This window comes from Panulirus ornatus, chromosome 48, assembly GCF_036320965.1.
Source record: "Panulirus ornatus isolate Po-2019 chromosome 48, ASM3632096v1, whole genome shotgun sequence".
Classification (NCBI taxonomy): domain Eukaryota; kingdom Metazoa; phylum Arthropoda; class Malacostraca; order Decapoda; family Palinuridae; genus Panulirus; species Panulirus ornatus.
In genome coordinates, this window is record NC_092271.1 from 15,576,491 (window position 1) to 15,648,579 (window position 72,089).

At 40.2% G+C, this 72,089-nt stretch overlaps 2 protein-coding genes across 3 annotated transcripts; both read left to right on the forward strand.

Moving 5' to 3' along the window:
• Positions 1-14,827: 14,827 nt before the first annotated feature.
• Positions 14,828-21,142, forward strand: LOC139764132 (baculoviral IAP repeat-containing protein 7-like). Of its 2 annotated transcripts, XM_071690666.1 has the most exons (7): positions 14,828-14,969; positions 15,940-16,332; positions 16,824-17,209; positions 17,350-17,538; positions 19,068-19,109; positions 20,537-20,633; positions 20,814-21,142. In XM_071690666.1, exons 1-7 carry the CDS (start codon positions 14,879-14,881, stop codon positions 21,005-21,007), a joined length of 1,392 nt encoding a protein of 463 aa, XP_071546767.1. In that variant the 5' UTR covers positions 14,828-14,878; the 3' UTR covers positions 21,008-21,142. The 2 variants fall into 2 exon arrangements, with proteins under 2 accessions (XP_071546767.1, XP_071546768.1); XM_071690667.1 differs by lacking the exon at positions 19,068-19,109.
• Positions 21,143-31,551: 10,409 nt separating this feature from the next.
• LOC139764133 (uncharacterized) lies at positions 31,552-40,117 on the forward strand. Its single transcript, XM_071690668.1, has 2 exons — positions 31,552-31,684; positions 36,796-40,117. The coding sequence occupies exon 2, from the start codon at positions 36,814-36,816 to the stop codon at positions 39,700-39,702; it is 2,889 nt and encodes a 962-aa protein (XP_071546769.1). The 5' UTR covers positions 31,552-31,684; positions 36,796-36,813; the 3' UTR covers positions 39,703-40,117.
• Positions 40,118-72,089: the final 31,972 nt, after the last annotated feature.

Consider the following 72,089-nt stretch of genomic DNA (forward strand, 5'->3'; position numbering starts at 1 on the left):
AAGAAGGAGTCACGCGGGGAGTGATCATCCTCCTCGAAGGCTCAGAGTGGGGTGCCTAAATGTGTGTGGATGTAACCAAGATGTGAAAAAAGGAGAGATAGGTAGTATGTTTGAGGAAAGGAACCTGAATGTTTTGGCTCTGAGTGAAACGAAGCTCAAGGGTAAAGGGGAAGAGTGGTTTGGAAATGTCTGGGGAGTGAAGTCAGGGGTTAGTGAGAGGACAAGAGCAAGGGAAGGAGTAGCAATACTCCTGAAACAGGAGTTGTGGGAGTATGTGATAGAATGTAAGAAAGTAAATTCTCGATTAATATGGGTAAAATTGAAAGTTGATGGAGAGAGGTGGGTGATTATTGGTGCATATGCACCTGGGCATGAGAAGAAAGATCATGAGAGGCAAGTGTTTTGGGAGCAGCTGAATGAGTGTGTTAGCGGTTTTGATGCACGAGACCGGGTTATAGTGATGGGTGATTTGAATGCAAAGGTGAGTAATGTGGCAGTTGAGGGAATAATTGGTATGCATGGGGTGTTCAGTGTTGTAAATGGAAATGGTGAAGAGCTTGTAGATTTATGTGCTGAAAAAGGACTGATGATTGGGAATACCTGGTTTAAAAAGCGAGATATACATAAGTATACTTATGTAAGCAGGAGAGATGGCCAGAGAGCGTTATTGGATTACGTGTTAATTGACAGGCGTGCGAAAGAGAGACTTTTGGATGTTAATGTGCTGAGAGGTGCAACTGGAGGGATGTCTGATCATTATCTTGTGGAGGCTAAGGTGAAGATTAGTATGGGTTTTCAGAAAAGAGGAGTGAATGTTGGGGTGAAGAAGGTGGTGAGAGTAAGTGAGCTTGGGAAGGAGACCTGTGTGGGGAAGTACCAGGAGAGACTGTGTACAGAATGGAAAAAGGTGAGAACAATGGAAGTAAGGGGAGTGGGGGAGGAATGGGATGTATTTAGGGAATCAGTGATGGATTGCGCAAAAGATGCTTGTGGCATGAGAAGAGTGGGAGGTGGGCTGTTTAGAAAGGGTAGTGAGTGGTGGGATGAAGAAGTAAGAGTATTAGTGAAAGAGAAGAGAGAGGCGTTTGGACGATTTTTGCAGGGAAAAAATGCAATTGAGTGGGAGAAGTATAAAAGAAAGAGACAGGAGGTCAAGAGAAAGGTGCAAGAGGTGAAAAAAAGGGCAAATGAGAGTTGGGGTGAGAGACTATCAATAAATTTTAGGGAGAATAAAAAGATGTTCTGGAAGGAGGTAAATAGGGTGCGTAAGACAAGGGAGCAAATGGGAACTTCAGTGAAGGGCGTAAATGGGGAGGTGATAACAAGTAGTGGTGATGTGAGAAGGAGATGGAATGAGTATTTTGAAGGTTTGTTGAATGTGTCTGATGACAGAGTGGCAGATATAGGGTGTTTTGGTCGAGGTGGTGTGCAAAGTGAGAGGGTTAGGGAAAATGATTTGGTAAACAGAGAAGAGGTAGTAAAAGCTTTGCGGAAGATGAAAGCCGGCAAGGCAGCAGGTTTGGATGGTATTGCAGTGGAATTTATTAAAAAAGGGGGTGACTGTATTGTTGACTGGTTGGTAAGGTTATTTAATGTATGTATGACTCATGGTGAGGTGCCTGAGGATTGGCGGAATGCGTGCATAGTGCCATTGTACAAAGGCAAAGGGGATAAGAGTGAGTGCTCAAATTACAGAGGTATAAGTTTGTTGAGTATTCCTGGTAAACTATATGGGAGGGTATTGATTGAGAGGGTGAAGGCATGTACAGAGCATCAGATTGGGGAAGAGCAGTGCGGTTTCAGAAGTGGTAGAGGATGTGTGGATCAGGTGTTTGCTTTGAAGAATGTATGTGAGAAATACTTAGAAAAGCAAATGGATTTGTATGTAGCATTTATGGATCTGGAGAAGGCATATGATAGAGTTGATAGAGATGCTCTGTGGAAGGTATTAAGAATATATGGTGTGGGAGGCAAGTTGTTAGAAGCAGTGAAAAGTTTTTATCGAGGATGTAAGGCATGTGTACGTGTAGGAAGAGAGGAAAGTGATTGGTTCTCAGTGAATGTAGGTTTGCGGCAGGGGTGTGTGATGTCTCCATGGTTGTTTAATTTGTTTATGGATGGGGTTGTTAGGGAGGTAAATGCAAGAGTCCTGGAAAGAGGGGCAAGTATGAAGTCTGTTGGGGATGAGAGAGCTTGGGAAGTGAGTCAGTTGTTGTTCGCTGATGATACAGCGCTGGTGGCTGATTCATGTGAGAAACTGCAGAAGCTGGTGACTGAGTTTGGTAAAGTGTGTGGAAGAAGAAAGTTAAGAGTAAATGTGAATAAGAGCAAGGTTATTAGGTACAGTAGGGTTGAGGGTCAAGTCAATTGGGAGGTGAGTTTGAATGGAGAAAAACTGGAGGAAGTGAAGTGTTTTAGATATCTGGGAGTGGATCTGTCAGCGGATGGAACCATGGAAGCGGAAGTGGATCATAGGGTGGGGGAGGGGGCGAAAATTTTGGGAGCCTTGAAAAATGTGTGGAAGTCGAGAACATTATCTCGGAAAGCAAAAATGGGTATGTTTGAAGGAATAGTGGTTCCAACAATGTTGTATGGTTGCGAGGCGTGGGCTATGGATAGAGTTGTGCGCAGGAGGATGGATGTGCTGGAAATGAGATGTTTGAGGACAATGTGTGGTGTGAGGTGGTTTGATCGAGTAAGTAACGTAAGGGTAAGAGAGATGTGTGGAAATAAAAAGAGCGTGGTTGAGAGAGCAGAAGAGGGTGTTTTGAAATGGTTTGGGCACATGGAGAGAATGAGTGAGGAAAGATTGACCAAGAGGATATATGTGTCGGAGGTGGAGGGAACGAGGAGAAGAGGGAGACCAAATTGGAGGTGGAAAGATGGAGTGAAAAAGATTTTGTGTGATCGGGGCCTGAACATGCAGGAGGGTGAAAGGAGGGCAAGGAATAGAGTGAATTGGAGCGATGTGGTATACAGGGGTTGACGTGCTGTCAGTGGATTGAATCAAGGCATGTGAAGCGTCTGGGGTAAACCATGGAAAGCTGTGTAGGTATGTATATTTGCGTGTGTGGACGTGTGTATGTACGTGTGTATGGGGGTTGGGCCATTTCTTTCGTCTGTTTCCTCGCGCTACCTCGCAAGCGCGGGAGACAGCGACAAAGTATAAAAAAAAAAAAAAAATATATATATATATATATATATATATATATATATATATATATATATATATATATATATATATATATATATATATATATTCATTATTATCTATTATACTTTGTCGCTGTCTCCCGCGTTAGTAAGGTAGCGCAAGGAAACAGACGAAAGAATGGCCCAACCCACCCACATACACATGTACACACATACACGTCCACACACGCACATATACATACCTATTTATCTTAACGTATACACACACACACACACACACACACACACACACACACACACACACACACATATATATATATATATATATATATATATATATATATATATATATATATATATATATATATACACACAGACATATACATATATGCATATGTACATAATTCATACTGTCTACCTTATTCATTCCCGTCGCCATCCCGCCACACATGAAATGACAAACCCTTCCTCCCGCATGTGCGCGAGGTAGCGCTAGGAAAAGACAATAAAGGCCACATTCGTTCACGCTCAGTCTCTAGCTGTCATGTCTAATGCACCGAAACCACAGCTCCCTTTCCACATTCAGGCCCCACAAAACTTTCCATGGTTTACCCTAGACGCTTCACATGCCCTAGTTCAATCCACTGACAGCACGTCGAGCCCGGTATACCACATCGTTCACATTCACTCTATTCCTTGCACGCCTTTCACCCTCCCGCATGTTCAGGCCCCGATCACTCAAAATCTTTTTCACTCCATCTCTCCACCTCCAATTTGGTCTCCCATTTCTCCTCGTTCCCTCCACCTCTGACACATATATCCTCTTTGTTAATCTTTCCTCACTCATTCTCTCCATGTGACCAAACCATTTCAAAACACCCTCTTCTGCTCTCACAACCACACTCTTTTTATTACCACACATCTCTCTTACCCTTACATTACTTACTCGATCAAACAACCTCACACCATATATTGTTCTCAAACATCTCATTTCCAGCACATCCACCCTCCTCCGTTGTTGTTCGCTGATGATACAGCGCTGGTGGCTGATTCGGGTGAGAATCTGCAGAAGCTGATGACTGAGTTTGGTAAAGTGTGTGAAAGAAGAAAGCTGAGAGTAAATGTGAATAAGAGCAAGGTTATTAGGTACAGTAGGGTTGAGGGACAAGTAAACTGGGAGGTAAGTTTTAATGGAGAAAAACTGGAGGAAGTGAAGTGTTTTAGATATTTGGGAGTGGATTTGGCAGCGGATGGAACCATGGAAGCGGTAGTGCAACATAGGGTGGGGGAGGGGGCGAAAGTTCTGAGAGCGTTGAAAAATGTGTAGAAGTCGAGAACGTTTTCTTGGAAAGCAAAAATGGGTATGTTTGAAGGAATAGTGGTTCCAACAATATATATATATATATATATATATATATATATATATATATATATATATATATATATATATATATATATATATATATACATATATATATATATATATTTTTTCTTTTTCTCTTTTTTTTAAACTATTCGCCATTTCCCGCGTTAGCGAGGTAGCGTTAAGAACAGAGGACTGGGCCTTTTTTGGAATATCCTCACCTGGCCCCACTCTGTTCCTTCTTTTGGAAAATTAAAAAAAAAGAAACGAGAGGGGAGGATTTCCAGCCCCCTGCTCCCTCCCCTTTTAGTCGCCTTCTACGACACGCAGGGAATACGTGGTAAGTATTCTTAATCCCCTATCCCCAGGGATATATATATATATATATATATATATATATATATATATATATATATATATATATATATATATATATATATACACACACACACACACAATAAGAGCTTTTTGATATTCTGGACATCACTGACAAACACGTATCGTTTCGAACTCCCTACCTGACCAATCTATAAACATCCGTCTTGGTATTAATACTGTCGTACATCCCACACTTTATCTAGTACACTGCCAACAGTAATTATAATAATAACATTGGTGGTTATTCAAGCAAAAACAAAAAATTTACTCTTTGATTCGGTACTATTAAAAAGGGTTTGTCCACAAGCTCAAGTGACAGACATATCTGAGTATAATACATCATTAAGATTCCTTGTTTTACAATACAATCCTCAGTGTATGCGCTTGGGCTGAAAAAAAGAATAATAATATTGATCATATGTAATGGTTCTACAGAAATGGAGGAAACAATGGCGATAAAATCCTTATCGAATAATTTCGGCGATTGACTGGAGAGGTCGTAAAGGACGAAATATCCCATAGAAACAGGACGTTCATTTCGAAATTAATCCTTCCATTAAGGGAAATTACCCCTTAAATTTCAAGGATATTTTTTTTATGTTGCTACCAGAAATATAAATCATTTCCAGGTTAGATTTCGTACAATCCCTCTCGTACACTAAACTAAATTGACATACAAGAATTACGTTCGTCCTTCCCAATCTAACGAGGACGCATAACTCTTTAAAATAAGAATAAGGCAGTTGGATCTAGCATTATAAACAATTCAAACCCTGGTTGTAATGTCTCATCAGTATTTGGTAACCTTTTCCGTACAGTTGTAGATTATCAGCACATTTAACAATCTCTTCGCACTTTCGCATCATAATCCTCTCTCTCTCTCTCTCTCTCTCTCTCTCTCTCTCTCTCTCTCTCTCTCTCTCTCTCTCTCTCTCTCTCTCTCTTCGTCTATGGAGAATCAGATTAATTCTATTATTTTCCGCGCCTGATGGCGCACTGAGAATCCAAGGAAGACGACAACGTTCGTCAATGACCGGTTATGCAAAGTAGTAATACCGTGTTGGTCTTTATCTTCTAAGAGATACGTTTTAATCTAACTTTTAACCTTAATTATCATACAGCACATGAAAACGATCTTGGTATGTACTGGACTCGGACCGAACGATGTTTAATCTGTTAGAGGACGTATCGTTGCCACGTGAGTGTCGCACCAACGGCACCAGGTCTGGCCCTAAGGCGGTCACGGCCATCGGCTCACAGGAGTCTCAGGAATATTTGAATATTAGTTTATACAGTGAAGCAATGCATGTTACATTACTCTCTCTCTCTCTCTCTCTCTCTCTCTCTCTCTCTCTCTCTCTCTCTCTCTCTCTCCTCTCTCTCTCTCCATACGTTTGCAATATTCCGCGTTAACGAGGTAGTGCCAGGGACATCATTCTCCCACATCCATTCTTAGCAGCCAGGCCCCAAAGACCTTTCCGTGATTTCCCCAGACAGCATTAGCCCAATGACAGCATATCATCCCCTGCAGTTCGCTCTATCCCTTACAGGCTTACACCCTAGCACCTTCCTGCAGGTTCAGGCACCGAGTCCCTAGAGGATCTTTGATTCCATCCTCCTTTCCCTCTTTTTCTTATTCCCTCCACTTCTGATATGCAGATAATTTTAATCATACTTTCCTCATTCATCCTCTTCATATGTCCAAACCATTTCAGCACATCCTCTTCAAATCTCTCATAACATACTTTTCTTACTACCTCAGATCTCTCTTAACCCATCATTTCTCGTTTGGTCAGCCCTCCTTACACCACATACTGTCCTCAAACATTTCATTTCCAACACATTCACCTTATCCTTTATATCTTTGTCAAAGGCTCACGCCTCGCATCCATACAGCACCGATGGGCTACTATACCATGAAGCATAGTCATCTTCGCCCTTAAATATAGCGACCTCTCTTTCCACACATTACTCAAAGCGTATCCTATAACACACTCTAATTCCCATGGTTCCATTCGCTGTCAAATCCACCCCTAAGAATCTAAAACACCCCTCTTCCTCCAAGTTCTCTCCCATCATGTTTCTAAATCAGCTGGATGTAGACAGTGAAAAATTCTTCAAGCGATGGAGCGCCAGAGTGGTAAGAGGACACGACAAGGAACTGGGTAAAACATGAAAGATGTTACCTTTAAAAGAAAAATAAAAAAGGCCACAGCTAATCAACAAACGTATTTCCACGTATATTCATTATTCATTAACAACATGAAAGCACGGTGACAGCCCCGCTTATCAGCGCGAAATTCTTTGACGACTTTTAGAAATAATAATCTCTTCAGTCGCGGAAAGTGACGCAAAAGCCGGTCATTCACAACGAACTGAACTGCACCGATAACACCACTAGTCGTGAATGAAACCTTCCGGACCGTGATCACAGGATTATAAATAGATTTTTTTTTTTTTTCAGTGCGTGCACTCAGGTTTGTAACTTGTTCATTCATGACTCCAGTAGAGGTTTAAGAAGCAGGGGTCGAGCTATACTGACATCTTTACCCTTTACCCCTTAACACGTTCATGTTAAGGTCTGTCGACGAGTTTACGTAACTTAGCTTTGTAGGAGGCGACGTTTGTTATCAGTGATGATCTTTGGATCATGTCAGTTACAATCTCCGACGTCAAGAAGATATACATTCCTACGGGTGGCTATCATCATTTATGCAACCTCATAACTTTCACTAACACGACTGGTATTATCAAGCATGCTCCGGAAGTTTGACGACGACGTGATAACAAAATCACCGGAACGTTATTTCCGTCTCTTTAGAATTGTGTCTGCTCCTGGTGTTGCACAGAACCTTTGAACCCTTCCTACACTCATTTCTTAATCATACATCAGAAAATCTATTACATTGCACAATCACTATCACGGATTACAGACGCATACATTACCGACCCGTCTATAGTGCGGATATATATCAACATCTGCCAGAATTTGAAGCTACCGAAATGTACGTACATTTCACAGCAATAACAATATAAAGCTGCTGGAAGGAGTAACATGATAGGTGAGGTTAACTCAGCATGTGTGGCTTATGGAAGTGGATAATGACACATGGGCAAATCTACTGCTAGTTGTATAGTGCAAAGTTCTGGTATTTATTCTGACAATCATCATCAAATACAAAATACATCGTAGCCACTTATCCCAAGAGAATTGAATAACTCTCGAACATACTGCCGAAAACGGATGCGTAGAGTAAGTATTAGGTAAGTAAATGTTCATGAATATTTGATGTGGTGGAATACGGGACGTAGAAACGTTTAAAAACGGGAATATTTTTGTGTTTGGGACAGAAATCGTATACCAAAGGAGGCGTCAAGAAGGCGGCGAACAAGTGAATGACTACGCTTCGCCTTCAGACCGTCCCTAATGCTTATCAACCATTTCGTTTCTTTCAGTATCTTCATTGTCGACAGATTCACCAAATGTCTGCTTGGCACGGCCCATCGTCGCAATGACGACCTTCGTTACACTACGTAATAAGACCAGGCAGCAACGCGGCAAAGGTGAAGGAACAAGTTTCCTATAGGATAATCAATGTTTCATTGTTTGACTCATGCTAGATAACTGAGGTAATTGATCTCGTGGAAGCATATGATCAACATTGTTTAAGCACTGAAGAAGAGTAACAGAAGTCACAGATGAAAGTCTCTTTAAAGACAACCTCTTTTGAATATCAAGTAATGACAAGTTTGTGTTAACGATGTTTTTTTCACTGAAAAAAAAAAAAAATCAACTACCCTATTCGACTCAACATGCCCAGATAACTGAACAAACAAAATCATGAAGCTTATATTCACTTTTCTTTTTTGGCGAACATCGATTGTCTGGCCGACAGATGCTAACGAGTTACGGACGTTGGAAGGAGGCGAGTACGTGACAAACCTCGGTGATCGTAGGTGCTTCTTCCGCTGTAGGAACACTCCTTGTTCGTGACCCCTGGCATAAATTGGTGCTAGGAGTGAGTGTGAATGCACATGAAGTGGGGTGGTGGGGTCTACGTATGAGAAAAGCACTATTTTCTTAACCTAATCTAATTTGTGAATGGTTTTGTCTGTACCCTTTGCCAATCAGCTGATGTTCACTTTATTTATGGTCCGGTGCCACCATCCGCTTTCCTTTCACTGCCTGCCCCAGTAATGCCATGTCTCCTGCACTGGGCGGGAGACTCGAGCAATTAGCTGATGTTTCCTTCTCTCCCGCTAAGTTACAGCTAAGCTTTTACAGAGCGAACGCCTTCATGTTTGGCGTCGCCGTCGGACATTCTGTTTTAATATTACTAATTAAGATTCTTGCATGCACTTGCAGTGCTATCTAATTAAGCATGTATTTGAGCATGTGTTCAGTATACATCCACTCTTATTCTTAGCGACACCTTTTAGGTATATCTCTGAGCATGAATGTGGGTAGCGACGTTTACAAATATGAGTTTGGGCAATGGGGCACGTGGGTCGTCCAGCTGGACTGAGGCAGCGTACTGATGCTCATGGTATTGTACAGCGGCCTGTTATCACACTACCGATCGGTTCCAGGTGCATCTCGATTCAGGTGAAAGTACAAGGACATAAGTAGCCTACTTGTACGATCAACCCTACCTTATAGGCTGGTTCTCTTGTCAGTATATATATATATATATATATATATATATATATATATATATATATATATATATATATATATATATATATATATCATTTATTTATTTATTATACTTTGTCGCTATCTCCCGCGTCAGCGAGGTAGCGCAAGGAAACAGACGAAAGAATGGCCCAACCCACCCATATACACACGTATATATATATAAACGCCCTCATACGCACATAAACATATCCATACATTTCAACGTATTCATACATATACATACAGAGACACATACATATATTCACATCTGCTGCCGTCATCCATTTCCGCCGCCACCCCGCATAACATGAAATGGCATCCCCTTCCCCCACGTGAGCGCAAGGCAGCAATAGGAAAAGACAACAAAAGCCACATTCGTTCACACTCAGTCTCTAGCTTTCATGTGTAATGCACGGAAACCACAGCTCCCTTTCCACATCCAGGCCCCACAAAACTTTCCATAGTTTACCCCAGAAGCCTCATGCCCTAGTTCAATCCACTGACAGCACGTCAACCCCGGTGTACCAAATCGTTCCAATTCACTCTATTCCTTGCACGCCTTTCACCCTCCTGTATGTTAATATAATATAATATAATATAATATATATATATATATATATATATATATATATATATTTTTTTTTTTTTTTTTTTTCTTTTTTTCTTTTAAACTATTCGCCATTTCCCGCGTTAGCGAGGTAGCGTTAAGAACAGAGGACTGGGCCTTTTTTGGAATATCCTCACCTGGCCCCCTCTGTTCCTTCTTTTGGAAAAAAAAAAAAAAGGAATCAGACGAAAGAAATGGCCCAACCCACCCCCATACACATGTATATACATACGTTCACACACGCAAATATACATACCTACACAGCTTTCCATGGTTTACCCCAGACGCTTCACATGCCCTGATTCAATCCACTGACAGCACGTCAACCCCGGTATACCACATCGATCCAATTCACTCTGTTCCTTGCCCTCCTTTCACCCTCCTGCATGTTCAGGCCCCGATCACACAAAATCTTTTTCACTCCATCTTTCCACCTCCAATTTGGTCTCCCACTTCTCCTCGTTCCCTCCACCTCCGACACATATATCCTCTTGGTCAATCTTTCCTCACTCATTCTCTCCATGTGCCCAAACCATTTTAAAATACCCTCTTCTGCTCTCTCAACCACGCTCTTTTTATTTCCACACATCTCTCTTACCCTTACGTTACTTACTCGATCAAACCACCTCACACCACACATTGTCCTCAAACATCTCATTTCCAGCACATCCATCCTCCTGCGCACAACTCTATCCATAGCCCACGCCTCGCAACCATACAACATTGTTGGAACCACTATTCCTTCAAATATACCCATTTTTGCTCTCCGAGATAATGCTCTCGACTTCCACACATTCTTCAAGGCTCCCAGGATTTTCGCCCCCTCCCCCACCCTATGATCCACTTCCGCTTCCATGGTTCCATCCGCTGCCAGATCCACTCCCAGATATCTAAAACACTTTACTTCCTCCAGTTTTTCTCCATTCAAACTTACCTCCCAATTGACTTGACCCTCAACCCTACTGTACCTAATAACCTTGCTCTTATTCACATTTACTCTTAACTTTCTTCTTTCACACACTTTACCAAACTCAGTCACCAGCTTCTGCAGTTTCTCACATGAATCAGCCACCAGCGCTGTATCATCAGCGAACAACAACTGACTCACTTCCCAAGCTCTCTCATCCACAACAGACTTCATAGTTGCCCCTCTTTCCAAAACTCTTGCATTCACCTCCCTAACAACCCCATCCATAAACAAATTAAACAACCATGGAGACATCACACACCCCTGCCGCAAACCTACATTCACTGAGAACCAATCACTTTCCTCTCTTCCTACACGAACACATGCCTTACATCCTCGATAAAAACTTTTCACTGCTTCTAACAACTTGCCTCTCACACCATATATTCTTAATACCTTCCACAGAGCATCTCTATCAACTCTATCATATGCCTTCTCCAGATCCATAAATGCTACATATAAATCCATTTGCTTTTCTAAGTATTTCTCACATACATTCTTCAAAGCAAACACCTGATCCACACATCCTCTACCACTTCTGAAACCACACTGCTCTTCCCCAATCTGATGCTCTGTACATGCCTTCACCCTCTCAATCAATACCCTCCCATATAATTTACCAGGAATACTCAACAACTTTATATATATATATATATATATATATATATATATATATATATATATATATATATATATATATATATATATATATATATATATTCATACATATTTGACAGTTCCCGCGCTAGCGAGGTAGCCTTAAGAACAGAGGACTGAGCCTTAGACAATATACCCTCACTTGGCCCCCTTCTCTGTTCCTTCTGGAACATTAAAAATGGGAGGGGAGGATTTCCAAACCCCACTCCCTTCCCTTTTTGTCGCCTTTTACGACACGCAGGGAATACGTGGGAAGTACTCTTTTTCCCCTATCCCCAGGGATAATATATATATATATATATATATATATATATATATATATATATATATATATATATATATATATATATATATATATATATATATATATATATATATTATATATACTATATATATATATATATTATATATACTATATATATATATTATATATACTATTCGCCATTTCCCGCGTCTGCGAGGTAGCGTTAAGAACAGAGGACTGGGCCTTAGAGGGAAAATCCTCACCTGGCCCCCTTCTCTGTTCCCTCTTTTGGAAAATTAAAAAAAAACTAGAGGGTAGGATTTCCAGCCACCCGCTCCCTCCCCTTTTAGTCGCCTTCTACGACACGCAGGGAATACGTGGGAAGTACTCTTTTTCCCCTATCCCCAGGGATAATATATATATATATATATATATATATATATATATATATATATATATATATATATATATATATATATATATATATATATATATAACATTCGCTATTATCCGCGTTAGCGAGGTAGCGTTAAGAACACAGGACTCAGAGGGAAAAATCATCACTTGGATCCCTTCTCTATCCTTTTGAAAAGTAAAAAACTGGAGAATATGTGGGAAGTATTCTCTCTCCCATATCCCCAGGGATACACACACACACACACACACACACACACATATATATATATATATACATATATATATATATATATACATATATATATATATATATATATATATATATATATATATATATATATATATATATATATATATATATATATGTATATATATATATATATATATATATATATATATATATATATATATATATATATATATATATATATATATATATATATATATTCTTTCTTTCTTTCTTTTAAACTATTCGCCATTCCCCGCGTTAGCGAGGTAGCGTTAGGAACAGAGGACTGGGCCTTTTTTGGAATATCCTCACCTGGCCCCCTCTGTTCCTTGTTTTGGAAAATTGAAAAAATAAAAAAAAAAACGAGAGGGGAGGATTTCCAGCCCCCCGCTCCCTCCCCTTTTAGTCGCCTTCTACGACACGCAGGGAATACGTGGGAAGTATTCTTAATCCCCTATCCCCAGGGATAATATATATATATATATATATATATATATATATATATATATATATATATATATATATATATATATATATATATATGTATATATATATATATATATATATATATATATATATATATATATATATATATATATATATATTCTTTATACACATGCGCCATATCCCGCGCCAGGGGAGGAATCGGTGGGGGGGGGGGGGGGGGGGGGGCTGGAAATCCTCCCCTCTCGTTTTTAAAATTTCCAAAGAAGAAAGGGTGATATTGGAAAAGTATCTTGCAAAGGTTTCCCTGTGGATAGGGGAGAAAGAATACTTCCAATGTATTCCCTGCGTGTCGAAGAAGGCGACTAAAAGGGGAGGATGCGGGGGGCTGGAATTCCTCCCCTCTCGATCTTCAATTTTCCAAAAGAAGGAACAGAGAAGGGAGCCAAGTGAGGATATTCCCTCAAAGGCTCAGTCCTTTGATCTTAACGCTACTTCGCTAACGCGGGAAATGACGAATAGTATATATATATATATATATATATATATATATATATATATATATATATATATATATATATATATATATATATATATATATGAGTACATTTCCTGGGACACCCTGTAGTTGTCTCCCTTTTGTCTTCTCTGTCCCTGTTTACCTAGTGCCTCCTCTGTCGCTGACTGTCTTCTGTCTTTCCGGTGCTGTCTACCTTCTCTGCCAGTTTTAACTCTCCATTTTTCTGTCACTGCCTTCCTTTTTCTCAAGAACTCCCTGCTTTTCCATCCATATTGCTGCCATCTGTCTTCCATCTTTCTCCGTCTTTTGCCATTACATTTTGTTCTTATTTTTTGATATTCACAAATTTACGTGCCTTGCTACACAGACGTCGCACATGTAACATTACGTTATCGTACTCCTCACATCATGTTCACTACATGCGCGCTATTTATTAACAGAACAGGCTAAGGGCACATTGTGATAAGATAACGTGAGACGAAGTACAGATTACACAAAATCTAACCACATTGTATTCATGTCAACAACAAGCTGTACTGCCGGAGCTTACAGTAATGTAACATGGAGCATTCTGATCCAATTATACATGTCGCTTTTGTTTGTGTTTATACTTTTACGAAGAATTGAAACAGGCACCTGTAATACTGGCTTCTCCGCTGCCTCCTCTCCTATTTTCTCTCATGTGTACTGAAAACAGAATAATTCTTTCAACTTCAAACGCATACACTAAGTGGAGCACAGAACTACCGGTATCAACTGTTTTAATACTGACGTTACAACCACTCTTTAAATGGCAAACAATGACGTGGTTGTAGTTTCCTGGGCCGCCGCTCTACCTTCTTCAGTCAAATGCCATACTTGTGTCCAAATGTGGACGAGGTGTTGACGGTAATTGCTCGTACTAGAAACATCCATAACGTTATACTGCTCGTGCGTAACCCACCCCGTATGACGACATCCGCTAGCAACCACTGTAACATAAAGATAAAAGGGGGAAAAAAATATATATTTCCACATAATTGGGTACTCCCCTCAGGGTTAATACCTGAATGTATCATTCAGATACAGTATGACATATTCACGGAAAGCAATGAAACAGCTCACAAGGGGGTAGGATAAGATAAGATATCGCATCGCAGGGTATCACGGTCTCGTATATAACTGCTTCAGTTGGCGTCTAGGCTCAGTCTGAACAGCACAACCTGACGGTGGTCTCACGTCATGCTGACTCTTCAAGGTGCAACAACCACAGATATGTCTGGATTACAGTTTGACGGTGTCCCGATGCCCAAGCCTGCAGAGAACGTACGAAGTAAGTGGCCAGATATTAGACCGACATATTAGCGCCACATACGCTTGGCGATGCCTGACGCCATTGTCTTGTACCAGTGACGCTTAGTCGCAGTGTTTTTTTTTAATTTTCCAAAAGAAGGAACAGAGAAGAGGGCCAGTTGAGGATATTCCCTCAGAGGCCCAGTCCTCTGTTCTTAACGCTACCTTGCTAACGCAGGAAATGGCGAACAGTTTGAAAAAAAAAAAAAAAAAAAAAAAATATATATATATATATATATATATATATATATATATATTTAAATAGAAATAAATAATATATATATATATATATTTCTTTTCATACTATTCGCCATTTCCCACGATAGCAAGGTAGCGCTAAGAACAGAGGACTGGGCCTTTGAGGGAATATCCTCACCTGGCCCCCTTCTCTGTTCCTTCTTATGGAAAAAAAAAAAAAAAAGAATGAGAGGGGAGGATTTCCAGCCCACCTCCGGGTCACGGGAGAGGGAGTGGCGTGGCCGGATCCCTGGGTCCCGGGTGGTGCCTGGTGGGCTGGTCCTTGGCCTCGGGGTGGAACGCCTCTGGTTGGAGGTTAGGTAACGTAATCATGACTGGTTATATGACCTCTCCCACGGGTCTGGTGGCTTTGGTACTATCTTTATACTATCACGACTTATACAAGTACAAATCTCGGTATTAGATTTTGTTTATTGGAAGTCGACGACTTCTGTGGTGAGGAAGTGAGAAATACACGACGGCAAAATACCACATGGCCCATCGGTGCAGAGTAGATGGCAAAATAGCCAGAAATCGGTGTCTGCCAGCAGTTTATCTATTCTTCATCTATATTCTTTTATGAAGTATCATCTCTGAATAAAAAAAAGGATCAATATACCATCCATCATAATATACATCTGTAGTTCAATAGTTCGCTGAGCGGAACGTTGACTGCCAAGTGAGTTATGTCCTAAATCTGTCTTTTTCTCCAGCGTTGGAGGCTCGTGACGAACGTCGGTTTCAGTGGCAGTCAGCGTTGCTGATAGAGTCTGTCCGACGCCAAACCTTCACCAACTGGACGGTACCATTCATCGACCCCGACAAACTAGCTGAAGCAGGGTTCTTTTACCTGAGAACCCAAGATCACGTCCAATGTGTCTTCTGTCAGGGCATTGTTGGTTTCTGGGACCCTGGCGACGAGCCTAAAGTAGAGCACAACAAGCACTTCCCAAACTGTCCCTTCGTCACCGGGGTAGCCACCGGCAACATCCCTAGAGCCAATCCCGATAACGATATCGGACGACTCTACACTTTCCTGGACGACTATCACGCCTTCAGGGTAGCTGGCACCCGTCCGCAGATCCCTTCCTCTACTTATCACCTGGGTAAGCTGAAGTCAGAGTTGATGTTCTTTAAAACGTACACCTCCTTGTGTGTGTGTATGTGTGTGTGTGTGTGTGTGTGTGTGTGTGTGTACTTTATTAGGGTTCCGAGTTGGTTACTCATACTGAATATATATGACGTTATTCTGTCTTGACACTTTATAACATAGAAACACTCACGTTTATAAGAACTGTTTTGTCCAGCTTCATTGTGCCATAACTAAGGCGACTTCCTTGAGAGCATGTATTACCTCTGGTCAGTTTTTGACATTGCTGTTGGTCAATTATTTGCCCATAAATAAAATACTGATGCGTAAGTTATCCTCGCTAAGATGAACATTACAATTAACCAACTATCGAGTAAATGGTAAAAACTACTAGCCATACACTGACTGCCATCCTCCCAGCACTACTGAAGGTTCGTCAATCGCTGACGTACGGACGCTGACCATGTGTGGATAATAAATAATCAACTTAATATGTCTTGTCGACAGATGCCGTGCGGGTGCCGGACAGCGGGCAACTGGCTTTTCCTCAGTTCAACACTCCCTCCAGTCGTCTGCAGACGTTCACCCGCTGGCCTCAGGAGGTGGGCGTCAGTCCCGACCAGCTGGCAGAGGCGGGATTTTTCTCCACGGGACTGGCCGACTGGGTCCAGTGCTTCCATTGCGGCGGTGGCCTCTTTGGTTGGCGGCAGGGAGATGACCCAGTGAGAGACCACGCCAGGTTCTACCCTTTCTGCCCCTTCATCAGGCTGCGGGCAGGTGAGGAGGCAGTCACTCATAGTTGGAAGGACAATTCTGTGCCCACCGTCAAGAGCCGCCCAATCACCCTCTCCACACAAGAAGCAGAGCTGCTTCTCCACCATCCTATCGCCAAGGTTAGCTTTCCTCAGCTGTATGCGAGTTGAACGTATTTACTCTTTAGTTAAAACAAGTTAATGAAACGCCAGTGAGACATCTGTAGCGGTCTGCTGATGGGTGGAGGGTATATGTTAACGCTGCCCTTTCCTTGCTACAGCGCCTGGTAGGGATGGGCCTGTCCCAGGTGTCGGTGAAGGAGGCACTGAAGCTTCGTTTGGAAGCTCGAGGTGCTATCTGTCGCACGGTGACGGAGGCGCTAGAGCTGGTGTTCGACTATGAGGAAGACCAACGGAAGAGGAACACCACAAACTCAGTCTGCCATGACGGGCTGAACATCCCAGCACAGGTAAATTTTTTCTGTTGACTACCAGGTTATTCACACGGATCACCGATGATTATCTCGTACCATTCATCTTTCAACCCCTCCTGTAACATAACTATTTATCCCATACCAAGTCTGGTTTTATACGTGTCTCTCACTCCTCACAAAGTAAAACAAACAGTTTACACAGTTTCACTGGAGTACGAGGGGGAAAAATAAAACATTGGTTGGTTAAGAAACAAGAGATGAAAGATGACTGGTTAGGGAAAAATTCTGTTATCAATATGTACGACCAAAACCTTTAATTTGCAAAAGTTTCTCCGGAATATAACTGAGCTTATTAAATACAAAACATTAGCAAATGTCAAAGCTGCTGACGTACCATGAAATGAGATAAGGGAGGTTCAGAGGAACATGGTAAATGGAGGAAAAGCACAGTAAGAGTTTCAAGTATTGGGAAACATAAATGGATGAAACAATTGAATTATCTTTCCTAACATCTTAAGTGCACTTTATATTCTCTTCTTTTCCTCACTTGTCTTCACACTCTTTCTTTCAACCTCCCTCTTTCCTTTTAAGCTTTTATTTGTATTAACATGAAAAATTATGAATCTGTATAATGGCCCTCAGTACTCGGCGCCGTGGGATGCAAAGGATTTTATACATTTCTTCTGGTTCTTCTGCTAAAGAGAGGAAGGACTCATGTTAGCAGTAACAATCCTTCCCAAGGAACTAACTCTTCTAACAGACCTTCCATTCCATTCATTCACCTACGTTCACAGACTTCATGCTAATATAACTAGTGCGTTAGATAATATCTTACTTTTCTTTGAAGAATGTCTAGTGATGTTTCCAATGATGAAGTTCGTATATATTTCTAATGGTTCTTGAGAAACGTCTGAGGAGTGATAATTGAAGTTCGTATATACTCCTTAGTATGCCTGAGGAATAGCTGCAGCACAGGTGTAAGCGGAGGGGGTAAAGGCAGAGGCAGCAAATGACTAAATTCTTTAGGTCAAGAGTTAAGGGTACGTCATTGGAGTGGCCGTGGACATGCACAAGCAGAGACACATCGCATTATGGAGGATATACAAGTGCAATTCCCATTCCTTGGAGCGCCTCATCTTGCGATATGAATGATGAAATATCTCAGTGATACGCGAGGCTTGATTTACTCTGGTACACACGGAATTATTTGAGGATAGGATGTGTCGAGATCTTACTACAGCTAGTTTTAATCACGTCAGACAACACAAGTGTTCATCACTCTAGTATCTCAGGCTTCATCATACTTAGATAATGAACAGAGGCAATGTAAGAGAAACAGATTTCAATTATTTGAATTGCAAACTGAATTTTGAAACCTAACTATGCAATAACATGCATAGGCCGTGTTAAAGCACGGTAGCAGCGGTCGACATTTAGAACTGAATTCACTGTCGTCACCGTAAAAATTTCTTGCAAACTTGTAAATTCTAAACAGTCTGTAAACCCCGTTATTCGCATAAGGCCGTCTGTGGTAACTTTGTTATAAGTTGTTCTTGTGTCTGCAGGTGACGGACCAAGCCGCAACTTCCTCCCCAACTCCCATGCAGGTAAGATATCACCGACGCGTGGCAACCAATGCGCTCTTTTAGTATGTAGACAAAACATAATTGCTGTCTGAGGAATATGCTTGTAAAGAATAAAAGATCAAAATAAAAAGTGCGATGATATGTGTGTATATATATATATATATATATATATATATATATATATATATATATATATATATATATATATATATATATATATATATATATTTCTATGAGTCCACAGGGAAAATAAAACACGAAAAGTTACCAAGTGCACTTTCGTGTAATAATCACATTATCAGGGGAGAGACAAGAGAGAAATATAAGTCAGTATATATACATCGAAGAGACGAAGCTAGGACGCCATTTGGTAAGCGTGATTGTCCAAAACATACTACGAGCGTTTTCTATATATGTTAATATATGCTCATATATCCATTATTACTCATCTCAACATGACAGAGTTAAATTATCATCATTTCAGTCTATGTTCCTTAGGGCATTACGTATTTGCAGTCCAGAGTTAATTGATGATGAGTTTGAGAAGATATATTATAGTGGATCTAAGTTAAAGTACCCTCGATCTTTCATTGATAAATCCCTTAAGTTAGCAAAGAAATCATTTTATAGAGTTGAGCCCAAACCTCCCATTGACACCAAGAATCTTTTAGTTCTCCCTTTTAATGATAATTTCACTTTGCTTCCCATGTTGCTTAAATCTTTTAATGTATATGTTGCCTTTAGCAACAATAATACTATAAAGAATATGTTAATCAGGAATTCACCAGAAAATTCTCTTGGTTGCATCTATAAAGTGCCTTGTGAAAACTGTGATAAATTTTGTTGGTCAGACTGGTAAGGACCTTTCTGTTAGACTTAAGCAACATAAATATAGTATAAGAACGGGACAAGAATCAAATGCCTTGTTTAATCATGTTAAAAACTATGATCATTGTATTGACTGGAGTAACGCCATCTCAGTTATTAACTCTAACTCTATTACCAAGAGAAATATCATTGAATCTTCTATTATTAGATACACAAAGAATTATAATCTTAATATTAGTGATGGTCTATACAAATTAGATAACTTTTTTGTTGATAAGATTTGTGAAATAAGTTTATGAACACTCGTTGTATGTTTTGGACAATCACATGTTTACCAAATGGCGTCCTAGCTTCGTCTCTTCGATGTATATCAACTGACTTATATTTCTCTCTTGTCTCTCCCCTGATGATGTGATTATTACACGAAAGTGCAATTGGGAACTTTTCGTGTTTCATTTTCCCCGTGGACTCATAGAAATATCTTGATCACGCGCAAAATTGTGATCCTTTCCAATATATATATAATATATATATATATATATATATATATATATATATATATATATATATATATATATATATATATATATATATATCAATACGCGTTACTCTTTCAACAGGTGGACACCTCACAGCATTTTCACACTGGCTCAAATGTTCAGGACAAGCACAGGCCACCGCCCTTAACCCCAGATCACACCGGACTATTACAAGAAGGTAAGCCAAGCTCCTGCCACCGTAGAACTCAATTCAAACACGATGGGTAGTCTTCATGCGACCTGTACTAGAGATCGCTATCATGGTCGTTCTTAGGGAATGCTTTAAAGTGATACTGAACTCATAATGATTCATCAAATAATGACAAAAAAAAAAAAGTTGACTTCTTTCTTTTCACAGTAGAGGCACTGCGGCAACAACTAGTGGTGGAAGAGAGTCGGCTTATGTGTCGACTGTGCAAGGAGGAGCAGGTGGCTGTGGTGTTTCAGCCTTGCTCTCACCTCCACCTGTGTGCTGTGTGTGCCAGGCCAAGGGACACTTGCACCACCTGCGGGGCCGTAGTCAGGGGCACCCTCCGGCCCATCATTGGCTGATGCACGTACATCACCAAACACATCTTCAACATTGTCACCGTCCGGACAGTGCACCACTCTGTCACCATTTGCGATGCAAACGGCAGCACCACCGCACGTCCACCAAGCCTCGCAGCCGAAGGCACACTGGCGTACATTATGGTTTACCACATTCGCCCTCCCACCGACCTGGGTTTCTCCAGCTTTGTTATCCAGGTAGCACTGAGTCCTATCGTGTACTACAGCACTGGATCCACGATCATGGAGGGTTCGTGGACCGTCAGACATATGTGGGCCATGGTCACTCGCGGCGGGCAAAAGATCCCGCGCACCACATGCCTACCACAGAGGAACGTTGGAAGCGTTCGCAAATCAGCCGTTTGATGACGGCGATCCGTCAGCATGTCGCTGGAGGTTTTCGTCAGCCATCTTGGATTCATCCGAAGCTCTATACAGAAGAACTGGTCATCACCTTTCAAAATCATCATCAAAGAATACACCCACAACTTAAGCTTCAGAATTTGTATTCTGCGACAGTAGGCGATCGCCCTACAACAGTAAGCCAATATCTTATGCTAGTGATGATCAGTCACGAACCCCGTTATTCATCACTCGCTGTATTCACTGTCATAATAACGCCTAGAGCTTTAACTCCTGAGCCGATGCTAATGAAGCAAAATTTCGATTGGAATCCCGAAAACTGAATAAGGCTGATTATAGAAATGACCCTGAGAACACGCGTGAGAACTGGAAATTTTCATGCAAATCGTTTTTCAATATTCTAACAAAGACATTCAAAAATACGTCGAAAATCTTCGATTTTCAGTTAATCAATTATAAAAAGCGGCGAAGAAAAGGGTGACCTTATTTATCATTCTTTCATTTTCAACATATCCACCCTCCGTACAACCCTATCTATAGCCCAGGCCTCGCACCCGTATAATACTGTTGGAACCACTATTCCTTCAAACATGCCCATTTTTGCTCTTCGATATAACGTTCTCTTTTCACAAATTCTTCATCGCTCCCAGAATTTTCGCCCTCTCCCCCACCCTGACTCACTTCCGCTTTCGTGGCTCCATTCGCTGCCGAGTCCATTCCCCGAAACCTAAATCATTTCACTTCCTCCAATTTTTCTCCATTCAAATTCACATCCCAATTAACTTGTCCCTCAACCCTGTTAAACCTAATAACCTTGAATTTATTCACATTTACTCTCAACTTTCTCCTTTCATACACTTTTCCAAATTTGGTTACCAACTTCTGCAGTTTCTCACTCGATTCAGTCATCAGTACTGTATCATCGGCGAACAAATGACTCACTTCCTAGGCTCTCTCATCCCTAACAGACTGCATACTCGCCCCTCTCTCCAAAACTCTTGCATTTACCCCCCTAACCACCCCAACCATCATGCACCCCTGCCGCAGATCGACTTGATCTTACACACACACACACACACACACACACACACACACACATATATATATATATATATATATATATATATATATATATATATATATATATATATATATATATAACATAATTTCCTCCAACAGCAAGAATTCGAAACTCAATCTTTTCAGCGGTAGCTGGGGACGTTAACCGCTCGGCTATGATCGTCTTTAAGTGGATAATGACAATTTGATTACTAGTAATCGAATACTCTCCGTCTCACATCCATGAGTAACAGGGTCTAGACCGATCAAAGCCCATCAGGCTCACATTACCATTAGTAAGCAATTCTACAACACTGTCAAACGTGGAGGTATATGAACACGAATATAGTGCACATGAACGCGCACTTTTCACAGAGCACATAATAACCTTGAATGCAAACATTCGAAGCCGTACCTTTAGCGTAGTACCTGGGAACACTAACCTCTCGGCTGTGATCTACCCGAATAGTTGTTTTCCATTAGGGGTGAGTACAAACAGTTGGCGTTCCAAGCTACCACGCGAAAGGTCCAGGTTCGAATCCTTGCTGTTGGGGGGTTTTATGTGTTCTATGGAAAGTGCGCGTTCATACGCACTATATTCGTATATATATATATATATATATATATATATATATATATATATATATATATATATATATATATATATATATATATATATATATAAATGTGTGAAAGTAAACAAATGTTTCGTTCTCAGATGCCAAGTTAGATCCTTTAAGCAGGAGGTTATAGTGGTATGGCCAAATTCAAGGGTACTTTCCCGTACTGGACAAAGTTCTCTAAAGAGTGGACCACGACCCACCCCTTGTTATCATGTCTTATAGAAGACCCCCGTTACAGCTACAGATGTGGTGGCTAAGTAGACATACCTGTTACTTGGGTCGTCTATACGACATGATATTAAGGGCGTATATCTTGGTCCACTCTTTCCAACAATTTCTCGTGAACTGATGAGAATCCTTGAATTTGGCCAGCTTCTGCATTTCATTATTATTCCCAGAATCCGGGTCAGAACTAACTGGCTCTAGTATGAAAAAGTTAAATGCATCTACAATGTGAAGACAATGTTTTAAGGAACAACTAATGAATATAAAGGAATGCAGTCGTTTGTTTTCAATAAACTATATTACATCAATCTAAATGATTGGATAAACATTGTGCCTGAATTATATTATCCTGACAAGAGAGCCAGACTGATAGCCAAGACTGATCTAACAAGTAAATCGGTTTTTAAATACACCTGCACACAAGTCGAAATGCACACGCAGTAGCCAGATATCAACGAGAACTTACGGCCTGATGCGTGTATTTCACTGGGGACATGTACACTATCGCTCACGGTTCGCTCTCGCTCCGATCACGTGCAAGCAACAGTAATCCAAAAGATATTCTGAGCGGTGTGGGAGCGGACCATGACCGGAGCGAGAGTGGCGGTGTGAATTCCCCAACGATTTCGCTCCAGTCTTGGCCCGGTCATCAGTGAGGAAGGAGGCTGTCTCTCCATCCTTACCTACGAGCCCCAAGAAACTAATCATGTGGGATTATGAAAGAACTTGCTCTCATCATCAATCAAATGAGGATAGAGGGTGTGAAATTCCTCTCCAACATTGGATGGAAGCAGCCAAGTTCCCCCTTTCTATTTTGTTTCTTTGTTTCTTCTCCCTCTTCGTCCAGAGATATGGCGAGCGTAGCCAACTCAAACGAAGAAAAAAACACCTCCCTCTGCCAAATGCATTGACAGTAGACAGCCTGCGATAAGAGTGGACTGGGATGACCGTTGCTGTGCGTGAGCGTACCGTGAGCAGAGCGGTAAGTGCGTATTTACCCATGACTAGTGAGCATCAAGGCCGTAGTGTGACATGAGGCCACCGTACATGGCGTAAAATACCAGGCCATCTGGACCGCTCACATGCACTGGCGCCAACTCATACTCGTAGACGTCACTACATTCATCCTTAAAGGTACCTATGTAGAAATGTCGCTACGAATACGAAAGTGTGTGTATATATATATATATATATATATATATATATATATATATATATATATATATATATATATATATATATATTAGGTTATTAGGTACAGTAGGGTTGAGGGTCAAGTCAATTGGGAGGTAAGTTTGAATGGAGAAAAACTGGAGGAAGTAAAGCGTTTTAGATATCTGGGAGTGGATCTGGCAGCGGATGGAACCATGGAAGCGGAAGTAAATCGTAGGGTGGGGGAGGAGGCGAAAATCCTGGGAGCCTTGAAGAATGTGTGGAAGTCGAGAACATTATCTCCAAAAGCAAAATTGGCTATGTTTGAAGGAATAGTGGTTCCCACAATGTTGTATGGTTGCGAGGCGTGGGCTATGGATAGAGTAGTGCGCAGGAGGGTGGATGTGCTGGAAATGAGATGTTTGAGGACAATATGTGGTGTGAGGTGGTTTGATCGAGTAAGTAATATAAGGGTAAGAGAGATGTGTGGAAATAAGAAGAGCGTGGTTGAGAGAGCAGATGAGGGTGTTTTGAAATGGTTTGGGCACATGGAGGGAATGAGTGAGGAAAGATTGACCAAGAGGATATATGTGTCGGAGGTGGAGGGAATGAGGAGAAGTGGGAGACCAAATTGGAGGTGGAAAGATGGAGTGAAAAAGATTTTGAGTGATCGGGGCCTGAACATGCAGGAGGGTGAAAGGCGGGCAAAGGATAGAGTGAATTGGATCGATGTGGTATACCGGGGTCGACGTACTGTCAATGGATTGAATCAGGGCATGTGAAGCGTCTGGGGTAAACCATGGAAAATTCTGTGGGGCCTGGATGTGGAAGGGGAGCTGTGGTTTCGGGCATTATTGCATGGCAGCTAGAGACTGAGTGGGAACGAATGGGGCCTTTGTTGTCTTTTCCTAGCGTTACCTCAAACACATGAGGGGGGAGGGGGATGTTATTTCATGTGTGGCGAGGTGGCGTTGGGAATGAATAAAGGCAGACAGTGTGAATTGTGTGCATGTGTATATATGTATATGTTGGAAACAACAACGAGAGGTTAAATGAACCTGACGATTGGTGCGATCACACTCTTTTACCTGTGAGACTAGTAGGTAGCTCAATCAAAGCCCAAAACACGTGAAAAAATCAAGAAAAGCTATACGTAAATGATACTATTTGCAAACGAGTCGAGTTAATCTCTTATTGTCATAAAGAAATAAAAAAATACAAGATGTGATAGCCTCCTATTCTCATCCAATGCTTTACGTTGATTACTTAACACATTACAGTCATCTGAATACACTTACACTCAAACGATTAAGCAGACACCATGGAAGATGTTTAGCTGTAAATATATGGATGGTACTCGACTCCAATTAAGTGTTTATTTTCACATAAACGATTACTGTACAAAATCGTCTTCAAAAATCTATGACTTACATATCGTCAGGTTTAATATGAGCATTAAGTAAATTGTGACCAAAAATTAATTTCGAATGGTGAAAAGCGTTTCTTATAATGTTTAATTACTCTAAATAAGACATATAATGTTCGAGTGTAGTTTACGCCGAATTCATCCATACACGAAAGAATGCTTTTTGAAGTATTTTTCTTGGGTAATTGTGGATAACGTCAAAATCGTTGTCAATACTTGACTATGAATGCAGTAGAAATGATAATTCAAATGATTGTATTATCTCCGATAAAGGTAAAAAATGATATCGTAGTTTACTCAAAATTAATGTTGCTTAAAGAAATATATATAATTTAACATATATAAAGTTTACTTTTCTACTTCCCATATATCTACTGTCTAGCAGCACTTTTTACATATATAGTCAATTATCAATTAAAAAAATAGTAAATAGGTAGCCGTAGATATAATGTCTTACCTGTAACTATTCCTCAAAGGCACGGATCACAAACTTCTAAAACTACATGTACGAGATTGGACAAATGCACCAAAAGCAAATTTTCTTCGAAGTTATCAATAAAAACAAATAATTGGCTCAATATACGTCAGAGATAATGTACACTTTAATGCAAACACACTTCAAAATACAGAATTATAAATTTTGTATAGACGAGAGCAAGATGACTGTGTTCTCTGACGTCAACGCTATAATATCATTGACATTTATATCACCATCTCGGTGAATGTGGTTTAAAGTACTGGCTAATTTCAAACTCCGTTTACAAACCAAATTCTATACAGCCAGCACTCAATTTACCCTATAAACACAACCAGTGATTGACAAAATGACCAGTATTCCATGGTTAAATAGCATTGCAAACAACTCGCAACGCCAGCATTCCCTTCCTTAAAATTCCCCGCAGGTAATAGCTACTCTACTATCCAACTAACTAATACCGGCACCAGACACAGAGTACAAGTCTGCAAGAATATATCAATATCTTCGAACAGCAGAAATTCCCTTACCTTATGCTGTCACGCCTTTTCTGGTACTGCGGTGTAAACACGACGCTTATTTCACTCAATTGTTAAGTCTGACAACGCAGAAGTTGCCGACATTGATAATCGAGAACACATAGAAAGAAGTTTGCACCGCCCCTCATTTGGTAGTTGTGTCTACAGCCTGAAGCAACGAGAGAATGAGCCAACACTTGTACAGTGTGTGCTAGTAATCAAAGACAGGAAAGCAGGAGCGCATGAGCACTGGCTGCTTTAATTCTGCGCGGGATCAACAGATGGTGCTGTACGGGGTATTGGCACTCATATTCTTTTTTTTTTTTATTGGTATAAGCAATTGCTTTCCTGTCTTTTATATATATTCTTTGGTAAAGATTCGGAACAGCCCTCAAACAAAAACACCAATAGCAGAGTACACAGAGAAAATCTAAAAACCTTCATATGTTACTGAAATAATAAAAATCTACTAAAAAATTATTTACAAAAAAATGTAAAAAAAAAAATAATCTCTGCAAAATACAAAACATTAAACACGTGCATTTCCTAAACTGAAAACATTTACATGCAAAAAAAAATTCCAAGGGTTTGCATTTTGTTCCAGACAGAATACCTAATGCCTTTATTTCTCTCAGCGCACTTGGACCAATGTGGCCAATCAATATAATAGTTCACACATTTCTACCCTGATTGCCTCCGCCCACAACATTCTCTATGCGTTAACCCTTAACACTGGCACCACTTTGTCACCCCTGTAAGTCCAACTCCAACATACTGCTCAGCCTCACAACCCTAATATAGTCTCCTTCAGGGACCATAAAGATTATATCATCTTTGCTGGATACAGCCCGAAATCTATGGTCAAACTGACCCCAGCTCGTCCCCGTGTGATCGCCCAGCTTATCGTCAGCGTCCCTCAACTGACTCCAAGTCTCTAAAACTTAATTCCTGTCAAATATCCACTATATCTTACAGCTAAGAATTTCCCATGACATCACAACAATCTTGGACTCTCTATGTACCATATTACAACGTTGTTCCACAACTCAGCCACATACCTGTTCAGATAACGGTCAAAATTTCCACCAAAAAGATAAACATTCATGTGACCAAACCATTTCAAAACACCCTCTTCTGCTCTCTTAACCACACTCTTTTTATTACCACACATCTCTCTTACCCTTTCATTACTTACTCGATCAAACCACCTCACACCACATATTGTCCTTAAACATCTCATTTCCAACACATCCACCCTCATCCGCACACCTTTATCAATAGTCCACGCCTCGCAACCATATAACATTGTTGGAACCACTATTCCTTCAAACATACCCATTTTTGCTCTCCAAGATAACGTTCTCGACTTCCACACATTTTTCAACGCTCCCAGAACTTTCGCCCCCTCCCCCTCCCAATGATTCACTTCCGCTTCCATGGTTCCATCCGCTGCCAAATCCACTCCCAGATATCTAAAATACTTCACTTCCAGTATTCTCTTTTACCCTTATGAAGCTCCTGCAGCGCTCAGGAAGATGGCCACGTCCTCCGGTCAGGACTACAAGTCATAAAGTGCTGTGATGTGTGTGTCTATATGCAAAGAGTGCAGGATAATTGTGTTTGCTGTCTCTATGTCAGTAGCATCATTGCCATGAGGGGTCCAATGACTTCTTGAAACTTTGTTTTTAGTTTTCTAATGAAAAGTATTTATCGAGGACGTAAGGCATGTGTACAAGTAGGAAGAGAGGAAAGTGATTTGTTCTCAGTGAATGTCGGTTTTGCGGCAGGGGTGCGTGATCTCTCCATGGCTGTTTAATTTGTTTATGGATCGGGTTGTTAGGGAGGTGAATGCAAGAGTTTTGGAGAGAGGGGCAAGTGTGCCGTCTGTTGTCGATGAGAGGACTTGGGAAGTGAGTCACTTGTTCTCTGATGATACAGCGCTGTTGGCTGATTCGGGTGAGAAACTGCAGAAACTGGTGACTGAGTTTGGTAAAGTGTGTGAGAGAAAAATGCTGAGAGTAAATGTGAATAAGAGCAAGGTTATTAGGTTCAGTAGGGTTGAGGGACAAGTCACTTGGGAGGTAAGTTTGAATAGAGAAAAACTGGAGGAAGTGAAGTATATTAGATATCTGGGAGTGGATTTAGCAGCGGATGGAACCATAAAAGCGGAAGAATGTGTGGAAGGCGAGAACGTTATCTCGGAAAGCAAAAATGGGTATGTTTGAAGGAATAATAGTTCCAACAATGATATATGGTTGCGAGACGTGGGCTATAGATAGGGTTGTGCGGAAGAGGGTGGATGTGTTGGAAATGAGATGTTTGAGGATATGTGGTGTGAGGTGGTTTGATGGAGTAAGTAATGAAAGGGTAAGAGAGATGTGTAGTAATAAAAAGAGTGTGGTTGAGAGAGCAGAAGAGGGAGTATTGCAATGGTTTGGTCACATGGAGAGAATGAGTGAGGAAAGATTGACAAAGAGGATATATGTGTCAGAGGTGGAGGGAACGAGGAGAAGTGGGAGACCAAATTTGAGGTGGAAGGATGGAGTAAGAAATCTTTTGAGCGATCGGGGCCTGTATTTACAGGAGGATGAAAGCCGTGCAAGGAAGAGAGTGAATTGGAACGATGCAGTATACTGGGGTCGACGTGCTGTCAATTGATTGAACCAGGGCATGTGAAGCGTCTAGGGTAAACCATGGAAAATTTTGTGGGGCCTGGATGTAGAAAGGGAGCTGTGGTTTCGGTGCATTGCACATGACAGCCAGAGACTGAGCGTGAACAAATGTGGCCTTTGTTGTCTGTTCCTAGAACTACCTCGCGCGTCTGGGGAGAGCTGCGCCATTTCATGTGTGGTGGGGTGGCGGCGAAAATGGATAAAGGCAGCATGTATGAACATGTACATGTGTATATATGTATATGTCTGCGTATGTATATGTATGTATACGTGAAATGTATATGCATGTATATGTGCCTGTGTGGGTGTTTATGTATATACATGTGTATGTGGGTGGGTTGGCTCATTCTTTCGTTTGTTTCCTTGCGCTACATCGCTAACGCGGGAGACAGCGACAAAGTATAATAAATGAATATATATATATATATATATATATATATATATATATATATATATATATATATATATTCATTTGTTCATACTACTTGCCATTTCCCGCGTTAGCGAGGTAGCGTTAAGAAGAGAGGACTGAGCCTTTGAGGGAATATCCTCACTTGGCCCCCTTCTCTGTTCCTTCTTTTGGAAAATTAAAAAAGAGAGGGGAGGATTTCCAGCCCCCCGCTCCCTTCCCCTTTTAGGCACCTTCTACGACACGCGGGGAATACGTGGGAAGTATTCTTTCTCCCCTATCCCTAGGGATATATATATATATATATATATATATATATATATATATATATATATATATATATATATATATTCATATATATTCATTTGTTCATACTACTTGCCATTTCCCGCGTTAGCGAGGTAGCGTTAAGAAGAGAGGACTGAGCCTTTGAGGGAATATCCTCACTTGGCCCCCTTCTCTGTTCCTTCTTTTGGAAAATTAAAAAAGAGAGGGGAGGATTTCCAGCCCCCCCCGCTCCCTTCCCTTTTAGGCACCTTCTACGACACGCGGGGAATACGTGGGAAGTATCCTTTCTCCCCTATCCCTAGGGATATATATATATATATATATATATATATATATATATATATATATATATATATATATATATATATATATATATATACGGGTACTGATGATTATTGAGTCCTTCAGTCGTCCATATATGACAGAGATGCGCACAACAATAACACAGAAAGACAATATTCCTTAATCCTGATATCAAATCCTCCAACTTAAAGCACCAAACAGAACAAGCGCTCTCAAACTACACAATGTCCCGTACGTTTATACTCTATGTGAATTAAGTGAACGTGTACAGTCAAAAGCTTTCCCAGTGAGTCACTGTGAGTTGGCACCCTCACCGTGTCCGAACTTTTCGAAAGTAAGTTTGTATATTTTCTTTACCAAGTCATTTACTTTATTTTACTAAACTTATATATATACATATACATATTCGAAAAATTGAATTTCAATCACTAGAAATTCATAAACGTACAAGTTTAGGTTAGAAACGAGTACTTCTTGATCATTGTAACGTGAGTTTGTTCAGACACCAGTTCTGAATGACTAGCTCGTGACGTCATACTACGCTAGTGTAACCAACTTTTCTTCCTGTGTATTTCGTACATTTTCATCCTTCTGTGAAATATACCTGTGCTGATTATGTGTGATGCCACTGGGTGTTCGGAGTGATAGGAAATAGCATATAGTAAACAGGTCACTGAATGACAGAATTTTTAAGCTATATCAACATGTCATGGAAGCTCATACTGCATCAGAGGACTTTTACCCTTGTTGATAGTCACTTCTAGGCATAAGTGTCCTAATAGTGACTTTGTCTAATTTCTTCATCTTGCAAGATATTCAACCAACAAAACGTTTTCTGTTGAAATGTCTAACATTACCCTGTTTCTACATTTTGACATTAGTGCTTTTAAGTTTGGTATCATTACATGAAATCTTCCCTTAACTCTTAAATTAGATGTTTCTTATATGTAATGTTTTCATATGTACATTTATATAGGCTGTAAACCCATCAGAAGGACCACACGTTGTAGGTAGAAAATACTGAGCGGTACCGTGGCTTGTAGTAATATATGCTGGCAACCCTCACATCTCGCCGCAGCCCACAACGCCCCGACCTCCACTGCTGTTCTGTTGCTTCCACCCTTACTTGGTCAACTGAAGATCAACATGGAGACGTTATAACTGAAGGTAAGGTTGCGCTACAGTAGAACTAAGGTTGTTGATAGAGTCGGTGAGTTATGCTAAGTTGCTCTATTGTGACTCGAAAACATGTATTATTGTGTTAACATGGCATTTGATGTTTTGCGCATTTGTATCACGAACTACTTTGTGTGTTAATAATTTTATGCCGAAGCTCTGTTTTATGCTGTGCACTCTGAGTTTCATCGACCCTACTTCGTAGGTGAACTAGACACAATAGTATGGTGTCCCTCATGACTGAGGTTTACGTAAATCATATTGCAGTGCCTGGTAGTTTAAAGAACCAGGTGAGATAGGATACCACTCGGGCTGAGGCAATAGACCACAGCCAGGCATCTTAACAATGTATTTCCTGCCTGGCTCGAGTGATATATACATGTTTGTTTTTGTATATTTGTGTGTGTGTGTGTATTCTATAAATGTCTCAGAAACAATGTGAATATGTTTTCTCCTGATGCACCAGGCAGAATCGAATATTTTGATCTACTGTACACGACAGATGTGTCACCATACACAGAGTAAGTTAGTATTCTCATGATCTCTTGTTGATGGTGGTCGTGACATGATGTAACTCTGCAACACATGATGAATATCATGTTCCAGATGCTGATCATGAATGTGATGCAGCCCATACCAGAGAGAATGCTACTGGGAGGCTGGTTTCCAGTTTATCATTAAACTTCTAAGAAGTTCAATCTCCAACTATCAGTGTACCAATACTGAAACTTAACCAACTTAATGTTTTCCCTCTCGTTCCTTATTAACTATCTATATATATATATATATATATATATTTTTTTTTCATACGATTCGCCATTTCCCGCATTTGCGAGGTAGCGTTAAGAACAGAGGACTGGGCCTTAGAGGGAAAATCCTCACCTGGCCCCCTTCTCTGTTCCTTCTTTTGGAAAATTAAAAAAAAACGAGAGGGGAGGATTTCCAGCCACCCGCTCCCTCCCCTTTTAGTCGCCTTCTACGACACGCAGGGAATACGTGGGAAGTATTCTTTCTCCCCTATCCCCAGGGATAATATATATATATATATATATATATATATATATATATATATATATATATATATATATATATATATATATATACACACAAAACTTCAGCGGAAGGTGCCTGAAGACAGGACAGAATCAAACGAGCCACCGTACTTAAAGTAGGAGTTATGGAGGTAAACCTTCGTTATACATGGATCAGCGCCACAGTGTTATAAAGTAAACCCATTAAGCCAAAATTAAGACTGATGCATATATAGCTAAAACTATTTTGTTTCCTATATCGTAATGAAATTACCACTAATGAATATGTAAGGATGTAGATGATCCCTATATTACCATGGACAAGATACGGTTTTTGATAGACCTTAAAATGTATTAGTGATCGAAAATATGAGAAAGGCAACATGGAAAAGCTCTTACGTTCCTTCATACATGACGTTTCAGTATGCAGGTCTTCGTTCATTAGTTACATGAGTATGAATTTTGCGTACTTTAAAGATGTATAGAAAATCCTTTTTAGTGTATAGAAAATCCTTTTTAGTCCAAAGTATTCACGGTTTTTTGCACTCTTTAGACCAATACCTACTACGGCTGCAACAGAAAGTTTGGAGAAACTATTAGCTACTTTATTGGCATTACTTTATCTGTGGCTCATACCTCACACTTATTCATAACACTGGATCTCACGTTGTCAGTGGCTGGCTGATTTAGGTAACTGTAAGTTTATCCGAAAACTGGTATTCATGTATTGCAGGAGAAAGCCACTAACCGAGTGATGATATTCCTCACACCCTGTGGTTCTGAGAGAAAGAGCATGAAAAACCAGTCACCAACACCTTGAATTCTTAGACTTAGCGTCTCAAGATCTAAGGCTTCGAGCCTTAGACCTTGTGCAGTCGCTTTGCTACGGTTAGTTTTACTGATCCATCGACGTGTGCAGGATTTGTGTGAGCCGAGGGGCCTCTCTATCTTCGCTGAGTTGCAACAGCCAGTGAGTTGAACATAAGTGACATTTTTTGGTCGTTCAGTTAAGAACTTTTTTTGTTAAGCAGCTGTACTATCATGTCAACATCTCCAGTTTAAATGTTATTATCTTGAAGAGTATCCTGTTTCCCTCCTAACTTTGTACACTTATTTTCTTTTCTTAGTGTCTGGCATGGCACGGGCAAAACATGGTCTAATCAAAGTCATTTCGGGTAAGAGAGAGAGAGAGAGAGAGAGAGAGAGAGAGAGAGAGAGAGAGAGAGAGAGAGAGAGAGAGAGAGAGAGAGAGAGAGAGAGAACGCTCGAATTTATCAGGGCTTTACATATACTTGTGGACCGACTCTTTAAAAGTAGAAAGGTTACAGGAAGAGGGAAAGACAAAAGTGGGAAGAGAATTTCAGAGCTTAATTGTTAGAGGGAAGGAAGTAGCATGATGGTAATCCTCGACTGGCCGGTCTGCACACGAACTGTGGGGATCAGCAATCAGACGCGTAACTCAGTGACAGGGACACTTGCTGACAACATGAAAAGCAACGAGAGTTGGGAAAGTGTAGCAACATAGCGCACATACATGGATAATTGGATAGAGGTGAATCCTGGTCAGTTAATGAGATGGCGTTTTGATTCAACACTCGCTAATAGAAAAATGGACGAAGAGCCACCGCAAATATATGAACAAAATCCCATGATAGGGTGAAAAAAAAAAAAAGTTATAGTAGCTGTTTTCATGCCACAGTGAAGGATATGGTTATACACAGCCGTTTTTCTTATTATTACACGGTTGAATTTGCGGTGTTTTGAAACTGAATAAAAAAGGGTGAGGGTAAACGAGTGACAGTAATGAATGAAGGAGATATTGGACTTAACAGTATGCAGTTAACTCGGGTACTGCTTCCCCAAAGTGGTGGTTAGCATAATGTCTGAAACTTTAGCCATATTCATTCCGTAAGCCTGCTAACAATTTCTTCACTTAGCATTAGTGTTACTTAGTATTACGAGCCTCTCTCATTATTTCAAAGAGCAAAATCTCGTAACCACCAGAGTATAGAACGTTAGCCTATCAACATAATGGTGATAGAATGAAAGGAAAGGAATAACTGTATTTATTTAATCTGAAAACAGTATTGACATGAAATTGACTTCGAAGCATATTAGATTACATGATATAATCAACATAAATAAACTTTTAATCAAAACCTGGAGCAATACATGTGTTCAGGCCCCGAACCAGCGAAACATCAGCTACATCGGGAACGTAACAATGATAAAAGTTTGGGTTACGTTTCTGAGGTGATCGGCGGCATTGATATAACGCACAGACACAATCCATACAAAACACCATAACAGGTACACAGTGACATGTGTTAGAGGTAGCATGGCGCGGGGTTATGTAAACTTACACTGCATACACAGCGCCACAGCCCACTATACAGGTTAATGTGCAGCAAGTGAGCCCAGCACCTTGTTAGACTGGGTAACACTATACTGTTGGGTCCCGGACTTGCTGGATTGTCTGTTTGGGGGAGGGTTAAAATAGTCTATATGATTAGTCCCCAGGGATAGTATTTGGCCTTAACAAGTTTATAACGGCTATAAAGTGGTCAAGGGGTATAGTCTGGCCTGTTCCATTGGTCGTTCCATCGTAACAGTCGTTCATGGGACTACATCTCCGTCTTTACCATATCGCCTGTCCTTCTTCTTTTGCACATAAATGATCAATCTTCATCTCTCTTCTTCATTCACTATTCAGCCAATGATACATTTCAAATCAACTTCCCTTCCCTACTTGCTCCTATATCCTTTTTTTTCACTCTGGACATATTTCTCTCTTGATTCGGAGCCGTGCAACATAGCGGAATGAGGAAGCAATAGCCTGGCTAAATTCAACATTGTTAAAACAATTCCCTCCGTTATCTCTGTCTAATTTTTCCTTTTTTGTCTGCTATTCAATTTCAAAACAATTAATTTCAGCTCTTCAATAACATAAACATGTTGGGCATAACTGGGAACCTTGCATAATGAACATCGTAAAATCTACTTCCTAAAGGTACCGCAATCATTTTTCTTGCGATCAGCCATCCTGTATGCATATCATTCCACTATGAAGTACAGTTCGTACATCTGGGGTGGCTCATTTTCAACTTCCGTCTTAACCAGAGTGCAGTCAAAAACCTTCTGTTACCTTAATGGTACTCTTATGTCTTCAATAATTATCTTCCGTCCACTGCGGTATTGTGTACCTCTCTGTTCTACAAGAATTGTTTCAACGACTGCTCTCTTGAAGAGTTTGCTTGTATGCCAGCGCCACTGAACCGGACCCGTAGCATGCGTCTGGTGGCTTCTTCCCGTAACATCCTTGTTGGGAGCCAGCCATATGGAGATTGTTATGACACCTTTCCTTGTACAGCGAAGTTGTGGAAAATTCTTTTCCATTGTTTGTCTTTCCCTTTTCTTTCCCACCTCAAGAAATGAAGTCTACAAATACCTGAACTCAAATAATCCTTCCTATGCATTTTTTCTTATGCCTTTATCATACCATTGATCTGAGAGAACCTCAACTGGGACATCTGTTTACTACACTGAGACATAAACATGGCGTACTACACATACTGATGAGGGATACACATGAAATAGCTGGCTTTTAACTTCGTAAAGTTATCTCCTAATGGGTACATTAAGGAAGGTTGGGAGTGTAGTCAATCCTCATTTGTAAGCCTGAATTACACTAGTTTTCAATAATTTTGTCATTATACATTATGGGAAGTTGGTAGTGTAGTCGATCCTCATTTGTAAGCCTGAATTACACTAGCCTTCAATATTTTTGATCTTCCGGCATATCCTGGGATACATATTTTCAATCCGTTTAGTGTCGAATGAAACAAAGTAGAGCCTCCCCTTCACTCAAATAGGGAATGTCAGATCTGACTTGCATGATAAAGAGTACTTCAAACAATTTTCTCAACAACAGTTTTCATCAGCAGTTTTCTCGCATGTCAGTAGAAGGAAACAAACAATAATTGAACATCTCTGTTTCATTATGATTGTTGTCTCGGTGTTAGTCGTAGGCTGATGCATAATGTGACCCATTGCAATTTCTTTCGCACACAGGGAACTCTCACTGTTGAGATGGGGACGTCATCAAAGTTAGCAGGTGTTCGACTGGAAGACTACAACCACCTCAAGTACACCATCGGTGTCATCAGGGTGGGTCAAGAAGTCTTCACCCATGTGTTTTCCTGGGGATTTATTGGAGGCTCAGGCAGTATTAAGGACACCCTCTTCAGCCTCCCTCAGTATTCTCACGCCAAGTTTCGAAAGGACTTCAATGCTTCCCAGCGCGACAAAATCACCAATGGTGTCCCAGTTTCCGAATTCGACATCACGCTGACTTACAAGTTGCTACAATTGGTGTGTGGTTTGAGTGAGGCAAATGACTCTGTGTGGGTTACGGAAACCTCAGATTCGTTGGAATATTGTCTCTATGTTATCAAATCGAAAAGAAATGAAACTGCTCACGAGAGCGTAAGGCTGTCTCCAGCGAAAATGGTTCATAAAATAGAAGATTTAAGAAAACTTTTTGTCTGTACAATTCAAAAAGCTGGACAAAGATATTCTGTTGAGAGTGCAAGAGTGAAAACCCTGTTAACTTCCATTAACAGCCAGTTGGACGCAATCAAAGATTCACCTGTACCCCTGACAACAGTGACAGAGTACCAGCGAGAACTATCAGCCAGTAGAAAAGCTTGTGTAATTGAGGAAGGAATAAATGAATCAACACAAATATTTGACAGTGTTTGTCAAGTGAGCGTGGCGCCTTGGCTCATAGCAGGACGGACTGTGAATGTAGCGCAAGTGTTCACTCATCCCAGATTAAAACGAGATGAAACACAAATAATACAGAGACAACTGTCAGCAAGTGAGAGCTATGTGTCAGTATGTGACGTCGTGCAAGCGACGGATTGTGATGGAACACGACCAGATATGACAATGATATCTGCTTTAAATGGAATGGGAAAGACAACCTTGTTAAAGTACATCATAGACACAGTTAACGAAACCGTTGCTCGTGGGAGCGCAGACAACTTTGATCTGATTCTGTTCCTCGAGTGTCGTCATGCGGCATTTACCTCTCTGGATGAATTGGTGGCCCTCCTGCTGCCCCGCACAGCAGCCAAATTCCAGCAATCGGAGTTTAGGCAAACACTTCTGTCACTTGATTTGCTCTTAATTGTAGATGATCTTAATGAACTTGACAAGAAATCTTCTTCGGTATTCAAGGACTTTTTAAGTGTCATGACTCCTGGAACACGAGTTCTAACCACGGCTTCTCGAGAAAAGGCAAAGGATCTGCAGAAAAGTGTATCAGCGTTGCACAAGAGGGTGCTGTTTTTGGAGATCGAAGGGATACCTGAGGACCAAACGCTTCCCTTTTTGCAACGGACTTTAAATCATGTTTCCCCTACGACCACTGCTGACCAAGACAGTGAAAGAAAACTGTGTCATTTGATAAGTTCCAAGCGTCTCTGCCTGCAGGAACATCTGAGATCTCCGGAAATTCTCAGTCTCATCGCACTGAGTTGGGCGCTGGCACCAGACGGACTCAACTCATCAACTACCGTTACAGAAATCTTCATGTTAGTGGAGGATCTTCTTATTCATAAAGTTTTGCAAAATTTGTTAGGATCATCACTGCCTGGCATCAGTACCAAGAATGTCTTGAGTTCTAAATTAAGAAAATATTTGACTTCACTCAGCAGCGTGGCAGCTGCGTGCACAAGGAATGGAAAATTTACTATCGATCCTGAGTACGTTATGAAGTTAGCTACAGACTGTCAAACCCTAGGATTACCTGAGGATTATATGATCTCAGCATTTCTGAATTACACGGACGAATCTGTTGGAAAGGTGTCCATAAAATCTCCAAGTGTTTCATTTCCCCGGCGATCGACGATTGCGTATTACGCCGCTTGGTACATGAGCCAGGACCTGCGGAATGCCACGCCTTCCAAAACCATTCATCAGTGTCTGGGAATGCAATGGTCGGTCACTGAAGATCATGTGCCCATCTTACAGTCTGTGATGAAGTATTTTGTAGGGATATTGGCCGTGCTGCTGCCGGGTCAGCTAGAGAGGAGGGCAAGGGAAATAGTTGATTTCCTGAAAGATCTAGAGCTGAAAAAGGCATCACAGTGGCTGCAATATATCGAGGAGTCGAAAGAGGAAACCACCATAACACAACTAATATTACGTGAGATGGGTCAGGATTGGGAAGTGGAGGACTTTGCTATATCATCAACTTTTGTGAACGTCATCAAGAAAAGAAGACCTCAGCAACTTGTTCTTACTGTTCTTGAAAGTCCAATGAATTATCCATATTTACAGGAAGTCCTGAAGGTTTGTGCCCAGTTTCATGAGATGAGACTTTCACTCCACCTTTACAAACATTTCTGGTCAGAGAAAACAGATGTTTCTGATAAGTTCTTGAACACTGTGGTGAATGGGACATCGCCCTGTACGTTGGAAAGTTTTGCTGGACGTCTGAGTAACCAGGCCATCACCAGACTGCCAAGTTCTCTCAAGAAGGTAGCTCTCCACATCACTCCAGATATGCTGGGACCTCTGAACACCGTACTCCCTTCACTTACAGCCTTGCAAATGCTTTACTTAAACTTAGATGCTTCTGCCACCACGGATCCAAACACAGTTCCATCTCTCAATATTTGCGGGAGATCGATTGTTCTCTCTCTTGATATATGGAAAATTAATGAAACAACTATTGAGTGGTCGTGTGACGTTGCCAAAGCCTTGTCCACTGCTTATGCTCGTCTAGTGTTGCGCCTGAGCAATCTTGACTCAAGCGGCTGTGAGCGTTGGTTGGCCGCACTACACCAGCGGGGTGTCACAGCCTCCTGGGTGGTTGTGGGTTCGACCTGTGACGTCGCTGGTGACAATGACCGCCTCGAACAATGTGCTGCTAAAATTGGGTGCAGGAAATTTGTGTGGATTAAGGTATAAATGCTGGTAGTCAGAAAAGTTGAAAATCTCTGGGAAACTGTTACCTGAAGCAAAGTACTACGTTTATATTTTGTTCAGGTTAACTTTTAGAAACGTACTACGGCTAGCGGCCTGGTTTAACAGGGAGCAAGCAAAGAGGAAATGACAACCAGCGACTGAACACGACGAATTTATCTCCAGCATGGCTGAAGGGTCTCTCTACTGTGATATGTTTTACAATGAAGTCTTTGGCCTATGACAATAGTCTATGTTTTTATGTGATATGGTGCCAGGAGGTCTTATTATACATAACTGTAAATAGGGTTTTTTATATCAAAAGTATTATATAGTTTGATAATGTTTTATATTACTGTACAATTTTAAAAGATATTTGTATAATCACGTGTGAAATATATCATGTATATTGATTATCTTCATTCTTGTATCATAACACTTTATAGTGAAATTATTTTGACCAGTGCGCACATCTTTATCAACTAACATGGAATTTTGATCGAACTCATGGTTTTTCAGTTTTTCGAGAGCCTTTTTTGAATTACCATGTGTGAGATATTAATTATTTACGGAAATGAAAACCATAGTCGACAGATAATCTCATATTACCTATCTTTAGTGAAGAGTTTGTGATTTTTTTTTTCTTTTATAAAAGTATACTGAGCGACATTTATGCACGGGGGCAAACTTAAGAACAAATCCGTGAAGAACTTTGATCACCATGAAACAAAGATTGTGACAAATCATGAAACTTTGCCTTACATGGTGGTATTATCTTATATCTTGTTTCTAAGCCGCCCCCTGACACACACAAACACACACACACACACCTATCACTATGAAGTTAGAAAAGACGCTGAAGTTGTAGCTTTCCAACCCTCAAAGATGTCTATCGTAAAGAATATTTTTTTTTTTTTTCGTCATTCCGTCGTTTCATGTATTCATGGAAAATTCTTCATTTGAATAATTCGGACAGGATTCCTAAGTAAAATGCCTCATCAAGTAACATCAATAACAGATAACGTGCTCATTTGTAGTCCTATTCTAGCCTTCATACATACTAAATTAAAATTAGAATCTTCCATCGACGGACTAAACCAGGGTTTACTTTTTAACTACTTCATATTCCCTGGTTCAGTCCACCGCGAGCACGCCACCCCTATATCACTTCGAACCATTTCACTATGTCCCTTTCATGCCTCTCGTCCTCTTGAGTACTTTTGTCCTATCGAAATCCTCAGTTACTTCAGTAATCCCTCTCGGTCTACCCTTTACTTCCTCCACTCATATAAAGTACATCCGCCCAGTTAGTCTTTCCTCGTTCAGCTTGCCTCTACGTCCAAACCATTTCAGCACACCCTTGTTAGCTCCCTTTAACGGATTGCACTGGCTATCATGTCTCTTTTGTACTCATTAAAACCGTCTCACACAACATATAGTCCTCAAGCATTTAATTTCTTACTTCTCAACATCCCTTTCCCATCCTTCGCATTCAAGAATAAAAAAAAAAAAAAAAGACTCGCACCCACACAACGCCGTTGGAACTACTCTACCTTCAGTCATACCCATTTTTGGCCTAACAGACTATGACCTCTTCTTGCACGTGCATCTTTATGAACCCAGGACCTTTGCTCCTTTTACTCACTTCAGCCCCTATGCATCCATCCACTGCCATGTCCGCCTGAAGTACTCCACTTCTAACTGGTCCTTCCCTTAATTTAAATTCACACTCAGTCCATTGTCTTACCTCTTCACCCCACATCCGCTGCAGTTCATTACCTTACCTTAGTACATTTCTTTTTCCGCTAACATACTCTGAGGTTTCTCTGGCGTTTTTGACCACAGCCCTGCAAATAACGCTTGAACTGATTTATCTCCCATACCTTCTACATTTACCTCACTTCACTACACTGTTTATAGACCGTACGAATCAATTATGGTGAAATCAGACATTCTTGATGCAGGCCCACCTTCTCCGGGAACCACCCACATTATACCTTTCCATCCGTTCACATCATACTTTCCAAGTAAAACTTTTTACTGCATTTCGTCATTCAATGTTCCCCTAATATTTTTTGCACCTTCCACAAGCCTTCTCAACTGAACATATCATACACTTTCTCCAGATCAATAATTGCTACATACAGTTCGCTCTGTTTCTCCACATAATTCATTACAATTTCTTCAAAGGAAATACATAAGCCCCACAAACACAACTCCTAGACCCACAGCGAACTTCCCAGCCGTACGTTTTGTGCGTACCAATACCCTATCTGTCATCGTTATCCTATACACACTGCCAGGTAGACTTAGTAAACTTCAGTAATTCAAGCATTCATTTTAGTTACACAAGCTTTTATATCATACGGGCATCTTTTCAACCGTGGAATAGCCTCATTAGCCAACACACACACACACACACACACACACACACATATATATATATATATATATATATATATATATATATATATATATATATATATATATATATATATATATTTTTTTTTTTTTTTCTTTTTGCTTTGTCGCTGTCTCCCGCGTTTGCGAGGTAGCGCAAGGAAACAGACGAAAGAAATGGCCCAACCCACCCCCATACACATGTATATACATACGTCCACACACGCAAATATACATACCTACACAGCTTTCCATGGTTTACCCCAGACGCTTCACATGCCTTGATTCAATCCACTGACAGCACGTCAACCCCGGTATACCACATCGATCCAATTCACTCTATTCCTTGCCCTCCTTTCACCCTCCTGCATGTTCAGGCCCCGATCACACAAAATCTTTTTCACTCCATCTTTCCACCTCCAATTTGGTCTCTCTCTTCTCCTCGTTCCCTCCACCTCCGACACATACATCCTCTTGGTCAATCTTTCCTCACTCATTCTCTCCATGTGCCCAAACCATTTCAAAACACCCTCTTCTGCTCTCTCAACCACGCTCTTTTTATTTCCACACATCTCTCTTACCCTTACGTTACTTACTCGATCAAACCACCTCACACCACACATTGTCCTCAAACATCTCATTTCCAGCACATCCATCCTCCTGCGCACAACTCTATCCATAGCCCACGCCTCGCAACCATACAACATTGTTGGAACCACTATTCCTTCAAACATACCCATTTTTGCTTTCCGAGATAATGTTCTCGACTTCCACACATTCTTCAAGGCTCCCAGAATTTTCGCCCCCTCCCCCACCCTATGATCCACTTCCGCTTCCATGGTTCCATCCGCTGACAGATCCACTCCCAGATATCTAAAACACTTCACTTCCTCCAGTTTTTCTCCATTCAAACTCACCTCCCAATTGACTTGACCCTCAACCCTACTGTACCTAATAACCTTGCTCTTATTCACATTTACTCTTAACTTTCTTCTTTCACACACTTTACCAAACTCAGTCACCAGCTTCTGCAGTTTCTCACATGAATCAGCCACCAGCGCTGTATCATCAGCGAACAACAACTGACTCACTTCCCAAGCTCTCTCATCCCCAACAGACTTCATACTTGCCCCTCTTTCCAAAACTCTTGCATTCACCTCCCTAACAACCCCATCCATAAACAAATTAAACAACCATGGAGACATCACACACCCCTGCCGCAAACCTACATTCACTGAGAACCAATCACTTTCCTCTCTTCCTACACGTACACATGCCTTACATCCTCGATAAAAACTTTTCACTGCTTCTAACAACTTGCCTCCCACACCATATATTCTTAATACCTTCCACAGAGCATCTCTATCAACTCTATCATATGCTTTCTCCAGATCCATAAATGCTACATACAAATCCATTTGCTTTTCTAAGTATTTCTCACATACATTCTTCAAAGCAAACACCTGATCCACACATCCTCTACCACTTCTGAAACCACACTGCTCTTCCCCAATCTGATGCTCTGTACATGCCTTCACCCTCTCAATCAATACCCTCCCATATAATTTACCAGGAATACTCAACAAACTTATACCTCTGTAATTTGAGCACTCACTCTTATCCCCTTTGCCTTTGTACAATGGCACTATGCACGCATTCCGCCAATCCTCAGGCACCTCACCATGAGTCATACATATATTAAAAAAAAAAAAAAAAATATATATATATATATATATATATATATATATATATATATATATATATATATATATATGTTGAACCAGGGCATGTGAAGCGTCTGGGGTAAACCATGGAAAGGTCTGTGTGGCCTGGATGTGGGAAGGGAGCTGTGGTTTCGGTGCATTGCACATAACAGATAGAGACTGAGCGAGAACAAATGTAGCCTTTTTTTTTTTTTTGCCGGGGGACGACGACGACGACGACGACGACGACGACGACGACTTCCTGTTCGGCAGGTTGGCAACACACATGGATGAATGCATTAAGTATGAATATGTGCATGTGTATATATGTATGTATACGTTGAAATGTATATATATGTGCGTGTATGGGCGCTTATATATATATATATATATATATATATATATATATATATATATATATATATATATATATATATATATATATATATTATCCCTGGGGATAGGGGAGAAAGAATACTTCCCACGTATTCCCTGCGTGTCGTAGAAGGCGACTAAAAGGGGAGGGAGCGGGGGGCTGGAAATCCTCCCCTTTTTTTTTTTTTTTTTTTTAATTTTCCAAAAGAAGGAACAGAGAAGGGGGCCAGGTGAGGATGTTCCCTCAGAGGCCCAGTCCTCTGTTCTTAACGCTACCTTGCTGATGCGGGAAATGGCGAATAGTTTGAAAAAGAAAAAAAAAAAAAATATATATATATATATATATATTTTATTTATTATACTTTGTCGCTGTCTCCCACGTTAGCGAGGTAGCGCAAGGAAACAGACGAAACAATGACCCAACCCACCCACATACACATGTATATACATACACGTCCACACATGCACATATACATACCTATCCATCTCAATGTATACATATCTATATATATATACATACACAGACATATACATATATACACATGTACATAATTCATAGTCTGACTTTATTCATTCCCATCGCCACTCCGCCACACATGAAATAACAACCCCCTCCCCCCCGCATGAGCGTATGAGAAGCCTTTCACATTAGGGTGAAAGCACCTGTCATCAACATCCAGACAAACATGACCACCGCCATACAGCTCTTTGATGGCCCGCCATTAGGACGTAGGCCTAATGTTTTAGTACGGATAGGACAAGTCACTGACCAGCCACAATCTACCGAGTCCACCACTTTTGGACAGCAGGATTGCGGTCCTGGGTTACGAGAGAGAGAGAATCAGACGAGCCCAACCCCACATCTGGACAATAACGTTCTTGCTTGGTGTATTTAGTGATGGACTTTCTGTATTCCTACCTCGTACAATATTCTGTTTTTCCTTCGCTGTAAGTTTGCTATATTTGTGTCCATATGCTATTTAAATTGTAACTCTGCCTTTTTTGTTTTCCCTTACTTTTATGTGCTATGTGCTGTTTTTTCCGTTTTTTTTTTTTTTTATATATTCTACTTGCGTTTTACAGATACAAGTTTTGTGACTTTCCTTTTGTAGATTCCTAATGAAACCTCTGTGAAGGAGGAAGCTTGATTGAAATGGATAACTATGAAAGGCTGGTGTTTGAGCATCCACCTAATAGTAGAGTATTACTATGAACGGCTGGTGTTTGAGCATCCACCTAATAATAGAGTATTACTGAGAAAATCAGAGATCATAAGAAAGATTAATAACTAAATATACTGTTGTATTAAATCACATGTGCATTAGAGAAAACCTCCTCCCAGCTTACACACACACTTTATATATTCATATTCATCTTATTATACTTTGTCGCTGTCTCCCGCGTCAGCGAGGTAGTGCATGTAAACAGACGAAAGAATGGCCCTATCCACCCACATACACATGTATATACATAAACGCCCACACGCACATATATATATAACTATACGTTTCAACATATACATACATAGACATATACATATATACACATGTACATCATCATACTTGCTACCTTCATCCATTCCCGTCGCCACAAATATATATATATATATATATATATATATATATATATATATATATATATATATATATATATATATATATATATATATATATGGGAATCTTTGAAGGAATAGTGGTTCCAACAATGTTGTATGGTTGCGAGGCGTGGGCTATGGATAGAGTTGTGCGCAGGAGGGTGGATGTGCTGGAAATGAGATGTTTGAGGACAATGTGTGGTGTGGGGTGGTTTGATCGAGTAAGTAATGTAAGGGTAAGAGAGATGTGTGGAAATAAAAAGAGCGTGGTTGAGAGAGCAGAAGAGGGTGTTTTGAAATGGTCTGGGCACATGGAGAGAATGAGTGAGGAAAGATTGACCAAGAGGATATATGTGTCGGAGGTGGAGGGAACGAGGAGAAGTGGGAGACCAAATTGGAGGTGGAAAGATGGAGTGAAAAAGATTTTGAGTGATCGGGGCCTGAACATGCAGGAGGGTGAAAGGCGGGCAAGGAATAGAGTGAATTGGATCGATGTGGTATACCGGGGTTGACGTGCTGTCAGTGGATTAAATCAGGGCATGTGAAGCGTCTGGGGTAAACCATGGAAAGTTGTGTGGGGCCTGGATGTGGAAAGGTAGCTGTGGTTTCGGGCATTATTGCATGACAGCTAGAGACTGAGTGTGAACAAATGGGGCCTTTGTTGTCTTTTCCTAGCGCTACCTCGCACACATGAGGGGGGGAGGGGGATGGTATTCCATGTGTGGCGAGGTGGCGATGGGAATGAATAAAGGCAGACATTGTGAATTGTGTGCATGGGTATATATGTACGTGTGTGTGTGTATATACATCATATGTGTACATTGAGATGTATAGGTATGTATATTTGCGTGTGGACGTGTATTGTATATAAATGTGTATGGGGGTGGGTTGGGCCATTTCTTTCGTCTGTTTCCTTGCGCTACCTCGCAAACGCGGGAGACAGCGACAAAGCAAAATAAATGAATATATCCCTGGGGATAGGGGATTAAGAATACTTCCCACGTATTCCCTGCGTGTCGTAGAAGGCGACTAAAAGGGGAGGGAGCGGGGGGCTGGAAATCCTCCCCTCTCGTTTTTTTTTCTTTTTTTTCCAAAAGAAGGAACAGAGAATTGGGCCAGGTGAGGGTATTCCCTCAAAGGCCCAGTCCTCTGTTCTTAACGCTACCTCGCTAATGCGGGAAATGGCGAATAGTTTGAAAGAAAAGAATATATATATATATATATATATATATATATATATATATATATATATATATATATATATATATATATATATAAGATAAGAGTGAGTGCTCAAATTACAGAGGTATAAGTTTGTTGAGTATTCCTGGTAAATTATATGGGAGGGTATTGATTGAGAGGGTGAAGGCATGTACAGAGCATCAGATTGGGGAAGAGCAGTGCGGTTTCAGAAGTGGTAGAGGATGTGTGGATCAGATGTTTGCTTTGAAGAATGTATGTGAGAAATACTTAGAAAAGCAAATGGATTTGTATGTAGCATTTATGGATCTGGAGAAGGCATATGATAGAGTTGATAGAGATGCTCTGTGGAAGGTATTAAGAATATATGGTGTGGGAGGCAAGTTGTTAGAAGCAGTGAAAAGTTTTTATCGAGGATGTAAGGCATGTGTACGTGGAAGAGAGGAAAGTGATTGGTTCTCAGTGAATGTAGGTTTGCGGCAGGGGTGTGTGATGTCTCCATGGTTGTTTAATTTGTTTATGGATGGGGTTGTTAGGGAGGTAAATGCAAGAGTCCTGGAAAGAGGGGCAAGTATGAAGTCTGTTGGGGATGAGAGAGCTTGGGAAGTGAGTCAGTTGTTGTTCGCTGATGATACAGCGCTGGTGGCTGATTCATGTGAGAAACTGCAGAAGCTGGTGACTGAGTTTGGTAAAGTGTGTGGAAGAAGAAAGTTAAGAGTAAATGTGAATAAGAGCAAGGTTATTAGGTACAGTAGGGTTGAGGGTCAAGTCAATTGGGAGGTGAGTTTGAATGGAGAAAAACTGGAGGAAGTGAAGTGTTTTAGATATCTGGGAGTGGATCTGTCAGCGGATGGAACCATGGAAGCGGAAGTGGATCATAGGGTGGGGGAGGGGGCGAAAATTTTGGGAGCCTTGAAAAATGTGTGGAAGTCGAGAACATTATCTCGGAAAGCAAAAATGGGTATGTTTGAAGGAATAGTGGTTCCAACAATGTTGTATGGTTGCGAGGCGTGGGCTATGGATAGAGTTGTGCGCAGGAGGATGGATGTGCTGGAAATGAGATGTTTGAGGACAATGTGTGGTGTGAGGTGGTTTGATCGAGTAAGTAACGTAAGGGTAAGAGAGATGTGTGGAAATAAAAAGAGCGTGGTTGAGAGAGCAGAAGAGGGTGTTTTGAAATGGTTTGGGCACATGGAGAGAATGAGTGAGGAAAAATTGACCAAGAGGATATATGTGTCGGAGGTGGAGGGAACGAGGAGAAGAGGGAGACCAAATTGGAGGTGGAAAGATGGAGTGAAAAAGATTTTGTGTGATCGGGGCCTGAACATGCAGGAGGGTGAAAGGAGGGCAAGGAATAGAGTGAATTGGAGCGATGTGGTATACAGGGTTTGACGTGCTGTCAGTGGATTGAATCAAGGCATGTGAAGCGTCTGGGGTAAACCATGGAAAGCTGTGTAGGTATGTATATTTGCGTGTGTGGACGTGTGTATGTACATGTGTATGGGGGGGGGGGGGGTTGGGCCATTTCTTTCGTCTGTTTCCTTGCGCTACCTCGCAAACGCGGGAGACAGCGACAAAGTATAAAAAAAAAAAAAAAAATATATATATATATATATATATATATATATATATATATATATATATATATGTTGCTGCCACTTTGGTAGTTATTCCCTTGCAAGTTATCACCCATCTGCTTCTCAATTACCTTTAACAAGTTTTTCCATCTTATTCATCAGGAAGCTGGCCTGTAATCCCATTATATAACCTATCTACTTTCTTACAAATAGCCTTAACATTTGCACTCAGCACTATAGTTACTTCTAACTTTTTTCCTAATATTTCAAGCAGCCTGTTACTTATCTCTATGGACTCCTTGGGAACATAGGGAGACATTTCATCAGTTCCATACGATATTTACGAACCAAGATCAATCAATGATCCATTTTCGTCTTAAGACAGCGATTTCAATACATTGTTACACCCCTATCCCATCTCATTAATATTCTGAACAGTGTCTTCCACAGTGAACATCCTTGGGAACATACCATTCAATTCCTTTTATTTTTTTTTCACCAACAATACCTTCTAATGGACCGCTCATCTCAATTCTGTTAACAGCTTGCGCTTGCAGATCCACAGAACAGTCCTGGATTTCCCTTTGCCTTTATACCACTGTGTTTGCATGTAATCATACAAGTATACAAATAACAAATTCATTCTCATAACTTTGAAGGTATAAAACAAGAAACACACTTAATGAACAAATGTTTTTATTCACATCCCTCTCAAAAATCATATCCTGTGCCCAGTTTTAAGGTTCAAGTGAAAATTAGTACTTCTTGACTACTGTGGGGGAGTTTTGTAACCTCATACCAGATGATATGTGAGAAACCACTGTACAGTCTTTACCCATATGATATGCGACCAAGTTATCAAATAAAATGAATGAGTATTACTTTGGAAATATATCGATATATATATATATATATATATATATATATATATATATATATATATATATATATATATATATATATCGATATATATCGATATATATATATATATATATATATATATATATATATATATATATATATATATATATATATATATATATATATATCTGTAATGATACATGATGTTACTCAATATATGGTTAAGTTTTCATTAGGATCCTGTTCAGGATATGGACTAAGCAAAGATATTCCAGTGGGGAAAAGTGGAATATCCAGCCCCGTTATACACAATGAAAGCTATATCTAAGTTTACATGTGCACCCAGCGTCTTCTACTGTAATATGTTTTTACATGAATTTTGATGATCTGCTTATAATTACTTATCTAGTCCCAACATCTACAAATGTCCACGTCTTAAACAATAAACAGATGAATCCAAATACACAATCATATTGCCGACAACCACGTTAGAAATGATGACCATTGTATTAATTAGACCAATGCTACTTAAGTTAAAACCTGTTAACTCTATGATTGAGTAATATCATTGCATTTTCTCTGAAATACACAAAGAATAGCAACATCACTATCAATGGTCTACATAACCTTGATGGGGCTGTTGTAAGCAAAGCTTGTAACCACTTTGATCTGCCATGACGGCGTAGTAAAATGTTCAGACCAGTACAGTGCCAGAAGCAACTATCAGCTACACGCAAGTGAACGGAAACATCACATTATGCTCTTAAATGTAACCAAAAAAATTCTTTTAAATCATAGTAATATATATCCCTGGGGATAAGGAGAAAGAATACTTCCCACGTATTTCCTGCATGCTGTAGAAGGCGCCTAAAAGGGGAGGAAATGGGGGCTGGAAATCCTCCCCTCCTGTTTTCTTTATTTTTTTTTATCATTTTAATAAAAAAGGAACAGAAAAGGGTGTCATGTGAGGATACTCCCTCTAAGGATCAGTCCTCTGTTCTTAAGGTTACCTTGCCAATGCAGGAAATGGCGAATATGTATGATATGTGTGTGTGTGTGTACATATATATATTAATATTATCATCATTATACTTAATCGCTGTCTCATGCATTAGCGAGGTAGCGCAGGGAAACAGACGGGGAATGGCCCAACCCACCCACATACACTTATATATATAATATATATATATATATATATATATATATATATATATAGGTAGGTAGTATGTTTAAGGATAGGAACCTGGATGTTTTGGCCCTGAGTGAAACGAAGCTCAAGGGTAAAGGGGAAGAGTGGTTTGGGAATGTCTTGTGAGTAAAGTCAGGGGTTAGTGAGTGGACGAGAGAAAAAGGGAGTAGCACTACTCCTGAAGCAGGAGTTATGGGAGTATATGATAAGAGTGTAAGAAAGTAAACTCTAGATTGACATGGGTAAAACTGAAAGTGGATGGAGAGATATGGGTGATTAATGGTGCCTTTGCACCTAGTCATGAGAAAAAAGATCAGGAGAGGCAAGTGTTTTGGGAGCAGTTGAGTGAGTGTGTTAGCAGCTTTGATGCACAAGACCAGGTTATAGTGATCAGTGATTTGAATGCAAGGTGAGTAATGTGGCAGTTGAGGGTATAATTGATGTAAATGGGGTCTTTTAGTGCTGTAAATGGAAATGGTGAAGAGATTGTAGTAGATTTGTGTGCTGAAAAAGGACTGGTGATTGGGAATAACTGGTTCAAAAAGAGAAACATGCAGAAATATACATCAGTATACATATGTAAGTAGGAGAGATGGCCAGAGAGCATTATTGGATTACTTGTTAATTGATAGGCACATGAAAGAGAGACTTTTGGATGTTAATGTGCTGAGAGGGGCAGTTGGATGGATGTCTGGTCATTATCTTGTGGAGGTGAAGATTTGTAGAGGTTTTCAGAAAAGAAGAGAGAATGCTGGGGTGAAGAGAGTGGTGAGAGTAAGTGAGCTCGGAAAGAAGACTTGTGTGAGAAAGTACCAGGAGAGACTGAGTGCACAACGGAAAAAGGTGAGAGCAAATGACGTAAGGGGAGTAGGGAAGGAATGGGATGTATTTAGGGAAGCAGTGATGGCATGCACAAAAGATGCTTGTGGCATGAGAAAGGTGGGAGGTGGGAAGATTAGAAAGGGTAGCGAGTGGTGGGATGAAGAGGTAAGATTGTTTGTGAAAGAGAAGAGAAATTTGCATGATTTTTGCAGGGAAGAAGTGCAAATGACTGGGAGACGTATAAAAGAAAGGGGCAGGAGGTCAAGTGGAAGGTGCAAGAAGTGAGTCGGCAAATGAGAGTTGGGGTGAGAGCGTATCATTCAATTTTAGGAAGAATAAAAAGATGTTTCGGAAGAAGTAAATAAAGGGCATACAAGAGAACAAATGGGAACATCGGCGAAGGGGGCTAATGGGGAGGTAATATCAAGCAGTGGTGAAGTGAGGAGATAGAGTGATTATTTTGAAGGTTTGTTGAATGTGTTTGATGATAGAGTGGCAGATATAGGGTGTTTTGGTCGAGGTGGTGTGCAAAGTGAGTGGGTCAAGGAGAATGGTTTGGTAAACAGAGAAGAGGTTGTACATTTTGGTCGAGGTGGTGTGCAAAGTGATAGGGTCAGGGAGAATGGTTTGGTAAACAGAGAAGAGGTGAAAGCTTTCTGGAAGATGAAAGCCGGCAAAGCGGTGGGTTTGGATGGCACTGCAGTGGAATTTATTAAAAAAGAGCATGACTGTGTTGTTGACTGGCTGGTAAGGATATTCAGTGTATGTATGGTTCATGGTGAAATGCCTAATAATTGGCGGAATGCATGCATAGTGTCATTGTATAAAGGCAAAGGGGATAAAAGTGAGTGTTCAAATTACAGAGGTATACGTTTATTGAGTATTTCTGGGATATTATATGGGAGAGTATTGATTGAGAGGGTAAAGGCATGTACAGAGCATCAGACTGGGGAAGAGCAGTGTGGTTTCAGAAGTGGTAGAGGATGTGTGGATCAGGAGTTTGCTTTGAAGAAAATATGCAAGAAATACTTAGAAAAACAAATGGATTTGTATGTAGTATTTATGGATCTGGAAAAGGCATATGATAGAGTGGATAGAGATGCTTTGAGGAAGGTATTAAGAGTACATGGTGAGGGAAGTAAGTTGCTAGAATCAGTGAAAAGTTTTTATCGAGGATGTAAGACATGTGTACGTGTAGGAAGAGAGGAAAGTGATTCGTTCTAATTGAATGTCGGTTTGTGGGAGGGGTGTGTGATGTCTCGATGCTTTTTTTTAATTTGTTCAAGGATGTGGATGTTAGGGAGGAGAATGCAAGAGTTCTAGAGAGGGGCAAGTATGCAGTCTGTTGTGGATGATAGGGCTTGGAAAGTGAGTCAGTTGTTTGCTGATAATATAGTGCTAGTGGCTAATTCGTGTGAGAAACTGCCGAAGTTGGTGACTGAGTTTGGTAAAGTGTGTGAAAGAAGGAAGTTGAGAGTAAATGTGAAAAAGAGCAAGGTTAATATCAGGTTCAGTAGGGTTGAGGGACAATTTAATTGGGATGTAAGTTTGAACGGAGAAAAACTGGAGTAGATTTAACAGCAGATGGAACCATGGAAGCGGAAGTGAGTCAAAGGGTGGGGGAGGGAGCGAAAGTTCTGGAAGCGTTGAAGAATGTGTGGAAGGTGAGAACTTTATCTCGAAGAGGAAAAATGGGTATGTTTGAAGGTATAGTGGTTCTAACAATGTTACATGGTTGCAAGGCATGGATTATTGATAGGGTTGTGAAGAGGAGGGTGGATGTGTTGGAAATGAGATGTCTGAGGACAGTATATAGTGTGCGGTGGTTTGATCGAGTAAGTAATGAAAGGGTAAGAGAGATGTGTGGTAGTAAAAAGAGTGTGGTGGAGAGAGCAGAAGAGGGTGTATTGAAATGGTTCGGTCACATGGAGAGAATGAGTGGGGAAAGATTGAGAAAGAGGATATATGTGTCAGAGGTGAAGGGAATGAAGATAGAGATGCCTTCTCCAGATCCATAAATGCTACATACAAATCCATTTGCTTTTCTAAGTATTTCTCACATACATTCTTTAAAGCAAACACCTGATCCACACATCCTCTATCACTTCTGAAACTACACTGCTCTTCCCCAATCTGACGCTCTGTAAATGCCGTCACCCTCTCAATCAATACCCTCCCACATGATATCCCAGGAATACTCAACAAACATATACCTCTGTAATTTGAGCACTCGCTTTTATCCCCTTTGCCTTTGTACAATGGCACTATGCAAGCATTCCGCCAATCCTCAGGCACCTCACCATGAGTCAAACATACATTAAATAACTTTACCAATCAGTCAACAATACAGTCATCCCCTTTTTTAATAAATTTCACTGCAATACCATTCAAACCTGCTGCCTTGCCGGCTTTCATCTTCCACAAAGCTTTTACTACCTCTTCTCTGTTCACCAAATCATTCTCCCTGACCCTCTCACTTTGCAAACCACCTCGACCAAAACACCCTATATCTGCCACTCTTATCATCAAACACATTCAACAAACCTTCAAAATACTCACTCCATCTCCTTCTCACATCACCACAACTTGTTATCATCTCCCCATTAGCCCCCTTCACTGAAGTTCCCATTTGTTCCCTTGTCTTACGCACTTTATTTACCTCCTTCCAAAACATCTTTTTACTCTCCCTAAACTTTAATGATACTCTCTCACCCCAACTTTCATTTGCCCTCTTTTTCACCTCTTGCACCTTTTTCTTGACCTCCTGCCTCTTTCTTTTACACATCTCCCACTCATTTGCATTATTTCCCTGCAAAAATCGTCCAAATACCTCTCTCTTCTCTTTCACTAATTATCTTACTTCTTCATCCCACCACTCACTACCCTTTCTAGTCTTCCCACCTCCCATGCTTCTCATGCCACAAGCATCTTTAGCACAAGCCATCACTGCTTCCCTAAATACATCCCATTCCTCCCCCACTACCCTTACGTCCTTCGCTCTCACCTTTTTCCATTCTGTACTTCCTCACACAAGTCTGCTTCCTAAGCTCACTTACTCTCACCACTCTCTTCACCCAAACATTCTCTCTTCTTTTCTGAAAACCTCTACAAATCTTCACCTTCACCTCCACAAGATAATGATCAGACATCCCTCCAATTGCACCTCTCAGCACATTAACATCCAAAAGTCTCTCTTTCGCGCGCCTATCAAGTAACACACAATCCAATAACACTCTCTGGCCATCTCTCCTACTTACATATGCATACTTATGTACATCTTTCTTTTTAAACCAAATTCCCAATCATCAGTCCTTTTTCAGCACATAAATCTACAAGCTCTTCATTTCCATTTACAACAATGAACACCTCATGTACATCAATTATTCCCTTAACTGCCACATTACTCCCCTTTGCATTCAAACCACCCATCACTATAACCCGGTCTCGTGCATCAAAACCACTAACACTCTCAGCTGCTCCCAAAACACTTGCCTTTCATGATCTTTCTTCTCATGCCCAGGTGCATATGCACCAATAATCATCCATCTCTCTCCATCAACTTTCACTTTTACCTATATCAATGTAGAGTTTACTTTCTTACACCCTATCACATACTCCCACCACTCCTGTTTCAGTAGTGCTACTCCTTCCCTTGCTTTTGTTTTCTCACTAACCCCTGAATTTACTCCCAAGACATTCCCAAACCACTCTTCCCCTTTACCCCTGAGCTTCGTTTCATTCAGAGCCAAAACATCCAGGTTCCTTTCCTCAAACATACTACCTATCTCTCCTTTTTTCTCATCTTGGTTACATCCACACACATTTAGACACCCCAATCTGAGCCTTTGAGGAGGATGAGTGTTCCCCGCGTGACTCCTTCTTCTGTTTCCCCTTTTAGAAAGTTTTAATACAAGAAGGGGAGGGTTTCCAGCCCTCCGCTCCCGTCCCCTTTAGTCGCCTTCTACGACATGTGAGGAATGCGTGGGAAGTATTCTTTCTCCCCATCCCCAGGGATATATATATATATATATTCATATATATATATATATATATATATATATATATATATATATATATATATATATATATATATATATATTTTTGCTTTGTCGCTGTCTCCCACGTTTGCGAGGTAGCGCAAGGAAACAGACGAAAGAAATGGCCCGTTTCCTTGCGCTACCTCGCAAACGCGGGAGACCGACAAAAAAAAAAAAAAAAAAAAAAAAAAAAAAAAAAAAATACTTCCCATGTATTCCCTCTGCGTTGGTGAATATATCATTTATCATACTTAATTGCTCTCTCCCGCATCAGGGAGGTAGCGCAAGGAAACAGGCAAGGAATAGTCCAACCCACCCACATGCATAAACGCCCATACAGGCACATATACATACATATACATACATACACAGACAAATACATATATACACCTGTATATAATCATACTTGCTGCCTTCATCCATTCCTGTCACCACCCTCGCCACTTCCTTCATGACCTCTAATTACAACAAGCAAACCTCAACATCAAAGTCCTTCCATACTCAAATGACTAAGCTTATAATCACACAAGACTCTCCCACCACAGTATTAACATAAAACATGCAGCACTTCATTACACAAGTGCAACAATGACTCACCCAGAACAGAATGTATGGATCTTCACTGAAGTCTTTATTAACTCTTTTCACCCAAGACAGACATGAGTCCAACTCTCATTCCAGTCATCTTGAATGGACAATCTCTCCTATTGAGGAAAACACCAATCATTTTATTCATCACAAACGATACATATGACATTCACTCCCCAAACTAAGAACATCAACAGAAAATCACCGAAAAAACTTAATTCCCTGGCACCAGATTTATTAAGGAAAAAACAACTTAATATCCTATACAAAAAATTCATCCACTCCACTCTATGCCTCCCCTGCCTGGTCTTCTAACTTCTCACAAAGCTGCAAACCACAAAAAATAATGCAATGAAAACATGCTGTCTTCTAACTTCTCACAAAGCTGCAAACCACAAAAATTAATGCACTGGAAACAATCACTGGCTGCTTAACAACCACATAAAAACTGTCTAAATAGCTACACCTCAATATCTTTGGTGCTTAATTCTATGCAATAGCATTAAACCACTCTCACCCCAAGCCATTCTTATAACTTAACAGTCAATGCCTAAATAGTCATAAAATGCTTACCACTGCCTCACACTTCAGCAACTTCTACTGTTTGAAGGAATAGTGGTTCCAACAATGTCATATGGTTGCGAGGCATGGGCTATAGACAGAGTTGTGCGGAGGAGGGTGGATGTGCTGGAAATGAGATGTTTGAGGACAGTATGTGGTGTGAGGTGGTTTGATCGAGTAAGTAATGAAAGGGTTAGAGAGATGTGTGGTAATGAAAAGTGTGTGGTTGAGAGAGCAGAAAATGGTGTTTTGAAATGGTTTGGTCAAATGGAGAGAATGAGTGAGGAAAGATTGACAAAGAGGATATATGGGTCAGAGGTGGAGGGAACAAGGAGAAATGGGAGACCAAATTTGGGTGGAAAGATGGAGTGAAAAAGATTTTGAGTGATCTGGGCCTGAACATGCAGGAGGGTGAAAGGCGTGTAAGGAATCGAGTGAATTGGAATGATGTGGTATACCGGGGTCGATGTGCTGTCAATGGATTGAAGCAGGGCATGTGAAGCATCTGGGGTAAACCATGGAAACTTTTGTGGGGCATGGATGTGGAAAGGGAGCTGTGGTTTCAGTGCATTATACATGACAGCTAGTGTGAACAAATGTGGCCCTTGTTGTCTTTTCCTAGTGCTACCTTGTGCACATGTGGGGGGAGGGGGTAGACATTTCACGAGTGGCGGGGTGGCGATGGGAATGAATAAGGGCAGACAGTATAAATTATGTACATGTGTATATATGTATACGTCTGTGTGTGTATATATATGTATATGTCTGTGTGTGTATATATATATGTATATGTCTGTGTGTGTATATATATGTATACGTTGAGATGCACAGATATGTATATGTAAGTGTGTGGACATGTATGTATATACATGTGTATGTCGGTGGGTTGGGCCATTCTTTCGTCTGTTTCCTTGCGCTACCTCGTTAACGCGGGAGACAGCGACAAAGTATAATAAATAAAAATAAATATATATTGAAATGTATGGGTATGTATATGTGCATGTGTGGACGTGTATGTGGGTGGGTTGGGCCATTCTTTTGTCTGTTTCCTTGCACTACCTCGCTAAAGCGGGAGACAGCAACAAAGTATAATAAAAAAAAAAAAAATATATATATATATATATATCACTATACTTTGTCGCTGTCTCCCACATTAGTGAGGTAACACAAGAAAACTGATGAAAGAATGGCCCAACCCATCCACATACACGTATATACATAAAAGCAAACACGTGCACATGTACATATCTATACATTTTAATGTATACATACATACACAGACATATACATATATGCACATATACATATTCATACTTGATACCTTCATCCATTCCCATCGTCACCCCACCACACATGAAATGGCACCCACCTCCCCAGAAACACGTGCGAGGTAGCGCTAGGAAAAGACAACAAAGGCCACATTCATTCACACTCAGTCTCTAGCTGTCATGTGTAATGCACACACACACATGCACATATAAATATATATATATGCTATCAATTTTTCAAATTATACTTTGCTGCTGTCTCCCGCATTAGCGAGGTAGCGCAAGGAAACAGATGAAAGAATGGCCTAACCCCCGCAACTACACATGCATATACATAAACACCTACACATGCACATATACATACCTATACATTTCAATGTATACATACGTATACATACAAAGACATATATATATACACATGTACATATTCATACCCTAGCATAAGCCAGGTACCTAATTCAATGAACAACACCCAAGAGATGAATGAGCAACTGGAATGACCATGGACCATTTGCTGCAGCCAGGATTTGTACCCATGTGGGACTGACCCATTAAGCCTGTCAAATACACTAGACACTTCCAGCAAAGTGGAAAAAAGCAAAGTGCCAAGAGATAAATGGATGACTTTCTAAATTGAAGAAATAACCTACGTGAAAGAGATCATGATTTTTTGGGAAAGTCCTAAGTAATAAATATCTTTATAGTTTTACATAAATGAGATTTGTTTTGAACAACAAAGAAGCTTGGGTGGACTGTTTGTATCAGGACTGTTAGAAAGCAAGACACTGTACCACTGGGGAAGCAAATTAAGATACTGGAAAACCAGGTAGGAATAAGTGGTAGACTCCTTCAATGGACAGAAGACTCGCTAAGGGGAAGGGAACAAAGGATGCATGTCAGAGGAGCCCTCTCATATTGGGGTGAGGCCACTAGTGGAGTGCTCCATGATTCTGTTCTTGGGCCATTACTCTTCATGATCTGTCAATGACTTGCTCGACAGTAAGGACTTGTACCTGAATAAGTCTGCATATAATGCAAAGGTCATAAGGAAAATGAAAAGTATGGAGCATTGCCTCACCTTACATGGAAACCTTAACAGGCCCACTAAGTTACTTAGATCTAAGGTTAAAGTTCACCCCGAGTAAATGTATAGCAATGAGGATGGATCACAGCGATGGAAGGCCTCAATACAATTACAGACTTGCAGAAAATCATCTCCAGGATTCTGAATGTCATAAAAACTCAGGAGTCAACATCTTCCTTATCACAGAGTTCCACCTTCGAAGAATAACTTAGTTAAGACAACCGTCTTCTGGCAAATAAGAGAACTGCATTCAAGTTCATGGAAATGAAAATCTTCAGCAAGCTATTCACATCATGCAAAAGGCCAAAACCAGTATAAGCTTCTTAGGTTTGGTCACCGCACCTTTAAAAAAGCAAGGAAAAACAATGATGATTAAAAAATCATGAAACGTAAGTTACAAGGAAGGTTTGAGGCCTTAAATTTGCACCTTGGGAGAGAAGTGCTGGGTTACCTGATCACAACCTTCAGGTTTTTACAAGTGATGATGTGACCTGCAAACAGTTTTTTGAGAGATATACAGGTACAACTAGACATAACATGAAATTAAGCAAGAAACTTCTTATGAAAGATCTGAAGAGGTACTTTAAGTTCCAAGACCTGTAAATGAATAGATAAAACTGAAGATAAGAGTTACTGCAGAGAGCAAACAGATAATTTAAGCTGCATAATACTATGGAATGTTCAAGTGATGGGACTCTATGAGAGTAAAACTCCCTTCTCATATAGCACAAAGAAGCAATTACATATAACCACTGGGGTGACTTTGTTCTGATTAACCCCTTAACTCCAATAGATGAGAATATGTTAGAGGAGAGTGACTCTATCTAGATATACTATATATATCACGTTTCACATCTTTATTTCATGGCTGACAGCTGAGCCTAGGTGGTTGCTGAGCTAGTAACGCGTGATAATGTCTCCCCTAAGTAGTCGATCTCTAGACGAACCAATGGCAGCACTTTTAAAGATTTCCCGGAGGGTAAGTGAGCAACTTTTATCTAAATTCTGAGTACCAGGCAGATGATCCTGAATTATTTGATGATGATACACAGCTTAAGGTTGTATGGATAGTGATTTTACGGACACTAACACTTCCTATACTGAATACTGATCAAGATAAGGCAGGGAGAAGTTGTTACCAGCACACATGAATTGAAAATGTTGTCATCTCCCCCTGACCGACCTCAACAAAAAAAGCATCTGATGAGCAGTTTACGATTACAGCCTTTTCTAATTCGAGAAAAAATATAATTGAATCATGATGATTATAACAAGAAAACACTAATAAAGTCTAAACATAATGATCAGCCATCAAATTTCTGGTGTCAGTAAAGTGAACTAAATTAAGTGGAGCAGCCTTAGCCTTACTCCTGTACTTCTTAGTACATTGTGCTCATGCAATAAAAATTTTCTATGCATTATACCATCATCAGTGTAGGTCACGGAGAAAATAAGACTTTCTATATCTTTTTTTTTTTGTTACAAGAATATCTTTGAAACTGTAAGGCTAAATACATTCTTCTTATAACCTGAAAAATGTGAGATTCACAAGATTGGAAAGGAAAGCCTAACAAGGGAGGTATGGGGTTATAGGACTGTTTCTACCACTGTTTCAGGACTTATGTCAGTAATACTGTAATAATAATACATCAAAAAATGAAAGAAAAATTGCAAAAATTTATTATAACTCATATAATTCAAGACATGTAATTGCAATTTGTATGGTCAACCTTACTTTATCATGGATAGTAGTCTTATGCTCTCAGCACCCAGGTACAGTCCTGAGGACATTTCATGATGCTAAGTTGTCAAGAAAGAAATTACTAATTAATGATAATATTCCATCTTGAAGCATGTTCATCAAATAAGAATATTTTTTTTTTAATGTATCTCACAATGATATTATAAAAGAAATTCTTAAAGTAAAATCTTATCATCATATCACTGATTGTCTACTTTTGTAAAATTTTTAAAATGATTGAACAAGACGGTGAATGATGGAGGAGTCACTGACCCCACCCCTGGACTTTGCATGAGTTATTGCATCAGAGAGATGGAGAAAGTCAGTGACCAACCCTTGGATCTAGCATGAGTTATTGCATCACTTTCATTTCAATATGCCGCTTTCATTCCTATTTGTCAGCTGTTCATTATTCTAAGTTTTATTTTGTTACAAAGATCAGAAAATGTTTTCCATCTTATTTTTCTCATAGTTTACAATTTTGATCAATTTACAATACCTGATATCACTTCGTTAAATGACTTTTCCAGTTCAATCTAATATGCTTATACCTACCATTCATTACCTTCAGGTTTACTTTCATGCCTTTATCAATAAGAACTGTCTTAGTATCACTTCCTTCTACTTGTCTGGCACTTATTATTTATCTTTTGTTTATGCTGTATCAACCAATACATAATATCACTCAGTCTGCTCTTATTTTCATTTTCATCCTTTATTTTCCCTTTTCATTCACTATTTTACAACTATTCACTACAAATTATATAAATAAGTCACTTCACAAATTAAATTAGTGAGAACATTTACTACATTATGTAAGAAGCAACTTTTTAAGTGTGGAAGTGTTGCATTAACATTCATGGGGCCAAGTCTCAGAATTTGCTGTAGCATACCTTTACAACATTTGTATACCGTCAGCACTTGTAATCTTACTGTTTGCCTTGTTCCATTAATCCATTATCATAACATTTTTCAGACATCTGACATATTTTCTTGACATTTCTTTGTGTAACCTCAAGCTGCTTTCCCTTTGTATCTTTCAAAGATATAGCAACACAGGACCATGATATGAGGCTGTGATGGGAACTTCTTGTAGCAGACAAATATAGGTACTCTTACAGTGTCATGTAAGTGGGTGAATGGAATGAAGTAGGTGATAGAATTAAGAATGCTAAAACTGTATGGAGGATTTGAAGAGTTCTCGAATGAACAAGCTCAAAACACGAAACAGTGTTAACATGGAGCCAACCATACTGTGAAAAAAGGAGAAAATAGGTGGTTACAGTGAGACATACACATACTATAGTCAAGCAAATGCATAATCCAGGTATGTGTTAACAGAATAGAGTACAGTGAAAGAAGTAAGGCAAATTTACTATAAAGTGTGAAATAAGCTACATGAATCTGTCCATAAAAAAGTCCTTAGGGTTAGCATTATGCCCATCCTCACCTGTCCCCAAAGCTCTAAACCAGATTTTTGCATTGACAAATACCAGAAAAGCAATTAAATATAGCACAAGGCCATATCTGGTGAGCTATTTACAACATACTTCGAAATTAAATCATGTTTAGGGTAGACTTTCAAAACTTTTCTTGTTTTCAAGAAGTCTGTTGTTTACAGCAGTTAGCATATAAGAATGCACAATAATTCACTGCCAGTACTCCCTCCTGTACTGGCAGACAGATAACAGAATGCTTTATTTCCTTACACAGTTATAAAGTGCCCAGGCAGCAGTTGGATTTACAATACTGTCTCATTTCTTATGAGTTGAAAGTGATTTATGAATTATCATAAATAATTGTTATAAAAACTGTATTGTTGAGCATTATGTTGTGATTGGATATTCTTACCTACTCTAGCCATACCTTAAGTGGAAGAGTCAGCAAGTCACTACAACAACTCAGCAACCAACCCCTCCTCCCCATATGGTGCACTGTGGGTTGCCTAAGCCCAGTAACCATTCTGACTCCCTACTTTAAAAAAGATGATGTACTCCTGAGATGGTTGATTCTACAACTGGATGGGAGTTACATATGTCAGGAAAGGTGAGGAAGGTCCAGAATATGAAGCTTACAGTTAGCAATACTTCTACTGGCGAACTTTCAGGTCCTGACAACATAGCCCCTCCATTCTGATTGGTGCAAGTTACAGTTCCCCAAACATATACTACAAGGTGATTTTTTTTTTCTTTTTTTTGGGGGTCAACTGTCAAGTTCTGTAAGGAGCACAAGAATCTAGAGCTTCAACATATGTTTACTGGGAAGACATTTCTGTCACAAAGGACTCATAAAATAAAAATTGCCACCCAGGTAAGACACTTATACACAAGGAATAGCTTATTCAGCTCTAGTTACTTGAGGAAGTAATGAAGAAAAAGGTCATTATTAAAAACTTTCAAAGCTATTTGTCATTACAGTTAGTTCAGGATAACTACCTCTCACCTGTTATGAGAAATGTGGTTGGTGGTGAAAAAAAAAAGTTACAGCTCTCTGGGAGGAGCAGTTACAGCTCAATATTCCTGGATGCCTACCCAACAAAGTGGAACACTTCATTGAAGGCCAATGAAATTGTGAAGCTAATCCTTGGTGTAGTTTCTGGAGTAAATACCATACCTCAACTTTATGCTAATAGAAGAAAGTTCAAGGGAATGGTCCCCCAGATGTCTAAACAATGGAGGGACTAACTATGCTTGGTCATTGGCATGTCCCAGAAGGCCTAGATGGGAATCTCAAGTAGACAACTATCGGCAGCTTTTCCAGGAACCGGAACCAACAATCAGAATACAAAGCCACTTACAATTAATGATGCAGGCTTTCCTTTACTATGGGGAATATCTCTGGCAAGACAAAAATGGAGGGACAGTGGTTTGGTGAGCTGCAAACTGGAGGCAATACTGAAGGATAGTGGTGTGGTAAGCTGCAAGCCTAAGAAACAACTGAAAGATAAAGTGGTGTGGTGACTTGCAAGCCACAATAAACTGTGGATATTGATCACTCACATGACTTGGTATTGCACTAAAGTACAGTCAGACATGCTAACAAGCTGACTGGAGACACAGGAGACTTATATCGAGGAGCAAGTGATACCCATGGAACCCCAACATGAATCACTACAACGTGAAATGCATATTTCACTATGATTTTTTTGGTAACATAATGATTGCACTGCATGATTCCCATGTAATCAGCTTTAATATAGAGCTGACTCTAATACCAGCATTATATAAGGACCCTCTGACACTGTCTCAGGCTAATATTTTCCAAATCAACTTTTAAGGGGTCCCTATTTTAATTTTGGTCTTTAATATAAATGTAATTTCAGTCCTTTCACATTATGCTTTCCATTCTGGTTCTGTTGTTGTCATGGGGAAGCTAGACTCATGAGTATATCAACTTGTTTCTATATGCACTGTACTATTCTTTTATATTATCTAAAACATGCCACGTTCACAAGAAGCTAATGTACATATAACTGTACAGCCAGGTGCAACTGGTATTATTGTGATGCAGGCACCTCACCATATTATGGATGAGGTCCCTTTTCTGTGGGGAATGAAAATAAATAAAAAATTTGCAAACTGAATGTAGAATAATTCTCTGGCATTTTGTTTTCAGTATAAATAATAAGAGTAAACAATAGATGCAATGGAGGACTCTGGCCAATTGAAAGAATGGTCAGTGTAATATCAAAATGCTGAAAGTTAATTTATGAACAAAATTACTGCGAGTCTAAGGAAAAGATGAAATTAATTTTATTTGCAGAAACAATTACACACTGCAATTTGTGATATGATAAAAAAAATTGATACAGTTATCATATGGGGTCAATGAATAGTAACACCGACTTCCCAAAGACTTTTTTGGTCCCAAGCATTTTTGGATTTATGATACTTGAGTGTACAAGGTAAAGTTTTTCACTGCAAATTGCATTTATGAAAACAAAAACAAAACAACCACTTCTACAAAGAAAGCATTACTAGCAAAATGCAGAACAAATATGGGTGTAATGGGAAAACCTTAAGTGTATACTTCATTGAATCAAAAAACACTAATAACTTATGTCAAGTTGCATATCACTATAAATAAAATGTATTCCTGAAAAAAGTTGTTTGTTGAATTCAAAACAGTATATAGGTACCATCACAAAACGTGAAATGCATAAAATGTAGTATATAATACTGAAGATATCTATAATAGTGTAATTCTTCAGAGAACAGAGTATCTAAAGAGAAAATGTACACTAAAATGTATCATATGACCAAAGTCTATTTAGTTTTTTTTATGTCACTTATTAAGCAATGAAAACACTTTAAAAGAAATCAAAGCTAATCACAGCAAAATCTTTAAAATATGAATTTATTAACCCCTAAATTGTGAGACTTCCAATTATAACTGACACCTTACTTATAACCCCATATTGCTGTGTTTGATGCAAGTAAGTCCCACTATACTAGGTGATATCATGTGGCTGCGATATGGTACAATAATGGCAGGATATGTGTGTCAGGGCACAGGACATGTAGCTCAAGCATAATTAAAACCATGGACCTACATGACTGCTTGGTGCTGCTTTCATAAAGTCTGGTATTAATGACTGATACTCACAACTACATTAAAGAGAAAAACTTCCAAGTTTCAAAATTACTCTAGCACTTTCCACTGTACATGAATGTCAACTTTCACAAAATTCATGATATAATAACAGATACTGACAACTAGCAGGACTTTGAGCATGAAAAGCTTACAAATTCAATCAGTCTTGGTTGGTAACATTGTAAATCTTCAAAATCACCTTAACATTGCCAAAAGATGTGCCATTCTAGTGCTTGTAATCAAATTTGTATAAATTTGAAAACATTTGCACTTGCATCATATAAACATATATGTTTAAGAATATACATATATATTCTCTTTCATACAGACTCACTATTTCCTGCGTGAGTGAGGTAGTATCCAGAATGAATGAATGAATGAATGAATAAATGAATCTATCTATCTATCTACCTATCTATATATATATATATATATATATATATATATATATATATATATATATATATATTGTGTAAAAGGTGTTACCGAACTCTGCCTGCTCGAGCACACACTAGGAGGACAGTCTCACCACAGAACTTCTCACTCCAAAGGATTTTACATTTATTTACTGCTGGAAGTAGTGCAACCTTGGGCTCCAGGAACCTTCAGAAAGGTCCTGGGTAACTGTGAGATGCTAATAAAATTCGTCCTGGGTAATTACATACACGGCCTATGATAAAAGTTAAGATGTGAGACGGCCATTTACTTAACTTTTTGTGGAAATGTTTTCATGTTTTTTCTAGAGACCCTGGCAAAGGTAATGTGTCAAATCATGCACTGAAAGCACTAATCATATGTTTGGCAATAATGTGATAGTGAGTCCTAACCATCAGTTTGTGTCTAGCAACCGTGAAGCTCATATCTGTGTATGGATGTAACCAAAACGAGAAGAGAGAGGAGAGATAGGTAGAATGTTTGAGGAAAGAAACCTGGATGTTCTGGCTCTGAATGAAACGAAGCTCAAGGGTAAAGTTTTTGGAAATATCTTAGGACAGTAGCAGTACTTCTGTCGTAGTACTTGTGTGAATATGTGTGTGTGAATACATTATATATATATATATATATATATATATATATATATATATATATATATAAGAGAAATATATATATATATATATATATATATATATATATATATATATATATATATATATATATATATATATATGTGAGAAATACTTAGAAAAGCAAATGGATTTGTATGTAGCATTTATGGATCTGGAGAAGGCATATGATAGAGTTGATAGAGAAGCTCTGTGGAAGGTATTAAGAATATATGGTGTGGGAGGAGAGTTGTTAGAAGCAGTGAAAAGTTTTTATCGAGGATGTAAGGCATGTGTACGTGTAGGAAGAGAGGAAAGTGATTGGTTCTCAGTGAATGTAGGTTTGCGACAGGGGTGTGTGATGTCTCCATGGTTGTTTAATTTGTTTATGGATGGGGTTGTTAGGGAGGTAAATGCAAGAGTTTTGGAAAGACGGGCAAGTATGAAGTCTGTTGGGGATGAGAGAGCTTGGGAAGTGAGTCAGTTGTTGTTCGCTGATGATACAGCGCTGGTGGCTGATTCATGTGAGAAACTGCAGAAGCTGGTGACTGAGTTTGGAAAAGTGTGTGGAAGAAGAAAGTTGAGAGTAAATGTGAATAAGAGCAAGGTTATTAGGTACAGTAGGGTTGAGGGTCAAGTCAATTGGGAGGTGAGTTTGAATGGAGAAAAACTGGAGGAAGTGAAGTGTTTTAGATATCTGGGAGTGGATCTGGCAGCGGATGGAACCATGGAAGCGGAAGTGGATCATAGGGTGGGGGAGGGGGCGAAAATCCTGGGGGCCTTGAAGAATGTGTGGAAGTCGAGAACATTATCTCGGAAAGCAAAAATGGGTATGTTTGAAGGAATAGTGGTTCCAACAATGTTGTATGGTTGCGAGGCGTGGGCTATGGATAGAGTTGTGCGCAGGAGGATGGATGTGCTGGAAATGAGATGTTTGAGGACAATGTGTGGTGTGAGGTGGTTTGATCGAGTGAGTAACGTAAGGGTAAGAGAGATGTGTGGAAATAAAAAGAGCGTGGTTGAGAGAGCAGAAGAGGGTGTTTTGAAGTGGTTTGGGCACATGGAGAGGATGAGTGAGGAAAGATTGACCAAGAGGATATATGTGTCGGAGGTGGAGGGAAGAAGGAGAAGAGGGAGACCAAATTGGAGGTGGAAAGATAGAGTGAAAAAGATTTTGTGTGATCGGGGCCTGAACATGCAGGAGGGTGAAAGGAGGGCAAGGAATAGAGTGAATTGGAGCGATGTGGTATACCGGGGTTGACGTGCTGTCAGTGGATTGAAGCAAGGCATGTGAAGCGTCTGGGGTAAACCATGGAAAGCTGTGTAGGTATGTATATTTGCGTGTGTGGACGTATGTATATACATGTGTATGGGGGGGGGGGGGGGGGGTTGGGCCATTTCTTTCGTCTGTTTCCTTGCGCTACCTCGCAAACGCGGGAGACAGCGACAAAGTATAATAAAAATAAAAATATATATATATATATATATATATATATATATATATATATATATATATATATATATATAGGTGGAAAGATGGAGTGAAAAGGATTTTGAGTGATCAGGGCCTGAACATGCAGGAGGGTGAAAGGCGGGCAAGGAATAGAATGAATTGGATCGATGTGGTATACCAGGGTTGACGTGCTGTCAGTGGATTGAATCAGGGCATGTGAAGCATCTGGGGTAAACCATGGAAAGTTGTGTGGGGCCTGGATGTGGAAAGGTAGCTGTGGTTTCGGGCATTATTGCATGACAGCTAGAGACTGAGTGTGAACGAATGGGGCCTTTGTTGTCTTTTCCTAGCGCTACCTCACACACGAGGGGGGAGGGGGATGGTATTCCATGTGTGGCGAGGTGGCGATGGGAATGAATAAAGCCAGACAGTGTGAATTGTGTGCATGGGTATATATGTATGTGTCTGTGTGTGTATATGTATGTGTACATTGAGATGTATAGGTATGTATATTTGCGTGTGTGGACGTGTATGTATATACATGTGTATGGGGGTGGGTTGGGCCATTTCTTTCGTCTGTTTCCTTGCGCTACCTCGCAAACGCGGGAGACAGCGACAAAGCAAAATAAAAAATAAAATAAATAATAAAATAAGGCAGCAGGTTTGGATGGTATTGCAGTGGAATTTATAAAAAAAGGGGGTGACTGTATTGTTGACTGGTTGGTAAGGTTATTTAATGTATGTATGACTCATGGTGAGGTGCCTGAGGATTGGCGGAATGCGTGCATAGTGCCATTGTACAAAGGCAAAGGGGATAAGAGTGAGTGCTCAAATTACAGAGGTATAAGTTTGTTGAGTATTCCTGGTAAATTATATGGGAGGGTATTGATTGAGAGGGTGAAGGCATGTACAGAGCATCAGATTGGGGAAGAGCAGTGTGGTTTCAGAAGTGGTAGAGGATGTGTGGATCAGGTGTTTGCTTTGAAGAATGTATGTGGGAAATACTTAGAAAAGCAAATGGATTTGTATGTAGCATTTATGGATCTGGAGAAGGCATATGATAAGAGTTGATAGAGATGCTCTGTGGAAGGCATTAAGAATATATGGTGTGGGAGGCAAGTTGTTAGAAGCAGTGAAAAGTTTTTATCGAGGATGTAAGGCATGTGTACGTGTAGGAAGAGAGGAAAGTGATTGGTTCTCAGTGAATGTAGGTTTGCGGCAGGGGTGTGTGATGTCTCCATGGTTGTTTAATTTGTTTATGGATGGGGTTGTTAGGGAGGTAAATGCAAGAGTCCTGGAAAGAGGGGCAAGTATGAAGTCTGTTGGGGATGAGAGAGCTTGGGAAGTGAGTCAGTTGTTGTTCGCTGATGATACGGCGCTGGTGGCTGATTCATGTGAGAAACTGCAGAAGCTGGTGACTGAGTTTGGTAAAGTGTGTGGAAGAAGAAAGTTAAGAGTAAATGTGAATAAGAGCAAGGTTATTAGGTACAGTAGGGTTGAGGGTCAAGTCAATTGGGAGGTGAGTTTGAATGGAGAAAAGCTGGAGGAAGTGAAGTGTTTTAGATATCTGGGAGTGGATCTGTCAGCGGATGGAGCCATGGAAGCGGAAGTGGATCATAGGGTGGGGGAGGGGGCGAAAATTTTGGGAGCCTTGAAAAATGTGTGGAAGTCGAGAACATTATCTCGGAAAGCAAAAATGGGTATGTTTGAAGGAATAGTGGTTCCAACAATGTTGTATGGTTGCGAGGCGTGGGCTATGGATAGAGTTGTGCGCAGGAGGATGGATGTGCTGGAAATGAGATGTTTGAGGACAATGTGTGGTGTGAGGTGGTTTGATCGAGTAAGTAACGTAAGGGTAAGAGAGATGTGTGGAAATAAAAAGAGCGTGGTTGAGAGAGCAGAAGAGGGTGTTTTGAAATGGTTTGGGCACATGGAGAGAATGAGTGAGGAAAGATTGACCAAGAGGATATATGTGTCGGAGGTGGAGGGAACGAGGAGAAGAGGGAGACCAAATTGGAGGTGGAAAGATGGAGTGAAAAAGATTTTGTGTGATCGGGGCCTGAACATGCAGGAGGGTGAAAGGAGGGCAAGGAATAGAGTGAATTGGAGCGATGTGGTATACAGGGGTTGACGTGCTGTCAGTGGATTGAATCAAGGCATGTGAAGCGTCTGGGCTAAATAAACCATGGAAAGCTGTGTAGGTGTGTATATTTGCGTGTGTGGACGTGTGTATGTACATGTGTATGGGGGGGGGGGTTGGGCCATTTCTTTCGTCTGTTTCCTTGCGCTACCTCGCAAACGCGGGAGACAGCGACAAAGTATAAAAAAAATATATATATATATATATATATATATATATATATATATATATATATATATATATATATATTTTTGCCGCTGTCTCCCGCGTTTGCGAGGTAGCGCAAGGAAACAGACGAAAGAAATGGCCCAACCCACCCCCATACACATGTATATACATACGTCCACACACGCAAATATACATACCTACACAGCTTTCCATGGTTTAGCCCAGACGCTTCACATGCCCTGATTCAATCCACCGACAGCACGTCAACCCCGGTATACCACATCGATCCAATTCACTCTATTCCTTGCCCTCCTTTCACCCTCCTGCATGTTCAGACCCCGATCACACAAAATCTTTTTCACTCCATCTTTACACCTCCAATTTGGTCTCCCACTTCTCCTCGTTCCCTCCACCTCCGACACATATACCCTCTTGGTCAATCTTTCCTCACTCATTCTCTCCATGTGCCCAAACCATTTCAAAACACCCTCTTCTGCTCTCTCAACCACGCTCTTTTTATTTCCACACATCTCTCTTACCCTTACGTTGCTTACTCGATCAAACCACCTCACACCACACATTGTCCTCAAACATCTCATTTCCAGCACATCCATCCTCCTATGCACAACTCTATCCATAGCCCACGCCTCGCAACCATACAACATTGTTGGAACCACTATTCCTTCAAACATACCCATTTTTGCTTTCCGAGATAATGTTCTCGACTTCCACACATTCTTCAAGGCTCCCAGGATTTTCGCCCCCTCCCCCACCCTATGATCCATTTCCGATTCCATTGTTCCATCCGCTGCCAGATCCACTCCCAGATATCTAAAACACTTTACTTCCTCCAGTTTTTCTCCATTCAAACTTACCTCCCAATTGACTTGACCCTCAACCCTACTGTACCTAATTACCTTGCTCTTATTCACATTTACTCTTAAATTTCTTCTTTCACACACTTTACCAAACTCAGTCACCAGCTTCTGCAGTTTCTCACATGAATCAGCCACCAGCGCTGTATCATCAGCGAACAACAACTGACTCACTTCCTAAGCTCTCTTATCCCCAACAGACTTCATACTTGCCCCTCTTTCCAAAACTCTTGCATTCACCTCCCTAACAACCCCATCCATAAACAAATTAAACAACCATGGCGACATCACACACCCCTGTCGCAAACCTACATTCAGTGAGATCCAATCACTTTCCTCTCTTCCTACACGTACACATGCCTTACATCCTCGATAAAAACTTTATACTGCTTCTAACATATATATATATATATATATATATATATATATATATATATATATATATATATATATATATATATATATTCTATTTATTTATTTTGCTTTGTCGCTGACTCCCACGTTAGCGAGGTAGTGCAAGGAAACAGACGAAAAAATGGCCCAACCCACCCACATACACATGTATCTACATATACGTCCACACGCGCAAATATACATACCTATACATCTCAACGTATACATATATATATACACACACACACATATACACATGTACATAATTTATACTGTCTGCCTTTATTCATACCCATCGCCACCCCGCCACACAAGACATAACAACCCCCTCCCCCCTCATGTGCGCGAGGTAGCGCTAGGAAAAGACAACAAAGGCCACATTCATTCACACTCAGTCTCTAGCTGCCATGTAATAATGCACCGAAACCACAGCTCCCTTTCCACATCCAGGCCCCACAGAACTTTCCAAGGTTTGCCCCAGATGCTTCACATGCCTGGGTTCACCCCAGATGCTTCATATGCCCTGGTTCAATCCAGTGACAGCATGTCGACCCCGGTATACCACATCGTTCCAATTCACTCTATTCCTTACACGCCTTTCACCCTCCTGCATGTTCAGGCCCCGATCACTCAGTCTTTTTCACTCCATCTTTCCACCTCCAATTTGGTCTCCCACTTCTCCTCGTTCCCTCCACCTCTGACACATATATCCTCTTGGTCAATCTTTC

Excerpts from the sequence above, each read along its gene's own strand:
- LOC139764133 (XM_071690668.1), top strand. The coding sequence starts at position 36,814 with ATGGGGACGTCATCAAAGTTAGCAGGTGTTCGACTGGAAGACTACAAC.
- LOC139764132 (XM_071690666.1), top strand. The coding sequence starts at position 14,879 with ATGCTGACTCTTCAAGGTGCAACAACCACAGATATGTCTGGATTACAG. Across the intron at positions 17,210-17,349 it reads TCCACCATCCTATCGCCAAG|CGCCTGGTAGGGATGGGCCT; the intron begins GTTAGCTTTCCT and ends TCCTTGCTACAG. Across the intron at positions 20,634-20,813 it reads CACCGGACTATTACAAGAAG|TAGAGGCACTGCGGCAACAA; the intron begins GTAAGCCAAGCT and ends TTCTTTTCACAG.